General features: G+C 42.6%; 1 long non-coding RNA gene across 1 annotated transcript; it reads right to left on the bottom strand.

Annotated features, from left to right (window-relative positions):
- Positions 1-35,262: 35,262 nt before the first annotated feature.
- LOC140704121 (uncharacterized) lies at positions 35,263-60,502 on the bottom strand. Its single transcript, XR_012083245.2, has 2 exons — positions 60,377-60,502; positions 35,263-35,515 (listed from the first exon to the last, which is right to left on the bottom strand). It is a non-coding gene; the product is annotated as an uncharacterized LOC140704121 (long non-coding RNA).
- Positions 60,503-72,089: the final 11,587 nt, after the last annotated feature.

Genomic DNA, 72,089 nt, shown 5'->3' with positions numbered 1-72,089 from the left:
TAATTATTTTTAAAGTTTGTATAAATTACCTGGCTTGTATTATTTTAATATTTGTTTCCATTTACTAGAGTTAATGGTCATTTTTCAATAAAAAGGTGTTTGTATCACTGAAAGTTCTGTTATGTTTTGAAGACAAAAGGTAATGATTAATTCAGACAACTGTATGAGTTGTTTTTTTTTTCTAAACTAAAAGATCAGTATTCAGATTTAATTGCAGTGTTGGCACTTCAAAAGAAATAATTTGGTTTTGTGTCACCGTTTGGGCACTCGGGCTCAAAAAGGTTAGCCATCACTGGTTTAGGGCTTTATATGTAAGCATTAATACCTTGAAGTCAATGCGGAAACGAATGGGCAACCAGTGTAAGGCCACCAGAGTGGGGGAAATGTGATGATATTTTTTTCACCCCAGTTAATAGTCTGGTGGCCGTGTTCTGGACCATTTGGAGTTTCTGCATCAATTAGTGGCAAAGGACAATCTGCATAGGTTATTAAGCCCCCTCACACTGATACACAACATTAGTGCATACAACATTGTTATTATGTCAATGGAAAATAACTCATCTGGAAACTGAGAGCTGCACATAAACACACACACAAATGTGTTCTTTATTGTTTCAGGAAATCCATACAGTGATAGTAATCAAGGAGCAATCCCTAAGTTGATTACAGAAGCACCTGAAGGTAGTTTCTATATGTGCAGATCTGCTAGTGGATGTACCATGTTTAGTGTCTTCTCTCTAATAAAGGAAACAATAACCTTTCAAAAGACGGAAGCAAGGAAATCTGAATAGCATTTATATGTCAACCGGGAGTTACTTAAAAAATACAAGAGAGGGAAGACATTTATTTATTTATCATCATTATCCTGATGAAGATACCCAAGGCCGCACACAAAGTTAAAACAGGTAAAAGTAAAAACACAATCAGAGATGGGCTTGAACAGGTATTTGGCAGTTTATGCTGGTTTGATCTCTGGCCACACAGCTGCTTCTGAATGGGCACCGACCAGAGAAGGTGGGGCTGAGAAACTGGGGCATCTGCAGAACAGTTGTGTGGCCAGAGGCCCAAACCTGCACGAACTGATGAACTGTGGTTCAAGCCCATCTCGAAACACAATAAATTACTGATTAAAAAGCAATGAGACTTCACTACTAATTTTAAAAAAAACATTAAGTATTTTAAACATTTACTAGAGATAGGGGTATTCGAATACGAATATCCCCGCACAACTGGACTTAACGAGGTGCCAGCCCCTGCGGCTGGCCCGGCCACTCACGAGTCTGGGCAGTGGCAGCAGCCTCGCTGATCCTTCCAATCACTCCCAGAGCTCCGCTCTCTTCCTGCTCGGCTAGCGACTCATTAGCCATGCAAGGAGACTCGTCCTCCCTCCCACTGCCTGGAGTGGTCAGGCAAGCAGGAAGAGAGTGGCGCTCCGCAGTGATTGGAAGGATCAGCGAGGCTGCCGCCGGCGGACACTTGAGTGGACGGGCTGGCCGCAGGCGCTGGCCTCTCGTCAAGTCCCGCTGCACAGGGATATTCCTATTCATATTCCGATATGAACACCCCCATCTCTATTTAATACTATAAAAGCAAATTTGACAAAGCAAAGGACCAGCATGGAGGGACTCGGTCATAGTTATTAAAAGCCTGTATGAAGAGATGGGTCTTCAATGGAAGGGGGGGGGTTGGGCTAACTGAATCTCCCAAAGGAGAGCAGCCCACAAACTGTGAGCAGCCACAAGGAAGGCCCCCTCTCAACTCCTCATGAAACATGCCAGTGATGGCAATGGGTCTGAGAAAACAACAGCCTCTGCAGATTTTAAGGGCCTGGAAGGCTCATATGGAGAGATACGGTCCTTCAAATAGCCTGGATATCTGGGGCCTCCCAGTTCTCCGTATATTACAGTTTCAGGTTACTTGTTCTATATGTTTTTTTTTTTTTTTAATATTTATTTTTTTAACAACTAGGTATCAACTAGATAAGGGATGCAGAAGGTAGAAGGGGATATGGGGCAAAAATGGGGGTAGGAGAACTCAAAATGTACTATCATCCAAGCTGTTAATGTTTCGATATCAAGTTGACTTTCCGCCTTTATACAATTTGATTGCCCTCCAGGTTTCAACTTACATTTACATCTTAGTTTAAATCTATGTTACTCAAGCACTATCTGGGTACTCAAGCCATTTGTATAATAAATCCCATTGCTCAGTTGCCTTTTGTATTGAACAGTCTTTCAACACTTCTGATAGAATATCCATTTCTGCCACTTCCCATATCTTCTCAATGAGTTCCTCCTGTTTCAGTATCTCCGATTTCTTCCAATGCTTCGCATAAAGAACTCTGGCTGCAGTGACTATATATATAACTAGGTAACTCTTTGTCTTATCTATATTGTCTGGTATAATTCTCAGTAAAAACAATTCTGGGGTTAGTGGAACATTACAAAGCGGTATTTTTTGTAACAGAGCATGTACTGCTATCCAATACTGTTTCACTACTCTACAAGTCCATCACATATGGTAAAAGCTTCGCTCTTGTGCTTCACACTTCCAACAAACATTTGACACCTATGTATAAATCTTTGACCATTTTTTCGGAGTCATATGACACCTATAAAACATCTTGTACATGTTCTCCTTGAAATTTACTGATTTTGTGAGCTTTATGTTATTTTATCATATTTGCAACCATTGTTCAGTATCAATATCATGTCCTATATTGTGTGCCCACCTAATCATACATTATTTGACCATCTCGTCTTGCATTTTAATTTTTAGCAAATAATCATACATTTTCTTAATTACTTTATCATTTGAGCCCAGCAGAAATTGATCTAATACTATTTGTTATGGGTAAAAACCCTCTATTTTATCTTTTCTATACCTAGTTTCCACTTGTGCTCTAGACGGGGTTCTTAACCGTTGTTACTCGGATGTTTTTGAACTGCAACTCCCAGAAACCCCAGCCAGCACAGTTGGTGGTGAAGGCTTCTGGGAGTTGCAGTCCAAAACTCCTGAGTAACCCAAGGTTAAGAACCAGTGCTCTAGACCACTAGTCTAGATATATGTTTTGTGTCCCTAACTCTTCTTTAGACACAATCTTTTTTCAAAATCCTTTTTTAATGAATCTTGATATCTTAAAAGTTTCGCTTCTGTCATGAGGTTGGGTTCTGTAAAGGCCTCTAAAGGCGATACTCAGCCTGGTGTGTTTTTCTGTTTTTTTGTTTTTGGTAAATCTACTGAATGATCTTTTTCCAAGTCCCTAGTAGGGCTCTTCTTATCATATGCGAGTTGAAACTTTTCTGCTCTTTATCTTTTTTGTACCATAGAAAAGCATGCCAACCTAACTGTAAATCATGTCCTTCCAGCTTGAGTAGTCTATCATTATCTAAAATTATCCATTCCTTTATCCAGACTAGTACACAGTATACATTACCCAATCTGGGAGACCAAAACCTGCTCTTTGTTTGGCATCTTACATTGCTTTAATCTTAATTATTGTTTTTTTTTACCTTGCCACACAAATCTCATGATTATCTTGTTGAGTTCTTGAAAAAAAATGACTGTTTTAATATTATGGGAATTGGCTGAAGTAAAAACAGAATTTTAGGTAGAACATTCATTTTAATGGTTGCTATTCTTCCCATCAGTGATAGCTGTAATTTGTCCCATCTCTTCAAGCTAATCTGTATCTCTTTAATCGTCATATAATTATCTTTGAATAATGTACTCATTTTCTTTGTGATTTGGATCCCTGAATACATAACTCTCTTTTCTTCTTGAAAGTTAGTCCTTTCTATTAATTTCTGTCTTTCTTGTTCTCTCATATTTTTAACAAGTAGTTTTGTTTTCTTTTGATTTATTTTCATTCCTGCCATATCACCAAAATTCATCAGCATCTCCATCAGGTCTTCAATTCAGTCCATTGGATCCTCCAATATAATAACTAGATTGTCTGCAAAAGTTTGGAGCTTAAAAGTATGACATCTTAGTTTCAGTCCTTTTATTTCCTTTTTCTCTCTAATTTGCTCAGTTAGTATTTCTAAAGTAAGAATGAATAGTAATGGGGAGAGTGCGCACCCCTGTCTAGTATATTTCTGCATTTGTATTTCTTTTGTCAACTCTCCAGTAATTCTAACTTTTGCCTTTTGCTGGGTATAAACTGCTTCAATTAATTTCAAAAATCTTTCTCCAACTTGTAGCACTTCCAACTGATGTAGCATAAAATTCCAATTCAGATTATCAAAGGCTTTCTCTGCATCCAAGAATATCATAGCCATTTGTTTATCTGGGTGAGCTTCATAGTATTCCAAAGTATTTAAGATTAGCCTTATATTATTTTTCATCTGCCTTTTTGGAAGGAAGCCCGACTGGTCTTGATGTATTGCCTGTATTTGGATTCTTTTCAATCTGGTTGTCAACATGGTTGCATATATTTTGTAATCCATGGTTAGTAATGAGATCGGTCTGTAGTTTCTATATGGTGATACCCAACATGCCTTCTCAAAAAATCTAATACATTTCCATTACATCTATCTTTTCTCACAGGACTTAGAAATAGTTGCTGACAAGTGCCTGATGATTATATATACATACAATTATTTTTTATTTTATTTTTATTTATTTTTGGACTTATATACCGCCCCATAGCGCTACAAGCACTCTCCGGGCGGTTTACAATTTCATTATACAGGCTACACATTGCCCCCCCAGCAAGCTGGGTACTCATTTTACCGACCTCGGAAGGATGGAAGGCTGAGTCAACCTTGAGCCGGCTACCTGGGATTTGAACCCCAAGTCGTGAGCACAGTTTTAGCTGCAGTACAGCGTTTTAACCACTGCGCCATGAGGCTCATTATGCCTCTATCTTAGTATTTTGGCTGTATTTCTATAACTTAGCACAGCAAGTTGTTCTACAGTAGGCTCATTAAATTAGTGGGGAATTTAGTGAGTCAACTTTTTCACCTGTTCCATTGATTCAAATGGGCCTACTCTGGTTGTGAATTATTATACTAAAATAAATGACAATTAGAATCAGTCCATTTGAATCTTTAGAACTTACAGAGAGTTGTCTCACCAAATCCCCACTGATTCAATAAGCCTACACTAGTGTGACTTGCTACTGGATTTTAGCCAATATTTCACAGCTGTACATGCCTCTTGGTAGGCAATACCTAGTCAGGCATGAAGCACACTAATGTAAAGTTCACATTAGTGTGCTTCATGCCTGACTAGATCTTCTTAGTTTGTAGTTTTAGCAGAGGCAGCTGTGTTAGTGTGTGCTAGCATGTCAGACAAAAACAAAACAAAAATGAAAAAAATAAGGCAAAATGTTGTGGCATCTTAAAGATTAACTGCTATTTTTAATGTGAGTTTCTGTGGACAAGTCTATTTCTTCGGTTGTAAAACTTCCACGCAGCTTTAGTTATCTTCCAAGATCTGGATGGACTTTTGTTCAATTTTGCCAATATTCTCTAAGAACTAGTCAAAGTATCTGAAGTTTTAGCTAGTTGCCCATTTAAAAAACCTGCAGGGTCTCATGCCCAATCTGCATCTCACTGAGAGAAATGCCTCCCCTGAAGTTCTCACAGCTTGAGCAGTCTTATGTAAGAGACTAAGTCCATTCAGGCAGCCTTGACTGAGAACTATACCTTCTAGCCTTATTACAAGCAAATGGAGTGGTGCCTGAAAACAAACTAGTAGGCTGCTGTAACAAGAGAGTCATGTAAGCAGCTTAGTCTTTAAGCAGCTGAAGTTTCTGAGCACTTTTCAGAGGCAGCCTCCTGTGTATTACAACACTAATTCAGGATGTTACTGGGGAATGCATCGCCATGGCCACATCAGACATTTCAAGGAATGGGCACAGCTGGTGTACTAATTTCAATTGTGCATATGGATTCCCAGCCACAGCTGGAACCTGGTTATATTGAACGTGCTATACTGATGTTTATTATTTTGCTGCTTATTTATTTTACTGCATTAGGTACGAGAACTGGTCCCTCCTGAAACAGTGAGTAACTCCAATGGAAAGTATTATTTCAGGAACTCCTTTTTCTTTCTTTCCTATAGCAAAAGCAATACACTATAAATGAGTAATCTGTTGTCATCAACTTCTCTCTTTTTCTGCATACATAAAGAAGGGGAAAGAGACATGTATTGTCTGATTGCACAGTGTCCTCACACTCCTGGGATGAGCAGAGAGTGAATCCCAGCACTGTGTATTGTGGATGCTCAGATGCCATGGCAACCAAAGAGGTCAGGAGTCTGGAAATTAATTCCATTTTCAACCAGAATCTGAGGCCAGGGTGCATTCATTTATATACATATGGATGTATACTTGCCTATGTGGCTTCATGTACAATTATAAATATGTGTACACAACTTTGTACTTGCTCACAGAACATATGCCTCCCGAACAAGGGTGGACCTGCTGCTCCAGTACACACAGACATGCAACTGTCCGAATGTGGACATCAAGTGAGCAAAAAGTGCTATAAAAATCCGTAAACCAGATGTGAGAGTTAATTTCCTTTGACAAACCCTCAAATTCAAATTTACATCCCTTGAGTACCTCCATGAACTCTGACTTGGAATAATTTGCTTCATTTACATTTTAATGTAGGCAAAACATTGACTTTGATTAGTTCAATTATATTGTCGAAAATTGAACGAAAGGAAGTCAAAATGAGCTGCTTAACCTAGCAAAGGTTATGAAACCGATGGAGCCCTCCTCCCACTGGCTCTCATGGACTTTGGGTTTCACATCCACGCTATCCATTACACAGTGAGTCCAACGCAATCTCTTGCGTCAAGAAGCTCCTCAATTAACATACGTTATATGTGATCTTTTGGCACAGCTTGCCTTGTATATCATCCTAAAGATGATGATGTCATAAAACCTTTTGAAACAAGGATGGGGCATGCCTGCCTATCCAGATGTCAAAGGAATCAGCTTCTACCATGCCTTACAATTACTGGTTGTTAATTACAGTACAGGACGGCAGTCTAACAGTACCTGGAGGGCCAGGAATGCTGAACAGACCAATAGTGTCACTTTGAATGTCTGCAATTTTTGCATCCCTCCAGTGACTCCTGAATAGAGAGATCCTGCTTTTCATTTTCCAGTGCAAATTCTGATGTTCATCCTCCTGCTTTTAAAAAAATGAATCCAGAATCACTAGGGAAGTCATACCAACCTCTAAATACATTTTGTACTTGCTGTCTGGCCTCTGCTTTTGGTGATCTCAGATTCCAATCAAGAAAGGCATCACTTCAATATACAGTATTATGTCTTGTAACCATTTAGCTAAGGGAGCAAAGGTGTTTACTCTTAGATCTATTTTTCTGTTTGCATGCTGGTTCTAGCCAAAACTTGTTCTATTCTATGAGTATATGTTTTTTTCTTTTGTGTTGTTGAAATACAGGTCTTCTAATTTTGTTTCTTACAATTGAGAATTTGTTTAAAAAATCAGAGGTTTTCTCCCCATTGAGTTAAGATTATGAGTTTTTCTGTATTGTTCACAATGTTGCAGAACTTGTATTTAGTGGGGGGAATGGCTCTTGCAATGAAAAATCTTGCCTTTTGCATGTAAAAACATCGTGTTTTATGTAAAATACAGATTTCTAAATATAAACTAACCTACACCAGTTGTTAAAGGGAATGGGGCTAAAATTAGATGAGATGCCATTCAAGCAATCTGCAGCTGCACAAATGGCTTTTAATAAAGTAAGTTGCAGGCACAAGAACCCATTCAGGATCTCAGTGACCACCCAACTCAAGCATTCCAATCTAGGAAAGGTCCTATGCACCTGTACTTTTAAAAAAGCCACTCATGGAGTTACTAATTGTGCAACTAGCATCATTTCTACTTTGCCCATAATTCCACAGTGGATATACAGCATGTTATTGGCTTGTCAGGTTGTAACAAGTATTTGATGGGGGGCTTTTTTGTTCTTCATTTTTCCTGCTGGCTTAAGCCTCTTGTGCCCTTCTTCTGATTCTGAAGTCAGGAGCTGGTAGATGCATTCATCCCTACCTGTCTTGTCTCCCACCCCCATACTCTAGAGGCCTTTTATGCCTTTCTTTGCTTCATGTAGTAAAATTCCACAGTGTCATAGCATATGAAATAATTCTAATCTTTTCTCTCACTTTTCAGGAATACTGTAGTATAGTATCGCCTCCTAATGAGATTCCAAAAGGCCTCAGGTAAAAATGTTAGCTAATGAAACCATTTGGTAAACAAACTGAGATATCCCAACATGAAAAGCTTGGACTACCTCTGCATAATTGGCAGCACAACTTGAACCATTAGTACGAGACTGAGCTCCCACTGCAGAAACACACCCAGTGGAAAGCTTGGGAAGTTGGGTTTAGCTATTTATTTTATTTTATTTTATATGGTGACTCAAAGCAGGTCACACTCAGTTAAAACAACATGATAAGCACAACTAAAATGCAGTGAGATATAATATTAAGCTGTTTGAGTTCTAAACCAGTGTGTGGAATCAGTAGCCGACTGGATGAATGTGGACAAGTGGAAGTTTGATCCAGATAAGACAGGTATTCCTGAATAGCCACAAAGCAGAATACAGTGGACCCACTACTTACGGAATTAATCCATATTGGAACAGTGGCTGCAGGTCAAAAAGTCTGTAGGTCGAATATCCATTGACCTACAATGCATTGAAAACCGATTAATCTGTAATCAGCCATTTTTGTTCCATTTTTATTCCATTTTGGTTTTTTTTCTGGTCTGTAGGTCGATTCTCCGGCTGCAAGTTGAGCCTAAATTTTGAGGCCAGAGAAGTCTGTAACTTGAAAAGTCTGTAAGTCGAGGGTCTACAGTAGGTGATAGGGATTCATGTTAGATGGGCCCCAGATTCCCCCTGAAAACAGAGGTTCACAGCTTTGGAGCTTTTCTGGATTCAACTTTGTGCCTGGATGCTAAGGGCACAGCAGGTGTCAAAAGTGCATTTGCACAGTTAAGCTATGTGACAGTTGTGCCCATTCTTTGAGATACCTGAATAGGCTACAGTGAGTCATGCCTTAGTTACATCCTGAGTCCTGACTGGATTAGTCTAACGTGCTCCACATGGTGCTGCCTTTGAAGATTCTTAAGGAACCAGCTGGTCCAAAACAACGTAGATGGGCAGTTCTTGGGAACATATAACTACCTTTCTGTACTGGCAACTGGTCCATTTCCAGCCCACCATTCAAAGTGCTAGTTATGATCTTTAAAACCCTATATCATTTAAGTCCAGGCTATATGTAACAATGTATACTCCCACATAAACCTGCCTGAGCTTGAAAATCTGCTGGAGAGGACCTTCTCATGGTCTGTCTACTCCCAAAGGTCTGTTTGGTGGGGACTCATGAGACAGCCTTCTCAGTGGCAATGCCAGGTTTGTCCTTTCCCTACTGTAGAGATTCAACCTGTGCTGGATTAAGTTACACTCCTCTTGACAACTCAGGCTCTCAGCTTGTGTGTAACCCTGGATTTATCCCTGAGCCTGGATGCCTAGGTCTTATCAGTGGCCAGAAGTGCATTTGCAGAGTTAAGGCTTGTATAACACCTCACCCACTCCTTGAAATGTCTGAATTGCCTACAGGGGTTCATGCCTTAATCACATCCCACTTAGATTACTGTCACACATTCTCTGTGGTGCTGTCTTTGAAGATGGTTCAAAAGCTTCATCTGGTTCAAATGCTGCTGACCAGGGCTGGTTATACAGGGCACATACAACTTCCCTGTTACAACAGCTTCACTGGCTGCTGCTCCATTTCTGAGTCCAATTCAAAGTACTGGTTGACCTTATGTGAAGTGGAGACCAAGAATGCTGAGGAAAAGGAGAGTGAGCCGTCCCCTCATACATCTAAAGAGCAAGATAGCACTGATGATGTAATGGGGGTGACACGTGAATTGGAAGGTTTAGAAGTAAAAGAAAAGGAGGCGGGACCTAAAAAGGAGGCAAAGAGGGTGGATGTTTTCCTGACAACAGAGGAGAAAGGAGAGACAAAAAAGGTGGTAGTTTGTGAAGAAGAACGAGAGGGTGAGGGGCAACTGCGAGTGTTTAGAATACCTGAGAAAAAGTTCAGGATAGATGAACAACAAGAAATAGCTGGGAAGGGAAGAAATAGACAAGAGGTAAAAATACCTCTGGAAGGCTTGTACCCTGAAGAACGGACAGTTTTGGTTTATCCCCGAGGCCAAGGTCCCTGGAAGAGGGTCATCAGACCAGAACCTATAACACTGAAGCAAAAACAGCAGGAAAGGGGGTGTCCTACTGGCTGCACAGATATTTTCTGTAGAAATGTGACAAACGGGTTTCTGAGGCAGGCCCCATCTTGTGGAATGCCCTCCATATGAAGGCCAGGTGGGCTCCTTCCTTCTTGTTATTTCAGCATCAGATAAAAATATTTCTTTTAAAATATTAGTTCAAAGATCTCAATCGGTATCAAATGTTGAGTCTCCCCAAGATGGTAGTTAGGGTCCTTTAAGTGTGTTTTAAAAGATCCTTTTAGTGTTCATATCATCAGTTTTAAAACTTACTTTCCAATATTTAATTGTATTTTAATTATAAATATATTGTCCTTTTAGTTTTACTTGTATTTTAATTATTGTGAGCCACTTGAATCCCTTTATAGGAAAAAAGCAGCATAGAAAGAAGGTAAGAAAGAAAGAAATATCCTTCCTGCAGATCTTATATATATGTATATAAACACTTAAAATGCATCCCTCTCAGTTCAATATATACAGCATCCCATAATAGCACTTACTTGTCTGAGTCAACAGGGAGTCTACCTAAAATAAAGGTATCTGCCTGTCCATGGAAGGGGCCCACCTGGATGCCTAGAAGAGTGTATTGTACAACCTGGGAACAGCCACTGAAAAGACTCTCTCTGGTGTTCTTGCAAAACTAGCCTGGCAGGGCAGGGGCAAGGCGAGAACTTTGCCAGAAGCTCTTAAGAGCCAAAGGGTCTCAGGGGTAATGCTGTTGTTTAGTTGTTATGTTGTGTCTGACTCTTCGTGACCCCATGGACCAGAGCACACCAGGCCCTCCTGTCTTCCATTGTCTCCTGGAGTCTGGTCAAATTCATATTGGTAGCTTCAGTGACACTGTCCAACCATCTCATCCTCTGTCATCCCCTTCTCCTCCTGCTTTCACTCTTTCCCCACACCAGGGTCTTTTCCAGGGAATCTTCTCTTCTCATGAGATAGCCAAAGTATTGGAGCCTAAGCTTCAGGATCTGTCCTTCCAATGAGCACTCAGGGTTGATTTCCTTTAGAATTGATAGGTTGTTCTCCTTGCAGTCCAGGGGACTCTCAAGAGTCTCCTCCAGCACCACAATTCAAAAGCATCAATTCTTCGGCGGTCAGGCTTCTTTATGGTCCAGCTCTCACTTACGTACATCACTACATGGAAAACCATAGTTTTGACCATGCGGACCTTTGTCAGCAAGGTGATGTCTCTGCTTCTAAAGATGCTGTCAAGGTTTGTCATCCTCCCAAGGTGTCTTTTAATTTTGTAGCTGCTGTCAGCATCTGCAGTGATCATGGAGCACAAGAAGCTAAAATCTGTCACTGCCTCCATATCTTCCCCTTCTATTTGAGAGGAGGTGATGGGACCAGTGGCCATGATCTTAGTTTTTTGATGTTGAGTTTCAGACCGTTTTTTGCACTCTCCTCTTTCACCCTCATTACAAGGTTCTTTAATTCCTCCTCACTTTCTGCCATCAGAGTGGTATCATTTGCATATCGGAGGTTGTTGATATTTCTTCCGGCAATCTTAATTCCAGTTTGGGATTCCTCCAGTCCAGCCTTTCGCTTGATGTATCCTGCATATGTTAAATAAGCAGGGAGACAATATACAGCCTTGTCTTACTCCTTTCCCAATTTTGAACCAATCCGTTGTTCCATATCCAGTTCTAACTGTTGCTTCCTGTCCCACATATAGATTTCTCAGGAGATAGACAAGGTGATCAGGCACTCCCATTTCTTTAGGAACTTGCCATAGTTTGCTGTGGTCCACACAGTCAAAGGCTGTGTGGGAGTGATACAGACTTTCAAATAACCTGGACCCACACCATATTGTGTTTTAGAGGTCATGGGCAGGACTTTGAATTGAAAATGCACCAGCAGACATTTAAGGTGCCCTAACATGTAGTTTTATGCTCCCCATAGCTTATCAACTTTCATAAGCTTTCAGCTATTATCTTTGCCAATCCAAGAATGCAAAACAGTGAACAAGTGTTCACCTGAGGAATACATGAAAATATATCCACTTAAAGCCTTCTTGGAAAGCAGAGGGTCTCTGGTCAAGCCTCTGCTTGCATGGAGTTGCTGCTTCCTCTTCTCATTAATTTAAACTCAACAGTGTATGAGGAGCGCTGTAGAGAAATGTGGAGACAAGGTCTGTGACCCTAACAACTAGCACACTGATACAAACAGAAGCAGAGAAACAAGAGAAAGCTAAGATTGGAAATCATATGGCTTGCTAGGTTTACAAGTCCTTGGTCTAGTACGTATTGGTCTAGTACATATCCATGTCAATATGACATTCAGCTGGCACTTTGTTAAAAAGACAGCTTACTTCTCTTCAGATGTACTTGCCTATGTGGAAGGGATGTATTAATTTATGCAATCCAGTCTCTGCCCTGTTCCTTTTTTCTTGGTGTCATGGTTATTCTGGGTAGATGGGGCTTGTTAGCCTGGGAAGGCAGCCCATCTAGGAGAAGGAAAACTCTGATTTCAAACCTCCACTGCCTTGTGGCTATATCCACCGATGGAAAAGGCTTCAGGAGTCAACCTTGAGGCAAAATCCGGAGCCCTGGAGGCAGTTTGTGATGCTCTGGCAACTCCTGCTACATCACTGGAACCAGTTGTATTGGCTCTTGCTTTTCCAATGGAGTATTTCAATGACATGGAAAGGCGAGGTTTGCTGCTTAGGTAACAGTCTGTCCTCCATATTATTTTACCCAGGCCTTGTGTTCTGGAGAGGACACTCCAGCTTCACATACAGCATCGAAATAACATGGGAAATAGCAGTTACCGGTTATAAGTCTTTGCTTGATTGCCATAGAGTGTGACACCAGGGGCTACTTACAATGGTGGGAGAGGTCATTGCACCTCACTGGGTAGCTACCACCTGCCTTAAGCTGGGAGCCCCCAACCAGAAAGGTGCTGCCTCACCATAGTCTGTTAACATTACGGGATATGTGGGGTTTAGGGTGAAAGCCGACAAGCAGATCAATAACCCTGCACCATGCAACAATCGCAAGAAAACTTCTGCCCTAAAGTTGGGTACCTGGAATGTTCGGACAATGACCCCTGGCTTTTCTGATGACCTGCAGGAAATAGACAACGCATGCAAGGCAGCTGTCATCGACATGGAATTGAGTAGGCTACAGATGAACATTGTTGCCCTGCAGGAGACGAGATTGCAAAACTCGGGATCTGTCAAAGAAAAAAAATTCTCATTCTTCTGGCAGGGAAAACCATTGAATGAGACCAAGGAATATGGTGTTGGCTTTGCAGTTAGAAATACTCTGCTGAGATCCATTGTTCCACCTACTGCAGGGAGTGAAAGAATCCTGTCTCTGCAGCACCACTCATCAGCAGGACCGGTCACCTTTATTAGTGCATATGCACCAACAGTGTCATCTACAGCAGAAGTCAAAGACAAATTCTATGACGATCTGGCAGCTACTATCAAGAAAACCCCTGAGAAAGGGCCACTGTTCATTCTCAGAGATTTTAACTCTAGAGTTGGTGCTGATCACAATTCTTGGCCCACTTGTCTAGGCCATTTTGGCATTGGAAAGATAACGAAAATGGCCAACGCTTGCTGGGGTTTTGCTGTTATTATGGTCTTTGTGTCAGCAACACATTCTTTAATACGAAGCTTCAACACAGTGTTTCCTGGAGACATCCAAGATCCAAGCATTGGCATCAGCTCGATCTGATCCTCACTAGACGCTCTAGCCTTCCTAGTATTATGATCACACACAGTTATCAGGGTGCTGATTGTGATAGTGATCACTTCCTGGTGTGCAGCAGAGTAAAACTGTGAATAAAGAGATTGTATCATACAAAAAAGGAAGGAAGACTACATATTGACATCAGCAAGACTCACAATCAGAGAAAAGTGGAGGAATTTGCCCAAGCGCTTGAGGAAACTCTTCCAGGTCCAGCTAATGTAAATGCACCTGAATGATGGGAACATTTCAAGAACGCTGTGTATAACACTGCCTTGTGCACCTTTGGCAAGAAGACCAGAAAGATGGCTGACTGTTTCGAAGCCCATTCGGAGGAATTAATACCAGCCATTGAGGATAAGAGGAGAGCTCTAGTAGCATACAAAACCTGTCCTAGTGAGTACAACTTGCAAGCTCTTCGAGTTGCTCATAGCCAAGTCCAACAAGCTGCCAGGAGATGTTCCAACAATTATCGGCTTCAACTCTGCTCTCAGATACAGACAGCAGCAGACACAGGTAACATGAAGGGAATGTATGATGGGATCAAGCAGACTTTAGGTGCAATACAGAAATCTGCTCCTATGAAGTCTGCTACAGGAGTGATCATCCAGAACCGAGCAGAACAGATGGACTACTGAGTGCAGCACTACTCTGAGCTATATTCAAGAGGGAACGTAGAAACTGAAGAGGCATTAAATAACATTGAGTGCCTGCCTGTCTTGGAAGAGTTGGACAGCAAACCAGCTTTAGCAGTTATAAAAGCAGCCTTGGATTCCCTCGCCTCCGGCAAGGCGCCTGGGAAGGATAACATCCCTGTTGAAGTGCTGAAGTGCTTTAAAGAGACCATCACCACTGGGCTGTATGAAATCTTTTGTCTTTGCTGAAGGAAAGGTGGAGTACCACAAGACATGAAGGATGCAAACATTGTCACATTGTATAAGAACAAAGGCGGCAGGGGCGACTGCAATAACTACCATGGCATCTCTCTTTTCAGTGTTGTAGGGAAACTGCTTGCCTGTATTGTGCTGAAGAGCCTCCAGGTGCTTGCAGACAGAGTCTATCCAGAATCACAGTGTGGATTTCGATCTAAAGATACACCACTGACATGGTATTTTCCCTCAGACAGTTGCAGGAGAAATGTAGGGAACAACAACAGCCACTCTTTGTGGCCTTCATAGATCTCACAAAGGCCTTTGATTTGGTTAGTAGGGACAGCCTTTTTAAAATACTTCCCAAGGTTGGATGTTCACCTCAACTCCTCAACATCATCAGGTCTTTTCATAAGGATATGAGGGGCACTGTACTTTTTGATGGCTCAACATCAGATCCCTTTGACAAAGTGGAGTGAAACAGGGCTGTGTCCTTGTGCCAACTCTGTTTGGGATCTTTTTTGCTGTCATGCTGAAGCACAGCTTTGGAACTGCAACAGAAGGTATCTATCTCCAGACTAGATCAGATGGAAAGCTCTTAAATCTCTCTAGATTGAGAGCAAAGACCAAAGTCCAGCAGAAATGCATGCAGGACTTCCACTTCACCGATGAAGCAACTGTTGTTGCCAATTCTGCCGAAGACCTCCAACAGCCTATGAATCGTTTTAGTAAGGCCTGCCAAGTTTTTAGATTAACAATCAGCTTGAAGAAAACACAAGTCATGGACCAGGGCATGGACTCAACTCCCTCTATTACCATCTCTACACAAGAATTGTTCATGATTTCGTATACCTTGGCTCAACGATATTTGACACTCTCTCTAGATGTTGAGCTGGATAAATGCATTGGAAAGGAGCTACCACGTTCTTTAGACTCACAAAGAGAGTTAAGCTTAACAAGAAGCTGACAGCATATACCAAGATCCAGGTCTATAGAGCTTGCGTCCTGAGTACACTTCTATATTGCAGTGAGTCCTGGACCCTTTGTGCATGGCAGGAGAGGAAGTTGAACATGTTCCATATGTGTTGTGTCCGATGCATTTTTGGTATCACCTGGCAGGACAAAGTTCCATATAGTGTAGTCCTGTAATGAGCTGGAATTGTTAGCATATATACATTATCTATCTATCTATCTATCTATCTATCTATCTATCTATCTATCTATCTATCTATCTATCTATCTATCTATCTATCTATCTATCTATCTATCTATCTATCTATCTATCTATCTATCTATCTATCTATCTATCTATCTATCTATCTATCTATCTATCTATCTATCTATCTATCTATCTATCTATCTATCTATCTATCTATCTATCTATCTATCTATCTGTCTGTCTGTCTGTCTGTCTGTCTGTCTGTCTGTCTATCTATCTATCTATCTATCTATCTATCTATCTATCTATCTATTTATTTATTTATTTATTTATTTATTTATTCATAAATAATGTAGAATTATGACCCAGTATGACCCAAGTATGTATTACTGAGCAACATGGCCTCTCCAATTTGAAGAGACTCTTGTTCAGCAAGCCGAGGCAAAGAGGCAGTCCTGAAACCAGCAAAGTCAGGGAGCTGGACAGAGGACAGATTTTATTTGTCTTCAGTGCGGAAGGGATTGTCACTCTCGAATTGGCCTTCTCAGCCACACTAGATGCTGTTCCAAGTCCTCTATTCAGAGCATGTTACCATAGTCTCTTGAGGATGCCTAATGTGGTTATTCCACCCAGTTTCCACAACAATTTGAGATTTTTTAAAATGTCACAAATGGAGATGGAGGTATTCGTATACAAATAACCCACACAGGTGGAGATGCTGCCACTTATTGCTCTGGAGATCAGAATCGCCGAGCAATTCCTGGCAGGAGGTGGGATGACAAGTCTCTCTGCCAGGGCAAAGAGTGGTTCAGCAATCACGATTTCCTGAGCGATAGGACAGCAACATGGACCCCGCAGCATTAGCTCATCAGTGAGCGGACTGTCCAGCCCCATGGGACTGTACCATCAGAATCTCCACCTGTGCGGGGGTATTCATATCCGTATACAAATACCCCATCTCTAGTCACAAAACACCCACACCTACATCACATCTCTTTCCATAAGTATTTATCTTGATGTACATACATCAATGCACTTTTGCCTAACAGATGCATTTTTGCAAATGCTTTAATCTGATACATTTTTGTACATTGTTTTCACAAATATGTACATATTTACCTGCCCTCTTTTCTAAAACTTTTTGGCATATTTTGTAAACATTTCGGTCACCACAAAACTTGGAGAAGTGCAAACAGTAATTGGTAAGTACAATTCAGTTATCTATTGGTTTGAAAAGAGCAAATTAAGTGCATTTCCCATCTCTATCTTGTGTATTTTAATCCTCCCTTTCAAATGTGGTCTATCAGCAATTCCTCTGTTCTCAGAGTCCCTCATCCCCAAAATAGGGTATCTTTAGATTCAAAGTTTTTTCCTCTTTAAAGGTATGTTAGTGAGATTTTAAACATAATCTGTAGTTTTGTTTTTCTTAGTTTTTTAAAGTGGCAAAATCCAGAATGTTAATAGAAACAGATAAGCATGTACAAGAAAATGTTTCAGAATGGCAGGAACAATGGGGAATTATATGTGTTCAGTGAAAGGTGGCTGAGAGGACCAACCCACTTACCTCCATTAATTTCCTGTTTCCCACAGTCTTCCCATTTTGCTGTTCCTGGTCCATTATCTCAGAATTTTAGCGTAAATCGTGGCCAAAATCCTCTTATGTAAATTATGCCTGCATAAGGGTGATGATGTCATTGGCAAGTGCAGACGGATGGTAATTAAAGAGTTCCTCCCTTGATCTGGGGCACTCTTGGACTTGTCTGCACATCGCCCACAATCGGTTTCACTGTGGGCACATCAGGTGACTCTTGGGATGAAAGCAGGGATTTTTGAATTACAAGCAGTTTCCTCATTCCAGATGCTATTACTGACAGTGGCAAACTGCCAGTAATCAAAAGAGTTCCTCTGCTTTCATCTCAGGGGTCTGGTTGTGGGCGAGCTGTAGATACTTCTGGACAGCACTGAGATTGAAGCAGGAACTCTTTACTTGCTGGCAATCTGAACTCTGCCAGTGACATCACCACCCTTATGCAGATGTAATTTACTCAACAGAATTTTGACCCATGGGTTCTAAACTATCTTTTTTAAAATAAAGATCAAAGTTTTATTATTGTTTTTTGTTATATGCATGTTGTTGTTTTTTAACCTAGTAGAAATGACTATTTTTCCCCCCAAAATCAGAACTGAAAATGGCAAGTCTACAGGTTCACTGTGAAAGACAAACCTTCTGTCATTTAAAAATGTGAATTTTGGCATGCTGAAAAGGACATTGTCTTCATCTCAACAAGTTATTCTTCCTCTCTTACAGTTGAGAATGCCAAGTTGTTATTTAAGACAGAAAACTAGAGGAAGCCACCAGTTTCTTTTCAATGCCTGGTACTTTTATAGTTTGAAGGTCCTGGCCCTGAGTAATGCATATTTTACAGAAACACAGAACCACTCTAGACTTTGTATTTCCCACAAGAATCACCATCTACATTCCAAATTTTCCTCTCAGAGGTAGCAGTATATTCACAGCCACCTCAAAGGCTGTGGCAAAAGGAGCATTTCCCCACTGCCTTATTGCTCTGGCACTACCCTCTTGACAACGCTGCCTTCCACTGTCACCTCTCCCACCTGCCTTCTGTCTAAATCTGGCTGTAGCCCTATTCGGATATTATTCACCCCATTTTTATCCTTCACATGAGCCTTGAACCTAAATGTAAGCAAGAATCTCTCCTCTGCAGAAGCATCACTTTTTGCTTGAAGAACACATTCTCTGGAGAGTAGCATGTGTTGTTGGCTGCTGGCTGCAAAAAGCACTGCTCACTCAGCACAGTGCCTGCTCGGCCCGGGTGCCTTATTCTGAATCAGTGTTCCCAAACTTTTTTAAGTTGTGTCCCCCTTTTATAATAGCCAAATAACCTGTGACCCACCTGCCATATTTGCATAAAAAGGCATTTTAATGGGGTAAAGAAAACATACCCCAATATATTATTAAAGGACAACAGAAGAAACTATAAGTAAGTCCTGTACTGACTTACCCTAAAACTTTCCAGTTCCTCTGTGATCCCTTCACCTCCTAATTTTACCCTGTTTTCCCAAAAATAAGACCTAACCTGAAAATAAGCTTTAGTATGATTTTTCAGGATGTTTGTTATTAAAGATGAGGGTATTCGTATACGAATATCTCCGTGCAGGTGGTGTTAACGAGGGTCCATCCCCATGGGGCCGGATGGTCCATTCACTGATCCACTGCACGATTCTATGAATGGCACTGCAGCATGCGACCCGCTCGCTACTCCTGGCAGGAGGTGAGAGGACAGGCCTCGCTGCAAGGTTGAAGAGTGGTGAGCGGATGGCATTTGCAAAATTGAGCCGTCCACTTCCGCGGCGGATCAATGAGTCAACCGTTCAGCCCCATGGGGCTGGACCCTCGTTAATGCCACCTGTGCGGGGATATTCGTATACGAATACCCCCATCTTTACTCGTAATAAAAGCCCTATCTCAAAAATAAGCCCCAGTTAAGTGAAACCCTGCCCTCTACCATTGTGCAGCAACCAGAAGAAGATGACACGACTCTATTTGAATAAATATAGATTGTTGTACATGAAAATAAAATAAAATAAAACATCCCATGAAAATAAGCCTAATGCATTTTTTGGAGCACAAATTAATATAAGACTCTATCTTATTTCTGGGGGAAAACGGTATTAAATGAGTCCAAATAAGGAAGGCTTTACCATCACACAGTTTTCCTTTCCTCAGCTACATACCACTTCCAAGTTCTCAAGCCACAATCCACTGCTCCACTTCTGGCTTCTCTGGCACAGTATTCCACCTACAGTGGTGCCTCACTTAACGACTGCCCCGCATTATGACGAATCCGCTTTACAATGATCTTTTTGCGATCACAATTGCGATCGCAAAACGATGGTCTAAATGGGGGAATTTTGCTTAGCGATGATTGGTTCCCTGCTTCGGGAACCGATTTTCGCTTTATGACGATCAAAAACAGCTGATAGTCGGGTTTTCAAAATGGCCGCTGGGTGCTTAAAATGGCTCCCCACTATACAGGCAGCAAAAATGGCCACCATATGGAGGATCTTCGCTGGACGGTGAGTTTTTACCCCATTGGAACTCATTGAACGGGCTTCAATGTATTTCAGTGGGGTTTTTAATTTCGCTTTATGATGTTTTTGCTTAACGGCGATTTTCCTGGAAGGGTTTATTGTTGTTAAGCGAGGCACCACTGTACTCCCATCTACAGAATGGCCTTGCCTTGGACTCCATTTTCTGGCCCATAGACCAGCAATAAGACTCAGATCTAAGTAACGGCTTCTGACTTAGAGATAAGACATGACAGAGTGTCAAATAGCTTAATCATAGGCCTACAGAAGAACCGAAGAAGCATTAAATAACATTGAGTGCCTGCCTGTCTTGGAAGAGCTGGACAGCGAACCAACCCTAGCAGAAATAAATGCGGCCTTGGATTCCCTCACCTCCGGCAAGGCACCTGGAAGGGACAACATCCCTGTTGAAGTGCTGAAATGCGGTAAGGAGATCATCATCACCGAACTGTATGAAATCTTCTGTCTCTGCTGGAGGGAAGGTGGAGTACCACAGGACATGAAGGATGCAAACATTGTCACATTGTACAAGAACAAAGGTGACAGGGGTGACTGCAATAACTACCGTGGTATCTCTCTTCTTAGCGTTGTAGGGAAGCTGCTTGCCCGTGTTGTGCTGAAGAGGCTCCAGGTGCTTGCAGACAGAGTCTATCCAGAATCACAGTGTGGATTTCGAGCTAATAGATCCACCACTGACATGGTATTCTCCCTCCGACAGCTGCAGGAGAAATGCAGGGAACAACAACAGCCACTCTTAGTGGCCTTCATAGACCTTACAAAAGCATTTGACTTGGTTAGCAGGGATGGCCTTTTCAAAATACTTCCCAAGATTGGATGTCCACCTCGTCTCCTTAACATCATCAGGTCCTTCCACGATGGAATGAAAGGCACTGTAGTTTTTGACGGCTCAACATCAGATCCCTTTGACATCCGAAGCGGAGTGAAACAGGGCTGTGTCCTCGCACCAACACTTTTTGGGATCTTTTTTGCTGTCATGCTGAAGCATGCCTTTGGAACTGCAACAGAAGGTGTCTATCTCTGGACTAGATCAGATGGAAAGCTCTTTAATCTCTCTAGATTGTGAGCGAAGACCAAAGTCCAACTGAAATGCATGCGGGACTTCCTCTTTGCAGACGATGCAGCCATTGTTGCCCACTCTGCTGAAGACCTCCAACAACTCATGAATCGTTTCAGCAAGGCCTGCCAAGACTTTGGACTAACTATCAGCCTGAAGAAAACACAAGTCATGGGCCAGGGTGTGGACTCACCTCCCTCTATTACCATCTCCACACAAGAATTGGAGGTTGTTCATGACTTTGTGTACCTTGGCTCAACCATCTCTGACACCCTCTCTCTAGATGTCGAGCTGGATAAACGCATTGGGAAAGCAGCCACCATGTTCTCTAGACTCACAAAGAGAGTATGGCTCAATAAGAAACTGACAACACATACCAAGATCCAGGTCTATAGAGCCTGTGTCCTGAGCACACTCCTGTACTGCAGCGAGTCCTGGACACTTTGTGCCCGGCAGGAGAGGAAGCTGAACACCTTCCATATGTGTTGCCTACGACGGATTTTTGGTATCACCTGGCAGGACAGAGTTCCAAATAGAGTAGTCCTAGAACGAGCTGGAATTTTCAGCATGCATACATTACTGAAACAGCGACGTCTACGCTGGCTTGGGCACGTTGTGAGAATGGCTGATGGTCGGATTCCAAAGGACCTCCTATATGGAGAATTAGTGCAGGGAAATCGCCCCAGAGGGAGACCGCAGCTGCGATACAAGAATATCTGCAAGCGGGATCTGAAGGCCTTAGGAATAGACCTCAACAGATGGGAAACTCTGACATCTGATCGTTCAGCCTGGAGGCAGGCAGTACATCACGGCCTCTCCCAATTTGAAGAGACCCTTGTCCAGCACGCCGAGGCAAAGAGGAAGTCACAAAGGAAGCAAAACCAGGGAGCTGGACAGGGGACAGCTTGGATTTGTCTTCAGTGTGGAAGAGATTGTAACTCTCGAATTGGCCTCCTCAGCCACACTAGACGCTGTTCCAAGTCCTCCATACAGAGCACGCTACCATAGTCTTTCGAGACTGAAGGATGCCTACAACTAGGCCTACAGATAGAAACCCCTGGTTTGTTTCAGCCTGGTGACCCCACAGAAATGTTTTTAACATGATGGCTTTTTGGTCGGTTCACTAAGAGACATTTATTGGCAGCTATTCAACATCACAGTAATCCAAGTTTATGCACCAACCACCGATGCTGAAAAGGCTGAAATTGACCAATTCTGTGAAGACTTAGAACACCTTATAGAAGTGACACCAAAGAAAGATGTTCTTCTCATTATAGGGGATTGAAATGCTAAAGTAGGGAGTCAATAGATAAAAGGAACAACAGGTAAGTTTGGCCTTGGAGTTCAAAACAAAGCAGGGCAAAGGTTAATAGAGTTTTGTCAAGAGAATAAGCTGGTCATCGCAAACACTCTTTTCCAACAACACAAGAGGCGACTCTACGCATGGACATCACCAGATGGGCAATACCGAAACCAGACTGATTCTGTTCTCTGCAGCCAAAGATGGAGAAGCTCTATACAGTCAACAAAAACAAGACCTGGAGCTGATTGTGGCTCTGATCATCAGTTTCTTATAGCAAAATTCAAGCTTAAAGTGAAGAAAGTAGGAAAAACCACTGGGCTAGTCAGGTATAATCTAAACCAAATCCCTTATGAATATACAGTGGAAATGAAGAACAGATTTAAGGAACTTGATTTGGTGGACAGAGTGCCTGAAGAACTATGGATGGAGGCTCGTAACATTGTACAGGAGGCAGCAACAAAAACCATCCCAAAGAAAAAGAAAAGCAAGAAAGCAAAGTGGCTGTCCAATAGCAGAGAAGAGAAGGGAAGCAAAATGCAAGGGAGATAGGGAAAGTTATAGAAAATTGAATGCAGATTTCCAAAGAATAGCATGGAGAGACATGAGGGCCTTCTTAAATGAACAGTGCAAAGAAATAGAGGAAAATAATAGAAAGGGAAAAACCAGAGATCTGTTCAGGAAAATTGGAGATATTAAAGGAACATTTTGTGCAGAGATGGACATGATAAAGGACAAAAATTGTAGGGAGCTACCAGAAGTAGAAGACATCTAGAGGAGGTGGCAAGAATCTGTTTTTGATTAGGCATCGAGAGATTATGGTAATGTCCTCTGTATGGAGGACTTGGAACAGCATCTAGTGTGGCTGAGAAGGCTAATTCAAGACAATCCTTCTGCACTGAAGACAAATACAATCTGTCCCCTGTCCAGCCCCTTATTTTGCTGCTTTCGTGGCTGCCTCTTTGCCTCGGCCTGCTGGACAAGGTTCTCTTCAAATTGGGAGAAGCCGTCATGCACCGCCTGCCTCCAGGCTGAATGCTCAGATGTCAGGTTTTCCCATCTGTTGAGGTCCATTCCTACAGCCTTCAGATCCCGCTGGCAGATATGCTTGTATTGCAGTTGTGGTCTCCTTCTGAGGTGATTTCCCTGCACTAATTCTCCATACAGGAGATCTTTTGGAATCTGACCATCAGCCATTCTCACGACATGCCCAAGCCAATGTAGATGTCGCTGTTTCAGTAATCTATACATGCTAAAAATTCCAGCTCGATCTAGGACTATTCTATTTGGAACTTTGTCCTGCTAGGTGACAACTTTATTCCTGGCAAGAATACACAGAGGAATTATACCAGAAAGAACTGGATGTCCTGAACAACGCAGATAGTGTGGTTGCTGACCTTGAGCCAGACATCCTGGAGAGTGAAGTCAAGAGGGCCTTAGAAAGCATGGCTAACAACAAGGCTAGTGGAGGTGATGGCATTCCAGCTGACTATTTAAAATCTTAAAAGATGACACTGTTAAGGTCCTACATTCAATATGACAGCAAGTTTGGAAAACTCAACAGTGGCCAGAAGATTGGAAAAGATCAGTCTATATCCCAATCTGAAAGAAGAGCAGTGCCAAAGAATGCTCCAATTACTGTAAAATTACACTTATTTCACACGTTAGCAAGGTTATGCTCAAAATCCTCCAAGGTAGGCTACGGCAGTATGTGGACCGAGAACTCCCAGAAGTACAAGCTGGATTCCGAAGGGGCAGAGGAACTAGAGACGAAATTGCTAATATGCGCTGAATTATGGATAAAGCCAGAGAGTTCCAGAAAAACATCTACTTCTGCTTCATTGACTATCCAAAAGCCTTTGACTGTGTCGACCACAACAAACTATGGCAAGTCCTTAAAGAAATGGGAGTGCCTGACCATGTTATCTATCTCTTGTGAAACCTATATGTGGGACAGGAAGCAACAGAACTGGATATGGAACAACTGATTGGTTCAAAATTGGGAAAGGAGTACGACAAGGCTGTATATTGTCTCCCTGCTTATTTTACTTCTATGCAGAATACATCATGCGAAAGGCTAGACTGGATGAATCTCACGCCGGAATTAAGACTGCCGGAAGAAATATCAACAACCTCATATATGCAGATGATACCACTCTGGTGGCAGAAAGTGAGGAGGACTTAAAAGACCTCTTAATGAGGGTGAAAGAGGAGAGTGCAAAAAACAGTCTGAAGCTCAACATCAAAAACAGTAAGATCCCATCACCTCCTGGCAAATAGAAGGGGAAGATATGGAGGCAGTGACAGATTTTACTTTCTTGGGCTCCATGATCCCCGCAGATGGTGACAGCAGCCATGAAATTAAGACACCTGCTTCTTGGGAGGAAAGTGATCACAAACCTAGACAGCATCTTAAAAAACAGAGACATCGCCTTTCTGACAAAGGTCCACATAGTCAAAGCTATGGTTTTTCCAGTAGTGATGTATGGAAGTGAGAGCTGGACCATAAAGAAGTCTGACCGCCGAAGAATTGATGCTTTTGAACTGCGGTGCTGGAGGAGAGTCTTGAGAGTCCCCTGGAGTGCCAGGAGAACAAACCTATCCATTTTGAAGGAAATCAACCCTGAGTGCTCCCTGGAAGGACAGATCCTTAAGCTGAGGCTCCAATACTTTGATCATCTCATGAGAAGAGAAATCTTCCTGGAAAATACCCTGATGTTGGGAAAGTGTGAAGTCAAGAAGAGAAGGGGATGACAGAGGACGAGATGGTTGGACAGTGTCAACGAAGCTACCAACATGAATTGGTCCATGGCATCCCTGGTCCATGGGGTCATGAAGAGTCGCACATGACTAAATGACTAAACAACAACAATTGTAATAAAATTGTATTGATTGTGGGTTTAATCTGGAAGGATTCAAATGGAACATTCAATACGTCCTCCTCTGTCTCTTTTTAAAAAATCTTTCTATGTCCTCCTTTTGGTACCGATGTATTTCGCAACCCTACTCTTAGGGGTGACATGCCACAGGCTGGGAACCCATGTTCTGAGGGGTATTTCCTCACAGTCAGGTTGCTGGGACCTGGCCAGCTCAGGAAAGCAAAGATCTCCAGAATAGCGGAGTAGTGCTTTCCTGGGGCAAGATAAATTTGCCACCTCCGGCTTCCCCCTAATGGAAGGGTCAGCCCTGGCCAAGACATTTCATTGAATCCATCAAGTGACTCTTTTCTGTCATGTAGTTGGTATGTGTACCATGTCAGTGGTAACAGAGACACCACAGAGGAACCGCAAGGCCGCATTACATAATCAGAAGGAGAAGTATAATTTTTGAAGTTGGGGAAATGTTCCCTCATGAATATGGCCTAGGAGACTTTCTATGCTTCGCTCCCATGCCTCATGACAGTGGGCTGTCAAGCTGTCCTCAACCCACAATGCTTTCTGCTTTGAGATATGCCAAGAGCAAACATTTGATATCTATCTGAGGCATTTTCTTCCATCCGGCAGCAGGAGCCACGGGCTAGATGTATTAGCCTTCCTCAATGCAAATGCCGACAAACACTCATCCACCCCTCTGTCTGCTCTTTTCCAGTCCCTCTGTCTTGCAGAGCAAATAAATTGCTTCAGATTCCTGTAACTCAGGCAGAAAGCCAGGCCCCTTGCTGATAAAACCAGCCGGCCTGGATAGCGTTGCTATGGTAACTTGCACTTTCTTTCCTTATCCTTTTGTTTGGCTCTGGACCCAGACTTTGTGCACAGTCATAATGGAGCCAGACACTTGGGATATTTCAGGGGTGAGGAGGGACTAATCCCATACCATACAGTATCATGTCATTCACCCTATGTCCTTCAGTCTTTAGGGCAGAGAACAGGGTTGGCCAAGATGGCCCCATGCAGTGATGGAAGCCACCAGGAAAAAGCACATCAAATGTTAGGGAGTCGAAATTAATCGCCACCACTATCATCCTCATAATCATCATCTTTCCCTCTTTACCCTTTGCCTTCCTCAGGAAATGCATGAGAAGAAACCTTTATGTCTCCTTATCTAACATTCCTTATCTCACTTCTGTCTGGATTGAGGAACAAGTCTTTTAAGCATATTCAGAGAAAATGAGATATGGGAAACATAATCCTTTCTGCATCCTCTTTCCTTCTTTGGCAACCTACCCATCACAGGATCATTCAGTCACAGAACGAAAGCCAAATGAGCCCTATGGCACATTGATTAAACAGCAGTCAAACCTCTGCTCACAACCTGAGTTTGGTCCCAATGGATTCAGGAAGTCAGCTCAGGGTTGACTCTCCTTCCATCCTTCCGAGGTTGGTAAAACAAGTATCAAGCTTGCAGGGTATGGGGGCAAGTTGTTGTTAGTATAATTATGCTATAAACTGCTCAGAGAGCGCTCTAGCACCATGAGACAGTATATAAGTCAAAACAACATCATCAGCAACAGCAAATGACTGAGGGTGCTACTAGATAGTCTACTGATCCCAGCCTGGATCAGTCTAATTGTGCTAAATAGAGTCACTTCGAGGTGCAGTATGTCATTTGGGACAATCTTTCCATCTATGTACAAGGATCAATCACCCTTTACGTACGTACGTACGTACGTACGTACGTACGTATGTATGTATGTATGTATGTATGTATGTATGTATGTATGTGCGTGCGTGCGTGCGTGCGTGCATGCATGCGTGCATGCGTGCATGTATTTCTATCCTGTCTTTCTATCAAAAGGGCCTCAAGCAAGCCTATTGACGTGATCTAGACAAACAAAGCAAAAGAAAATCTTTCCACTGTCTCTTCCTCCGTCCTTTGCCTAAGCCACTTAACAATCTTGAAAAATCAGAAGCTGCATTTCTGCTCTCCTGGATGGAAGACAAAGTTTTCTATTTGTTTTCAATTGTTGCAAACCAACCCACTGCATCAGTGACGCTTTGAAAGGGCTTTAGAAGGGCTCTTTCAAAGCATTGCAAGTGTGTTGGGAACAACGAAAAGGGAAAGGATAACTTCCTCTTCTTTCCGCTCTGCAGATGAACAGCTAGGAAGCCTCCCAGTTCTCAAGACTGTTAAGCAGCTTCAGCAAAGGGACAGAGAAGCAGCCACTTTGGTTTATACACTTAAACTGAACCAAAACAGAGAAATTCTACCTGCACCAATAAAACCAGTAGCCCCTGAAAGGGACCGAAAAGGTGTGGGTAGGCATTGATAAAAAAAATGAGTTGATTCACAATGGCATGTACATCCTATGGCCACCAGAAATAGGAGTGGCTGAGACCATCCCCAACTTGGACCAAACTTTGGGACAAATGCCTGTTTAGTCACACTCTGAACAGCACCTGCATAGTCCCATCCATAGCAACAGAAACTATGGTACTTGTTAGTACACTGGAGATGTGTCTAAATCTGAAAAATGAAGGATTCCAGCATGGACTGTACAAGTTCTGTAACACTGAGTCTTATTTTATAGTTACAGACATGTTTTTCTGAACCTGAAAAAACATCAGGACACATTTCTAGATTTTTTTCAGAAAATCCACAGCAGATTAGGAACATAGGAATCTCTCTTAGACTGAGCCAGACCATTGGTCCATTGTTAACTCTAACAGGCAACACTTTCCCAGACAAGATTAATTCATAGGCCTACCTGCAGATTCATGGCATTCCTTGGTGGTCACTCATTTAAATACTAAACAGACCCAACTTACTTAGTGTCCAAAATAGATATGCTCACATGTGTTGCAGTTGGTATTCTCTGTTTCCTGTACTTTTGTACTTTTCAAAGACACTGGAGCACTCAACAGCATTCTACATCCATGTCAAGAGAAAACACAAAGGCATTCTGCATTCAGATGACACTATACTTTCCTGAACTTTTGTTTTCAAATTTAATCATGTCTCTGGGGAACAGTTTAGTGACATAAATAAATGCTCCAGTCTTTCCACTATACCTTCCACACCCTGACCTATTGAAACATGTTCAGTGTTTAGTCTATACTCCAATCCAAACTCTAACCTTTTTCAAAAAATGTTCAGTGTTTAGTCTATAATTGATTTCTTTTCTGAATTTGGGAGTCAAAAATCTTGATAATGCTGTACTTCTCTTCGTTCTAGATTTATTGGCCTTATATACCGAAGCAATAAGTCCTTATGCAAATAGCACCAGCAGGTCATATCTGCTGATCATATCTCATAATGTGTTCTTTATGAGACACATAATATGATTTTATTTGGGTAATGCCATCTGCCTGAGAAATTTGGTGCACGATATAAAGTTAAGTGGTCTGCTTCCTGCAAAACTTTGAAACGTTTCTGCTTTCTTCTTGAAATGTAGAGCATCTGTCTCTTTTTATTCCCTGTAAACATTGTACAAGTTTGTCTTTACAATGGATTTTTTTGGAATGCACACAAGCATCCGGGTTCAGAGCTTATCTTTCAAATTCCTCATGGCTGGAAGTGGGAACTCTCCCTTCCCACCCCTACAGATGGAAGTGTACTCTTTTCTCATATCCCAAGCAATGTGGCGAAGGCAGTAAAAATGAGAAAGGAGGTGGCCCATTTTCGTTTTGTGACTGCTGGAAGTCAGGAAGGTGCAACAATTTGGACAGAGTTAATATGCCTGCCCCCTTTTGGATGGACACTGTAACATGATGGGGGGGGTGTTGAGTGTGTCAGAAAAGCCAAAAAGAATGGAAGCAGGAGGCTAGACTACATTAGAAGCCTGAACTCCTGGTTGGGTCACTCAAGGCAGAATGTTCACAGCTGAGATACCAAAGAGGTATCCATTCTCTTCAAGAGTAGTGGCCACATCCGCAGAAGAGAATCGATAGTTCCAGTGGTGACTGGGATGGAGAAACGTTTGGAGGGTAGCTATTGGGCAGCAATGGTAGCTGAAGATGATACTTGATGATGATGATGATGATGCCGCCTCATTTCTCCCAACAAGGAACCCAAAGCAGCTCAGAATGTTAAAATTCACACAATTTAAAAAGACATTTTAAATATTAAAAGATAAATTAAACGATATATGATTTAAAATACAATTAAAAGATTAAAACATGAAAACATAAAAAGATTAAAAATCTGCTAAAATGAGGTTCAGGGATTCAGTTATAATTGTTAAAAGCCTGCCTGAAGAGATGGGCCTTTAGCTTTTTTCGGAAGGATAACAGGGAAGGGGCCATCCTGATCCATAGCCTGGGAGCTGCCCCAGAGAAGGCTCTCTCCCATGTCCATGACAGAGGATCTCTCATAGACAACAGTGGTGACACTCAAGCTAACTTTTGTGAGGTTTTTTTTGCAGAAGGCAGCAATGGTGTTGGAGTACTGGAGGAAAGCTTTGCAGATATCCTGAACTATCAGAATGATGAACAAGTGGGTCTTGAAGCAAATCAAGCCTGAACTTCCACTGGAATAAAAAAATGACAAAACTAAAACCATCACACTTCAGGTACATCATGAGAAGGCAAGATTCATTGAAAAAGACAATAATGCAGGGAAAAGTTGAAGGCAGCAGGAAAAGATGAAGACCACATATGATATAGATTGACTCCATAAAGGAAGGCACAGGCTTCAGCCAGTTACTGAGAAAAAGCTTGTCTGAAGAGGAAGATCTTTGCCTCCTTGTGGATGGAGAGCAAAGATGGGGCCATGCTGGCCTCCTATAAGAGGGAGATCTAGAGCTTGGGAGAAGCAACAAAGAAGGCCCTGTCTTCTGTCCTTACCAAATGTACTCATGAGGGTGGTGGGACAGAGAAAAAGTCTTCCTCTAATTGTTTTAAAATCCAGGTAGGCTCATAGAGGAAGACATGTTTTTTCAATACTTTGGATCCAAGTCATTTAGACTTTTTGGGGTCAAACCTGTATCCTCCGCCCCACTACCCTAAGCAATATAACTAGCCAAAAAGTATTCTGGAAAATCCAGACTCATATGGATTCATTTCCATGGAGGAAATTTCAAGTTTAAACCCAGCAGGAATTCAGAGTAGCTAGGAAGCTTGAAGAATCTCTGCCTGCCGTGGCAGGCTGTTTTTCAGAGTTGGTCTATACCTGCATCATCCACCAATTGAGGATAATGGAAGCTGTAGTCTATCACAATCTGGAGGGCAAGGTTTAAGGAAGGCTGGTGTAGAAAGTAATGAGGTAGATGGAGAATAAGTCTGACTCGTTATGAGGCCACTTCTTGGGTCCCTTCTTATGAAGATTTGTTTCTTCTCATTAGGAGCCCAAGCAAAAACTATCTAATGTTAATCAATACACTCTGATTGACCATTTGTAATGACTCCCACCAGCACTGTACAGAGTAGATTTGTAGCAGCGCTGACAAGGACTTAGCCTCAGAATTTGTTTCACTTCAGTGCCAGAGTATGGGTCTGTCTGTAGTTAAATGATGAAAATAAGGGACAAATGACTAATTGGCAGAGCACTGAAGGCACTTTATGAACCTTGAGACTTGCTGATGAATGATTGTCTCATCAAGCATGGTTTGGACATTTACTGTAGGGAATAACTGAATGAGATTTCATTCAGTTTATTCTTGAGCAAGGGTGTTCTAATATTCGAGGCTTAAGTGACTCTTGCTTCAGCTGGGTTTGTCATGTGATCACAGAAGTGATACTGGCCAGAATGTTCATTTGCATTGCAAATTTCTATCTCTACTCCCTGCCCCCTATGGGCAATTAGCATGAGAGAGGGTCAACAACACATTATGCTGAAAAAGTAAACATACCCTAAAAGCAGGATGTTTCTTTATTTATTGCACTTCCCCCCAGGTTTTTTCCCCCAAGGAGCTTACAGGGTCTTTCCTTCAACAGAGCTTGATGGTGCTGCTTCAGCCTGAAGAAATTCATGTTTTGAAGCAGACAATTGTTCTAGAAAATATTATATATCTCAATCCTATCCTTAATATTGTTTTATCTTTTTATTGTATTTTAATTGTTGTAAGCTGCCCAGAGACTTTTGGGTAGAGTGGGTGGCATATAGTAAGTAAGTTAGTTAAATGAATGAATGAATGAATGAATGAATGAATGAATGAATGAATGAATAAGAGAGGGACAGGTCATGCCCAAATCCTGTGCACCCACTCTGTAGAACTGGGAGTTGCACTTTGCAGTTCTCTTTTATGCAGGAATGCCAGCATCCTGAAGTGGTGGGCATTATTTCTCAAGCTTGGGACCGAGATATTGTTGGCATACAACTCCCAGAATCCCCAGCCAGCATAATTAACAACCAGGAATAGTTCTTTTCATAAACCTTCTTTTGTAGGTCAGTGATGTCTGAGGTACCCAAGGCAGGAAAATCTGATTTGCAGCTTCAAGCTGTGTACTTTTGTTGTTGTGTGTTGACAAAGGACTCTAGCTGGTATCTCCAGTTACAGGCATCTTCATTTAAAGGAGGCTCTGGTGGCAGGGTTGGAAAAAAACCCTCTTTGTGAGATTTATAGGGTTAGAAGAAATTGAGCTCTCCAGCTTGGTAAAAAGTAGCTTTATATGTAATGCTCAGGCATAAGGAGGTGGGGGGGGGAAGTTACAGTTTAACAGGGACTGTGAGTCCAGGAGGTTTCTTGTGTTAACTCTATTAACACAAGATGCGGAGGGGGATGAGGTAGTAAATTGTAGTAATACTTGAGTACATTTACGGAAACTTATTTTGTTATCTATGAGGAGCAAAATCCTACCCCTAAACAGCCCTGTCCTGCCAACCTCCTTAACAAGAGTCAGTGCCCTGGCTGTGTTTCCCTCCACTTCATCACTCTCTCTCTCCGTGTGTGTGTTGTTGATTTACAGTCCATACTTGTCCCATTTTCATGTATGCCGACACTTACAAACACACACAAACCTTCATACTGTATTGGCATATCTTGCTGTAAATGCAGATCAAGGAGCCAGAAACTTGATGACATTAAACAAAGAGTACTTTAAAATGTGAAAGGGTATCAAATTAATAACCCAACCTTTCTTTTCTAGAGTCTGGCTTGAGACACATTTATTGCCCAGAGAAGCAGGTAAAGATAAACAAGAAGCGCTTCAGTATAAAGACAGTGTTTGTGACACATGATGATGAAGAAAAGCTTTCAAATGGATAGTTGCATGACTCCAGCCGATGGCTTCAAGCTAGCTGTATCTCCATCATCAACACCCTACACTCCAAAGGAAGTTTATAAAAAGCAGGCAAGAATAGAACAGCATGGTTGGATCTAGCTACTGCCTGCACAAGATACAATTGGGCATAGGACTGGCTAGAAAAAATTGGTGTGAATGTGGTATTGCTAAGATCAAAGTTGTGGGTTCAGTCCCTGTACAGGCAGTGGTTATTTTTTGAACCATCACATTCCCATGAACACAGAAATTTCATCTGATTTCAGAAGCTAAACAGAATTACACCTGTTAATACTTAGATGGGAGTAATAAAGTAGGGCAGGGGTGGGGTGAAGAAAGAATACTGGCTGATTGCCAGTGAGAGGTGACAATACAGAGTAGACAGATCACAAGTCTGATTGAGTTTAAGGGATTTTCTATCTCCCTGTCTAATTAGCACAAGTCAGAATTCATTAAAAAAAACTGCAGGCATTTTATTTTGCAGTAAGAGTGGTTAAGCCAACTAGCTAACACCTCTCTTGCATATGAACTTTTATGAGAAATGGGGAGATAATTCATGAGTTTGCAATGAAGGTTGTAGGGGAAAATGTAGCTTTAAAAGGAAACAGTTGATTTTATAAAAAGTTTGCAACTGGATTGAACCACAAGGGTAGGATGAAAAGATGAATAGGGACAGTCAGAAACAGTTGCAAAATAGCCAGCAGGCTTTGCTAGATTCGTCCTCGGACTGTATGTTAAACAACAGTAGAGAAGGGGGTTTAGGCAGAAAAGCCCAAGTTGGGATACAGTGTAGTTTTAGAAATGTAAAAAAATGTAATCTTAGAATCATAATAACAAGGTTTCTTTCAGGCCTCATGAAACTAGGGCTAGGACCATGTTATATGTGTAGGAAAGGATTGTTTTATGAGTTTGTACCAGGACCCAAAGTGATACCTGGGGCCTGACAACATGAGTCTAAGAGTCCATACACGCAACTCTTTGAGATTCAGAAACATCAGACATGCAAAGCCCCGGTATCTCCCAATTCACCAATTACAAAAGAAATCTGGGCTGAATTGCCAGACCTATTTCGAGGCAATCTCCTGTTAAAATAAATAGTATTTTCTTCGTCATGAAGCCCTGCTTCTAATGATGTGTTACCCGTACGCTACTGCTTGGCTCTGAATTTGCAGTCACAAAGGTCTTGTAGCAAAGCAGACAGTTGATGGCTCTGGCGATTTCTTCAAAGTAACTAGTTTCAGTTTAAAGTTAGATAGATGTATAATCCAAATAGCAATATCCTTCTCCAAACTCTACATCTTTCAGTGTGCTATTTTTAAACATTTTCAATATTTGTTTTTCACTCACAACTCTAGCACGTTAAAATAATTTGTATCTCGCTAGACCTGTCAGCTTTCATGGGATTTATGTGCATGCAGGTGCATTTACAACTTAGGCTACAATGCTCTCCTCACATCAGCACATCCCTAAATTAAGTCTTTAAAATATCCAGACCTCTGTTACTTTAAAACTTGATTATAAAAACAGGGGCTGTTAAAGTGGCAGCAAACATTACAAGACTTGCAGATTCTGTGTAAAGCGTAAGCTTTGCATAAAATATTTGAAAAGCTGGAGCTGAGCAGGAAGAAAAACTGCAAAAACCATATGTTTCATACTAAGCTGCATACGATTTGTGGGATAATGATTTCATTCTTATTTATTCATAAGCATTTGGAGTTGCCCTCTGTGCTCAAAAGGTACGTGGTTCATAGCACTGTCACTAAGATGTTGAAATTTAATGGGAATGTATTGGGTATATCTAAGAAAGGGTGCTGATGCAATATTGTATATTTTTATTTTTGGCAGCACTCAAAGGCCAGCACTGCAGAGATTTTAACTCATGGCTTACTTGCATGCGGTTTGTCTCATTTTTCTTTCCAATTAGTAGAAAATTTGTGTTGAAAACATACAAATTACCACAGACAACCAGATTATGCTTTCAGCTGGATATTATAAGCCTCTTTATATTTTGCTCAGAGCACTTGTTTAAGATTGCAGATAGCTGGGAAATAGCTGCTGTGTTACTCACCCTCCCCATCCTTTCCACCCCCCACAAAGGTGCCTGCACTTCAGTGATGGTGAGAATGATTTATAAATCTTTCTGCTCTATAAATGTAAGATCATTATAGTTATTAATGAAGTTAATTGCCCTGCTGCAGCAAAACAGCCTCATCAGTTTCTTGATTTGCTCTTCAGCCTGACGACAAGCAGATAAAAATGTAACAAGCACATCAAACAAATGAAAAAATCCAGACACATAAACAACATCACATTTCCAACAAATGGCATACTTTGCATTTAGGTAGCTATAATTTCTTGTCTTCTGCCCTACTGGGACTTTAAATATAAGTGCACAAATAAAAAGAGAATTATCCTCCTTCGCAAAAATGCAGAGGAGGATGACTCTCTTTCTGTTTGGTAGATTTTACTGATCCTAGTCTCTTTTGGCCTTCTGTTCTTTAATGTCACCCCAGAGTCCATGTCGGTCTAAGTTAAGATGGCTTTGTATTTTTGGCTGACTATGAGCTGGTGTTTGCATCCACATTTATCAAAGAAGCGTCATAGCTGCATCTGATAAATCCCATAATTGTGACTGTGTATTTCCTTTGCATCAAAATCAATGCCTGATGATAACGCAGAGTGTGGCCATAAACATTTATTGAAACCCTCTGAGCCTCCCTCAGCCTTTAATTCCTATCGTTTTCTTTTGATCAGCGGGTTGAGTGGCAGCCCAATTTTGTCATTACTGTTGGTATAAACAACATGTGCAGGGGAGCAGCTGAGCCTCGAGCGAGGGCATCGGTTCTTGCTTGTTAGAGGTGGTTTATGGTGCGGTGTTGTAACTCATGAAGATAAATGGACTCTTCTCTCCAAGCCCGAGCCAGCATTGCACCCTATAGGAAAAAAAAAAGGGGGAGTGTAAAGATATATGAATTTGATTCTGCTGTGATCTTTGTCCAAGTCTGCATTTAATACATTCCTGGTAGACCAATGGGTGGCTGTAAGCAAATTTAAAACAGAAAGAACAGAAAGAGAGAGAGAGAGAGAGAGGATAAGCAGAGGTGATATGTGCCAGCAGCAGCACCCAGCAATTAGGCACTGTCCTGGAGTGAGCACAGGCTAGATATTTCCTTTTTGCCATTCATTTCCTGCTATGGAAATATCTAAATGCCTAGATGAGCCTCAGCCTCCCTTTAGAGCTGGAAGATGCTGCATTGGGAGGGCATAATTATTATTACTATAGCTAGACTAAATTGGAGCCTGCCAATTTCCAGGCCCGTGATACACAGTGCAAGGTCACGTGCTCCTCAAGACAAGTGTTTAATTGTTGACAGTCATGCTTTCCTGTCATCGTTTCCATCTTGCAGACTGGCATATGGAAGTGCTTGGGAAGCATCCTTTGAGCACCTCCTTGTCCCAAGCCTCTCTTGTATACTTTATGAAGCAGGCGTCTAGAAGCTGCTAGAAGCTCCCTGTCCTTTGCACTGTGGCCAAGCTGGAGGTAGATCAAATGCAAAGCGGAGGTATGAATTAGACCACAGAATAAGTTTTGAAAATCCAGTGCTCGGAAATAATAGTGACAGTAGTAGTACAGTAATAGGGAGTTGCTGAGGAGATCGAAATGGTTGTTCTTAAACATGTTAAGAACTTTAGTTTATTAGTTAATTTGATAGTTGATTTGTCCAACCAACGAATTGTTAAACTTCACAATATCAGCAAGAAGCACTGAAAGCAAAAGCAATGAGCTGAAGGGACATGAAAGAGGAAAATAGTGATATTTGGCATTTTAAACAATGAAAATACTGAATTTTAAATCTGCTGCTGAACATATAAATTTTCATGAATTATCTCTTCCCCATCCCTGAAGGATCTTCTCCCACTGCTGATACACACACAGAGAGAAGGATCTTCTTCCAGATCAGACTATTTGTCTGCTTTGGTGGAAAGAGGTGTTTTTTTTTTTAAGCAACACTTGCTACCTGAGCTTCATAACTGGAATGCTTTCTGTGCACCATAGGTATTTTGCCACTGAGCTGTGGCCCGGCTTTTGTGGCTGATCATTTATTCAGCAAGAACCAAGAGCACAAATTTAGGAAGAGGTGTACGAAGAAGTATGACAGAAATAGAAATACTTTGGAAGACAGATGGCAAATGCCGATGCAAACATGGCCCAATGATAGTCAGCTTGTGTGAATATAAGTGGTATTATGCATCAGACAATTTGCAAAGGACATATCATCAGATTCTGATAAGTAGAACTGGGGGTACAAAGGAAGAGGATAGAAGCTTCCTTAGTATCTGGGAGGAAATATCTGCAATCAGACTCTGCTGGAAAACAGCTTATATTTAGACCCTTTAGCAGTACTATTAGAACTTCGTAATGATCATTCTGAACTCTCAGGATTGAGTGTGTAACAGGAGATGCAATGATTATTGCCTGAATCATTCTGGGAAAAGACATGTAAAATGGGAATTCTCTCAGCCTTCAGCAATGGTTATGAAGTGCGTTTTAGATAATGTAGAGATGTCTGAACTGACTTAAAACAAGATCATTTAAAGTGGAATGGAGTCCTCTGGGGTCAGGCAGCAATGTTTTTCAGAGTGAAATAACCATGCAAGATTAGATCCTGTCAATTATATACTTTTTGAAAGAAAGAAAGAAAGAAAGAAAGAAAGAAAGAAAGAAAGAAAGAAAGAAAGAAAGAAAGAAAGAAAGAAAGAAAGAAAGAAAGAAAGAAAGAAAGAAAGAAAGAAAGACTAAAAGTCATGAGATGTGCGTAGAAGGATTGAGATTCTGGGAATGTGGTGCATGATTTTAGAAAAACTACTGTACCCAAGAGTTATACAATTAAAATAGGGAACTTATTTTTACTTTCTGGACTGATTCTCCATTTACTGTAGCTTCAGTATTTCATGTTAAAATGGCCAAGCAAAAATACAAGCAGTGAAGGGTCATAATTACAGGATAAATATATTGTTAAATTGTAAGTCTTGCAGCACCTTGAAGACTAACTAGTTTTTATTTTTCATAAGCTTTTGCTAAGAGCCTTAGGGTGCAGTGGTTAAACTGAAGACTCTGCTCATGGCCTGAGTTCGATTCCAACAGGCTCAGGTAGCTGGCTCAAGGTTGACTCAGCCTTCCATCCTTTCAAGGTTGGTAAAATGAGTATCCAACTTGCTGTGGCAGGGTGAGGAATGTGTGACATGCATAATTAGATTGTAAACTGCAGAGAGAGCTTTAAGCATCACAGGGCAGTATGCTTTGCTTTTGTGTGTCCAAGCACACTTTGTCAGATGGACACACAAGAGCTTATGAAAATTTAAAACTAATTAAAACTAAGGCGCTACCAAACTTATAGATTTTCTTGTGCTAAAATAGACCAACAGGCCTACCATCTGGAAACCTCAAGGGTCTTACAGCTACATGTGACCCAGAGGTATTATGCAGTTTTCCACTACCCTTGATTATACAGTTCTTTATGTGTTCAGGGAGACGCTAGTGAACTGGAAGTTATGTTTTGGAGTCCATTCGCCAGGTCTCTTGCTTTGGATCCAAAATCTCAGGATATGCAGTGCTTTCAACTCAGCAACTCTAGATTTAAGACTTTTTGGAGATCACTAATTCATAGTGCCACCTAAAGTGGAATTGACTTGGTGACAAATAACAACAGAGCTGCTGCTTGGAACTGTAAATTTAAATTTTTTAAAAAAATTAAATTTAAAAGGACACTGGCTTTTAAATTTGTCACTAATTCTCCACACTGCCTACCTGTCGCACACACAATATGTTGCAACTGTTGCTGAAAGGAGACAAAGGCTGTCTCCTAGTTCTCAGATTTTGGCCCTGAAATCTTAGGGGATGAGATGCAGTCCATCTAGCAACCTTAGGAGCAGCAGAAGGAGGTTGGAGGACAGGAGTGTGCGCGCCACACAGCTCACCCTGCTTCCTTCAGCTAGTCTTTACTTCCAGGAGAAAAGCAGGTGGAAACGCTCTTCCCTCACCAGCTGTCAGTCCTGTTGATACTATACAGCGCATGGAGTGGGCGATGCCATTTTATTCACCTCAAGCGGCAAAATGTACCAGGCTGGTAGCCCTCATTTTTAATCACAAGACTTAGGGCCAAATGACACCTGATGTTAAATAGGTTTTTGCATCTGACTTTATCTAGGTTTCTTAAATTGCAAATTGCATCAGCTAGTACGGGGTGGAGAGATAATTAATGGGATCAGAGCAGGTATGGAGGGAAATTTAATCCTTTCCCCTCCTGCTATGGGCCTTAGGATAATCTCTCTTCAGAAGCTAGCATTTGCTTTCAGGGGGAACTCTCCCATTGGTACTAATAGGCATAGACTGCTTAGTTAAAACAGAATAGAACTTCTTAAGCCATCTTAAAACCCTTTCTAGTCTCTCTGCATTTTTCCGAAGAGAATTCAAAAAAGTTTGTTTGAACTGATGAGGGACCACGGTAATTTCTTACTCGCGTATGACAGGTTCACTCGCGGAAGGATGCTTCTTCTGAATTGAAAACGTTGGCTTCCGCTGGATGAGCAGGACAGGTTATCTGTGCAATACAACTCAAGGCTGACAAATGGGGACCAATAAAGAACAGAGTCAAGTACCTTACATATAGGGCTAACAATAGGATTAACAATCACACTGTTGCCTGTTGCTGCTGTTGCAGTTGTTTTAATTAATTCTTCCACCTCTATGCTGTCGGTAACCATCACCATTGCTCTACCTCCTATGAAAGGTTTTCCCCTAATACTAATTGATGGGGGGGTAGGATTATTACTGTGCTTGCAGGAGCAGAGGAAAAGCTTTCACCTCCCCTTTCTGCACATTGGGATGCCAACATCTATTGCCTTCTTCCCACATCTGATATTTAACTAATCCCCACCTGCTGCAATTGCTAATGATGTTGTTAGCATCATAAGCTGTTAACCCCTAAAGTTTCACTCCGAAATGACCGGACAGAATAGATTTCACTGTCCTCTATGAATTCATCTGGTAGATACGAATGACCTCTGACCCAAGACATCCATCCATATTTATGACAAGAGATTTCCAATAGAGTGTGTGGTGGGAAGTGGAGGCTGTCTGCTCATGTAAACCCTGGCCCAAGCAAGGCCTTTTGGGAGCAAGACCAGAAAACTGATGTCGAACTAAAGACTTCAAAGATTTAAACTAGGTCTCCTCATAGGGATTTCTCTTGTGTTACAGTTGCAGCTGCACTTTCTGAAAAAGAATTTTGGTGTTTGTTTTTTTAATTTAAAAATTTAACCTTCCCCCAGAATTACAGCTGTTTGAATTAGGTTTGTGCATGAGGAAGGAAGGGCTTTTTTGCTTCCTTCCTTTTGGGAGTAAGGGAGGGAGTATTTTCTAAACAGTGCCAGCCCAAGATATTTTGCTACCTGAAAGCAGAATGCTGACTGCTGCTCTGATATTTTTAGCACCAACCCTCTTAAAAAGTTGCAGTATCTCTGAGACCTGAATTTTCACCATAATCTGTTGATCCGAATTCCAGTGTCTGAAGCAACCTGCTTCATCTTTCTGCATAATCTGGCTAGCCATGCCTCTTAGAAGAGGAATGTCTTCCCTGTGTGAGGGAGCAAAGTGGGGATATTTCTTTCTCTGAGCATGTTTACAGTATTGAAATAAATTGAGATGTGGGTTTTGAAATCCATTTAAACTCGCATGGTAGTCACATGGTTTTTTAGTGGGATGACTTTTAATCCCCCTTCATGGATTGCTGCCTTGGCGTGGCGAAGGGGCTTGAGTAACTCAGAGAAGCTATGGGACACCCAAGACGGACAGGACATAGTGGAGAGTTCCGACTAAACGCAATCCACCTGGAGTAGGAAATGGCAATGCCACTCCAGTATCTTTGCCAAGAACGCCCCATGATCAGAAACAAAAGGCTAAAAGATATGACGCTGGAAGATGGACCCCTTAGGTCGAAAGGCGTCCAACATGCTACTGAGGAAGAGCGGAGGACAAGTACAAGTAGCTCCAGAGCTAATGAAGTGGTTGTGCCAAAACCGAAAGGATGCTCAGCTGTGGATGTGCCTGGAAGTGAAAGGAAAGTCCAATGCTGCAAAGAAAAATACTGCATAGGAACCTGGAATGTAAGATCTATGAACCTTGGGAAGCTGGAGGTGGTCAAACAGGAGATGGCAAGAATAAACATCGACATCCTGGGCATCAGTGAACTAAAATGGACAGGAATGGGCGAATTCAGCTCAGATGATTATCATATCTACTATTGTGGGCAAGAATGCCGTAGAAGGAATGGAGTAGCCTTCATAGTCAACAAAAGAGTGGGAAAAGTTGTAATGGGATACAATGTCAAAAATGATAGAATGATGTCAATACGAATTCAACATCACAATAATCTAAGTTTATGCACCAACCGCCAGTGCTGAGGAGACTGAAATTGAACAATTTTATGAAGATTTACAACACCTTCTAGAATTGACACCAAAGAAAGATGTTCTTCTCATTCTAGGGGACTGGAATGCTAAAGTAGGGAGCCAAGAGATAAAAGGAACAACAGGGAAGTTTGGCCTTGGAGTTCAGAACGAAGCAGGGCAAAGGCTAATAGAGTTTTGTCAAGAGAAAAAGCTGGTCATCACAAACACACTTTTCCAACAACACAAGAGGCGACTCTATACATGGAAATCACCAGATGGGCAATATCGAAATCAGATTGATTATATTCTCTGCAGCCAAAGATGGAGAAGCTCTATACAGTCAGCAAAAACAAGACCTGGAGCTGACTGCGGCTCTGATCATCAGCTTCTCATAGCAAAATTCAAGCTTAAACTGAAGAGAGTAGGAAAAACCACTGGGCTACTCAGGTATAATCTAAACCAAATCCCTTATGAGTACACAGTGGAAGTAAAGAACAGATTTAAGGAACTCAATTTGGTGGACAGAGTGCCTGAAGAACTTTGGATAGAGGCTCGTAACATTGTACAGGAGGCAGCAACAAAAACCATCCCAAAGAAAAGGAAATGCAAGAAAGCAAAGTGGCTGTCCAACGAGGCCTTAGAAATAGTAGAGAGGAGAAGGGAAACAAAATGCAAGGGAGATAGGGAAAGCTACAGAAAATGGAATGCAGACTTCCAAAGAATAGCAAGGAAAGACAAGAGAGCCTTCTTAAATGAACAATGCAAAGAAATAGAGGAAAATAACAGAAAAGGAAAAACCAGAGATCTGTTCAGGAAAATTGGAGATATTAGAGGAACATTTTGTGCAAAGATAAACATGATAAAGGACAAAAATGGGAGGGACCTAACAGAAGCAGAAGACATCAAGAAGAGGTGGCAAGAATACACAGAGGAATTATATCAGAAAGATTTGGATATCCCGGGCAACCCAGACAATATAGTTCCTGACCTTGAGCCAGACATCCTGGAGAGTGAAGTCAAGTGGGCCTTAGAAAGCCTGGCTAACAACAAGGCCAGTGGAGGTGATGACATTCCAGTTGAATTATTTAAAATCTTAAGAGATGATGCTGTTAAGGTGCTACATTCAATATGCCAGCAAGTTTGGAAAACTCAACAGTGGCCAGAGGATTGGAAAAGATCAGTCTACCTCCCAATCCCAAAGAAAGGCAGTGCCAAAGAATGCTCCAACTACCGTACAATTGCACTCATTTCACACGTTAGCAAGGTTATGCTCAAAATCCTCCAAGGTAGGCTTCAGCAGTATGTGGACCGAGAACTCCCAGAAGTACAAGCTGGATTCCGAAGGGGCAGAGGAACTCGAGACCAAATTGCTAACACGCGCTGGATTATGGAGAAAGCCAGAGAGTTCCAGAAAAATATTTGCTTCTGCTTCATTGACTATGCAAAAGCCTTTGACTGTGTGGACCACAGCAAACTATGGCAAGTCCTTAAAGAAATGGGAGTGCCTGACCACCTTATTTATCTCCTGAGAAACCTATATGTGGGACAGGAAGCAACAGTTAGAACTGGACATGGAACAATTGATTGGTTCAAAATTGGGAAAGGAGCATGACAAGGCTGTATATTGTCCCCCGGCTTATTTAACCTAAATGCAGAATACTGTACATCGTGCGGAAGGCTGGACTGGAGGAATCCCAAGCTGGAATTAAGATTGCCGGAAGAAATATTAACAACCTCCGATATGCAGATGATACCACTCTGATGGCAGAAAGTGAGGAGGAATTAAAGAACCTTGTAATGAGGGTGAAAGAGGAGAGTGCAAAAAATGGTCTGAAGCTCAACATCAAAAAGACTAAGATCATGGCCACTTGTCCCATCACCTCCTGGGAAATTGAAGGGGAAGATATAGAGGCAGTGACAGACTTTACTTTCTTGGGCTCCATGATCACTGCAGATGGAGACAGCAGCCACGAAATTAAAAGACGCCTGCTTCTTGGGAGGAAAGCGATGACAAACCTTGACAGCATCTTAAAAAGCAGAGGCATCACGTTCCCAACAAAAGTCCGAATAGTCAAAGCTATGGTTTTTCCTGTAGTGATGTACGGAAGTGAGAGCTGGACCATAAAGAAAGCAGACCGCCGAAGAATTGATGCCTTTGAATTGTGGTGCTGGATGAGACTCTTGAGAGTTCCCTGGACTGCAAAGAGAACAAACCTATCAATTCTAAAGGAAATCAACCCCGAGTGCTCATTGGAAGGACAGATCCTGAAGCTGAGGCTCCAGTACTTTGGCCATCTCATGAGAAGAGAAGACTCTTTGGAAAAGACTTTGATGTTGGGAAAGTGTGAAGGCAAGAGGAGAAGGGGACGACCGAGGATGAGATGGTTGGACAGTGTCTGCGAAGCAACCAACATGAAATTGACACAACTACGGGAGGCAGTGGAAGATAGGCGGGCCTGGCGTGCTCTGGTCCATGGGGTCATGAGGAGTCGGGCACGACTAAATGACTAGACGATGCTGACTTTTAATCTGGGTGTAAAATGTGTGTTGAGGGAGCTACACAGCCTTTTAGAATCATTTTTAAATTGGCACTATGGGGCTCCAGCTTTCTGTGTTTCGTCCTCATGAATATGTTCCAATGCTAAATAAAATGGACAGTCCTGAAGGTGTTACAAGACTCTTCACAATTTTTATAATTAATCTGCAATTCCTGTTGCTTCAACAGCCTTTCTACTCAAAGCTAGAAAGTGATTTAAAAAAAAAACTTGTAATAGCATTTCACTATATAGCTGCGCCCATGTCCCACTGCTCCTGTTTGGTTAATGAACCCCATACCCACACCCAGCTCCCCTCTGGTCCCATCAGCAACCTGTCCACCTGCTCTGGTTCCAGAACATACAGGAAACTGCAACTGTTATTGAGGAAATCTGGACAGGAGTCCCCAAAAGACTTGGAGCTGCACCTCCCTGCCCTCCTCTCAGCCCTGCTGGCATGCCTGCTTCTCCTCAGAAAAATGTAGGGAAGAGGGAGCAGGCCTCTTGGGGATTGACTGAGTTTCCTATGCCTATATCCTTTGATTCTCTGGTGGTGTAAAGGCAGCAAATTCCTTTAGAGTGGCTGGATAGGAAAAGCAGGGCTAGGGGAACAGGCAAACAGGAGCCAGGAGGGGAGGCTGAACCGCCAAGAGGGGCACATCCCCTCTGACAGGATATCCCTTGGTGTTGTTCCTGTTGTTGTTGTAATGGCTGAATGTTTTCTTCCTTCCACACAGCATGCCCTCCCACCTTTCATTATCGGTAGATAGGCGGCCCTGAATGTATTCCTGCTATTCTTCCCAATTTGCTTTACATATTGCAATTTTAAAAAAAGGGCAGCAGGGCTAAGGGGAAAGGAGACAGAACCACACTCATTTCTAGATGGAAATGGAGCAGCCTGTTCTACTGAGGAGAATAGAGTTGGGTGTTTTTTTTTTAATCAGAACATCTGGAGGCTAGGGAGTAAATTTTGCTCCCCCCCCCCCAAATTGCCATAGTGCTAGATCAGTGTAAAAGAGAGGAAAAAATATAACAGATCCGATGGCAAGGCTATCCTGCAACCCCCAACCATGATCCTGGCAACCCCACGGATACAACGTGCACATATGCAAAAATGAATCAAATCATGTTCATAATAGAGTTAAAATAAACAAGTTCCTAGTGGGGGGTTTTTAAAAAGAAAAATTCACTTTCTAAAAAAAACAAAAAACACACTTCCTGGTCCAAAAAAATGTGCGCTAAGCTGTACATAGTGTGAATGGTTATTTTAAAATGTATTTCAAGTGTGCTAAACCCAACCCGAACCAGGAGTATTTCAACATGTAACTGCATACTCAGATGGTGTTTGCCATCTGTAGTTTTTATTAAGTCTTTTACAAAGAAGAATATGTTTTAAAAGCCTCACTGCTTCTTGATTTGTCAAGCTGAGTTTTTAGCTGATTCTTTTTCTTAAAACAAATTATTAATAAATGTGAATAATCAGTTAAAATTTACTGTGCCCCACCACCCCAATTGGTCAAATACACTTATCTTTTCTGGTGTATTTCTGTGTCCGCACCTTGTTGACTGTGATATGTGTCCATCATTAAAAGAAGGGATTGTGAAAGTAATTTGCATTCCCAGCAATTTTAGCTGGATTCTAATGGTGGCAACTGTATTAGCTATGGGGTATAGGTGGGCCAGTTAATAGTAGCTATGATTTATCTAATCTGTGTTCTGTTTCCTGTTTCATCCCAGAGCATGTTTAAATCAGGCACAGGTCCCTCATAAGTATCGGACTGGCAGTGAACTGACAAGTTTATCTGTTCTCTGTACCCCAACATTACCTGATTAACTGCCCCCCTCCCCTTTTCTGGCCATGAACCGAACCAAGATTTCCTCAACCAGCCATTAAGGTATTTTAGGCTGGTTAGTAGTGATAGGAGCTGCAGTTCAACTCATCTGGAAGTCACCAGGTTGTTGAAGTCTGCTGTAACCAGTCCTAACCCAGCCCTGGGCAAACAATGATGAATGTCAAGGTGAAGGGATATTGGACTGACTAGAAAAAATAAGGTCCACAGACACCCTGCCTGATCTTGCCTCTTCAACAACCAAGCTCTAAGCTACAGCTTGTTCTTTTTATCCCCATTCTAATTTTGTAAAATAAGAAATATTAGAGCCTTTAAAAATACTTGCAATTTTAAAAAATAGGCAATATTTAGCAATCATGTGATCTCCCAAGACCCCTAGATATAATCCCACTTCACCAACCACTGGTAAGACTCTATTTATTTACTTACCTGGCCCTGTGACTTTTATTTATTTTTTCTGTAGCTGAAATCCTGTTGCTTTGTCTAATAAATTCAAGTCTTCCAAAAAATCCAAAACAAAAAAACCAAAAGACGCTCCAGTTTATGAATATGAGATACGGTGCTTCTGTATCCACAATTCAAAATGCCAGAAAATGGCCTGATATTGCTGCACAATGTTGTGGCCGCATTGCTGGCAAGAAAACGGATGCCAAGCTTTATGTTATAAAAGGGTAGCCTGAATGTTGACAACACAATTGGCAGCAGTCAAGATGGTCTACATTCACAAAGTGACACCAAGTAAGGGAAAATCCCAGAAACCTTTTTTTCATCACTTCTCACCCAGACACAAAGCAATTGTCAAGGCTGTATTTTGACAAGTATGAATGGTAGTATTAACGATAGTGTTTAATGCTCTGTCAACTCAAGCCTGAACTCTCACTAAAGCAAAAATAAGTAAACCGAGGCTACCCTATTATGCACAGATAACAAAAATACAAAACTGACCAGAAAAAAATATTGCTGGGAAAAATGGGGGTGGGCAGTAAGAAGAGAGGAAGACCAAACATGAGACAGATTGTTTCAGTAAAGAAAGCAAGAAAGGCAATAGGAAGAGAGATCAACCTAATATGAGATTTGTTGATTTGCAAAAATCTGAGCAGAATTGTTAATAATATGACATACCGGAAGTCATTAACTCATATAGTCACCACACATCAGAAGCAACTTCATTGCGCATAACATCTGTGGAATTGGCTTCTGATACTAGCTCCATGGCTGATCAATTGCAGATCCAACCTGTGTTTTTATGTTGTATTATACTTTTATGGCTCATTTTTATGGCTATTGGATTTGAAATGGTTTTATTTTTCAGTCATAATGAGGCTTATAAATATTGTAAAAATAAGAACATATGTAAATAAGTAAATGAGAGCACTTGCCAGTGATTGGAGTATTCCAATATATTGCACATGTTAAAGGGTGGGGTGTGTTGTCTGCTTCATTCATACTCACCTTTTAATGTAAAAAAGCCTGATTTCCCACCTCTTATGCTTCTCCTAATGATAAGCTTGTTGTTTTGTTATTTTGATGCCTCTTGCTATGTGCTATCAGGCCACTTCTGATGAATAAATAATCTCTCAAAAGTCCTGTTAGTTACAGCCCTCCTACGGCCTTGCAGACTAAAGAACATGCCTTCTCAGATTAGGTTTTCTTTTTTTTTTTCTATTAAATGCTGATTATTCCTGTTTCCAGAACTGCCTTCAACTTGGGATGAAACAGCCCATTTTGGGGATGAGTGCCCGGCTCAGGATTGACTCAGCCTTCTAGCCTTCTGAGGTCAGCAAAATGAGTACCCAGCTTGCTGGGGGGGGGGGGCAATGTGTAGCCTGCATAACTAACTTGTAAACCGCCCAGAGAGTGCTTGAAGCACTATGGGGCAATATATAAGCAGCACGCTTTGCTTTTGCTTTTAAATGTGAAGTGGAAAAGGCTACAGCCATGTCTGAGCTTCCCTTCTGGTACATGTGTCCAGACATTATGTCAAAAAAAAAAAAAAAAAAAAAAAAAAAGGAATGGAGGGAAGCTGTCTTCAGCTGCCAGATGAAGAGCTTCCTCTTCCACCAAATGGCAAGCAGAAGAAGCAACCTGTCCTAATTGCCAACGAATCACTGAGAGGAAGTTCAAGAAACGGGGGCAAAGTCTGCGCTTGCTCCAGAAATGAAGTTCGCAGCTCGACTGTCAACACGAAAGCAGAATCACCCTGGGAGAGGCGGATGCACATGTCTTTAGCCTTCTGCTCACATCGGCGGTGGGGGTGGAGGGGGGGAGCAGTTTCATTTGCTGGCCTGATTGGACTGATGAGATTTCCATATTCTTCATTAAGAGCCTGCCAGCCAGCTCTGCCGCCCTGCCATTTCCCATTACTCACAGCTGGTCCATTATGCAAAAGGAGTTGGGGGAGAGCAGGAGAAGGACCCCAGCTAGGGACTTTAATGATCCTGTCAGCATCCATGCTCCAGGGAGAGAGGAATGTAAGGATATCTGATATTTAGGGAAGCATATATAGTGGAGTGGGGGTGGGGTGGGGTGGGGTGAGATATTTACTTGCGCCACCTGCTCTGTATCCGTACTGCAGCATCTTTCTTCCCTTTCCTCAACATCACAGAGGAGAAGCGCTCTCCTTTCATGGATAGTGATACACATAACCCTCTTTGATGTGGAAGTGCCACCCACCAGACTTCAGAGTCTGATAAAGACAGTAGTGACTTCCAAGGAAATGTGTGTTGGTTTCCTATGTGAAACAAGTCTGTATGTTTTCCCCCCTAATCCTTCTGCAGAGAAGACAGCATTCCAACAGTTATTATATTTTATGATTTTTTGATATTTGTAAGCCGCCCCGAGTAGATGCTATCTAGGGGGGCAGGGTAAAAATCTAATAAATGAATGAATGAATGAATGAATGAATGAATGAATGAATGAATAAATAAATAAATAAATAAATAAATAAATAAATAAATAAAAATTGAAATCTTTTCGTCTGATCTGTATTTTTAAATGAAGTTTGTGGCAAACTGAACTATACCTCTATTCATACATTTAAACACATCCATGGCTCAAAGGTATTTCTGGTGAAAATACAAAATATTCTGCTTATGTTGTGGTTCAACATCGAGACCAGGGGTGTCCAACCTTTCACCTTCCCTGGGTCACATTAGAAGATGAAAATTTGGTTTGGGCCGCATGGGGGGGGCAGCCCTAGCCGTCCTCCACAGCCCCGCTCCAAGCGCGCTTACTGGCAGCTGCGATCTCAGACAGCAGGCTGCCAGCTTTGACTCCGGCGGCTTTATGGGGCCGGGAGGGGGTCCACCTATTGATGGGAACGGCACAATGCAGTCACGCAGCCCCCCTCTCCCCTCCCCTCCCACTCCTTCCTTCCCTCTCTCCCCCTCTATTGTTGTGACATGCCCCGGCCACATTCCAGCCGCAAGCGCCAGCAGTGTAACTTGAAACTTTGGAATTTCTTTAAAAATAAAAAATTGCACTGGGCCACATTACGAGCTGACCTGCGGTCCTTGGGCCGCGGGTTGGACAAGCCTGATCTAGACCGTGAGGTCTGAGAACTAGACGTAACTACCAAGGTCTCTAATGTTCTTCCCTGCTTTCCACACATCTTCCAAACACCTCCAAAGTGATTTTGATTTCAAAAAGCCTCTCACAACTGTGTTTTACCACATTTTCAGCACCTCTGAAATGTTTGAGCCCAAGAGGATATTTTCCAAAGATGGACGTTGGGGAGTACAGGGGTGGCCCTCTGAGGTTGAGGGGCGGTGTAGCCCCTAGACGTCTGGAAGTTTCCACCTCTGTTCTAGACTCTTATAATAACCCTTCCCCCAGTAATGATCCCAACCCAAGCTGTCTCCTCAGAAGATCTGAGAACTCCTGAAACTGTCATTTGAAGGAAAACTCCTCCCAGGCCTCAACAGAGGAAGAAGAGCTACTGTATTTGACATCTGGAAAGAACAGCCCCACCCTTTCAGAGGGAGGAATCCAGCGCAACATACAAATTAGCCAATGCTGCTAATGCTCCTAAAGAAGGAGGAAAGCCTTTTGAGGCCCCTTTGGGACCTCATAGAGCAGACTTCTGTTCATTTCAAGTCTTTGCACTTCACTTGGCAGACCCAATTCTGGCACTTATCAAGCAGTGCTGGAATTGGGGGTGTAAGCCCCCAGTTGGCCTTTGTCTTGGGGGAAATAAATGTAGCTGAGTTAGGGCACAAGGGCATCCATTTCTTCTATCAATCCTGGGTTCACAGAGTAGTGGGATACTATGGAAGGGAAATGTCGACATACACACATATCCATGTACATACCAATAGAATGTGATTATTCCAGCCCACTACTTCCTAAAATGGAGTAGAGGTGAAATCATTAAGCAACTGAACTGTGTTATAAAAATTTAGAACTATGCTTAATTGAACAAGGAGATGGAAAAGGTAAGGAAACAAAACAAACATTCAAATGGATAAACCATTTGAAGCAACCCTCCAAGCTATAGAATGGAGGGAGCTGAGTCTCTTGAGGTACAAACAGATGGCTGTCTCTTAAGACCTGCCTCTAGCTGTTCTGCCCAGGATTCAGCAGGAACTGCAGACCTCCAGTATGGGTAGCTGTGGAAGGACAGGCTGTATTTTCCTCCTGTTGTTCTCCTTCAGGAGAGGGCTGCACTGCAAAAAAAGTTCCATATCTGTGACGTGCCGTTCCATTAGGAACCAAAGGGTTGCTTTTGGGAGTAGGATTAGGATACTTCTTAAAATGGAAGTTTGAAAATGTGGATTCACAATACACTTGTGAACCACAAATATCCCTTTGTCACCTGTGCGCCATATAATTCCCAGGCCTTCATGAAACAAGACCTGTAACTATCTGAGTTTCAGGAAAAACTAATAAGCAATCATTCTCCTGGTAGTACCAAGCAAGGTTTCTTTCATCATTGGGTCCTTTCAGACTGCAATTCCTGTGATCAACAAAAGTATCCCCTGAATGCTCCCGAGGTCAGGGATGAACAGAAGGCTTCTTGGGTATTCTCCCCATCTATGGTAGAGAGTTATTGTTCTCCTTTATTTCAATTGGTTCCGAGTGGCATCCCCTTACTTAACATTCATCTATCATTTCCCAAAGCCTTCTGCTGTTCTCACCTGCCAGTTGTGTTGAAAAAAAAAAAGCACTAACTCAGCATATTTGTGCAGGATTTCAGAAATGTGTACACATCTTTAGTGACTGCGATGAAAGAAAAAGCACATCGCCCCAGCCTGAGCCCATGCAATTATAATTGCTATTTGCTCTTCCCATTGCTAGCAACAGGATCTCCAGTGCCCCCTGGTTTACTCTACGTGTTGTGCTGATGCTACAGAGAAGTAAATCCAAAGGCAACATGAAGCTGGGAATTGCCACTGACAGGTGTTTCCTTGGTACCAGCTGGTCCTCAGGTCAGGATGGCATCGCTCCTCCTTCGCAGTCTATCACAGCAAAATGCCAAAGAATGCAGCCTGGGCCCTTTCCCTGCAGCTAAATCTCATTACTTGAGTCTGGCAGAAGAAAAGGAAAGGCCCGCCTTTGATCAGTGAAGAATGATGGTGGATAATAGCAGTATGATCAGTTGCTGAGCTCTCCTGCTGGTCTGAAGTAATTAATCAGCTGAGTGCTATTTAATGGTGGGCCCTCTGTAAATCCACCCCACTGCGCCTTCCTTATGGCTCTTCCCTGGCTACTTCTGCTAGGGAAAGAGATAATCATAACACCAAGGCAATGGAGGAAAGGCAGGTGTGGGGATTTATGTAGGCCATATCTCAACAGGTCGTTTTTCAGGGCTTCTTGTTTTGTTGGGGTAATGTTGGAACAAGATAATTAGAAAGGCCACCTCCGCCCTGCCCCCCCCCCAGAGGGCAATGTCATATGAAAGGATTAGAAGCAGGCAGCACTTCTGTATGTATTCCAATATTTACCCTGTTTCCCTGAAGACCTAACCTGAAAATAAGCCCTGGTATGATTTTTCAGGATGCTCCTAATATAAGCCCTACCCCAAAATAAGCCCCAGTGAAGTGAAATCCCTCCCTCCACCATCGTGCAGCAACCGGAAGAAGATCACATGACTGCATTTGAATAAATGTAGATTGGTGTACATGAAAAAAAAATCACCTGAAAATAAGCCCTGATGGGTTTTTTTGAGCAAAAATTAATATAAGACCCTGTCTTCTTTTCAGGGAAACAGGGTATTTTTCTCATGTCTTGCACTTCTCTGCAGCCAGATTTCAGGTGTGCTCTTTCCTCATTACAGGTGAGTGATGGAGACACTATAATGCGTTTCCAAAACAAAGCATCCAGTTATTTTGCCATCACTCTACCTGGTGGGATGGACCAAACACTCAGATTTTGAAAAGCTGTTGTTCAAAAATAATGAAAATCCTATTTATCTACAAATATTTCTCCCAATTAGTTACAGTTTGTAAAGCAGGTTGTCTTGGCTGCATTTGTGTATGAAGCCTCTCCTCGTGGAACCTCGTGGTGCGGTGGTTAAACCAAACTGCAGCCAAAACTGTGCTCACGACTTGGGGTTCAATCCCAGGTAGCCGGCTCAAGGTTGACTCAGCCTTCTATTCTTATGAGGTGGGTAAAATGAGTACCCAGCTTGCTGTGGGGGGGGGGCAATGTGTAGCGTGCATAATTAACTTATGAATCGTCCAGAGAGTGCTTGAAGCACTATGGGGCGGTATATAAGCAGCATGCTTTGCTTATAGCCATGCTATTCTTCAGGGAAGCTGGCTGGATAGCTCAGTGAGTTGAAGCATCAGGCTGTGGAGCCAGTGGCCAGGAGCCCAATTCTCTGCTGTGCTTCCCAGGAAAAAAGCCAGCCTGTATAGCCATGTGTAAGCCATACAGTCCTAGAGCAGCCCCAGAAGCAAGGATTGGGAAACCAATTCTGAACACTTGATACTTAGAAAACCTGGCAAGGATCAACATAAGATGGAATCAACGTGACAGCACGTATTTGTATTCTTCTTCTACTTCTTCGTCAGTTAAAACTTAAATTGAAGCTCCAGGCAGTCCTTGACGGGACAAGGATCATGGAATCTGTGGCTCTTCCAGATGTTTGTTTATATCCCCCTCCCATTAGTGTCGTAGCACCATTCTGGGCAGGTTACAATCTCATAAAATAGAAAACACAAATGAAAATAGAAATATCAAAACTGATAACAAAAACCTCTCTTTAAAAAGAACAAAAACCAGATGAAACAAAAACCAGATGGAACAAAAAACAGTATAAGAGCAGATGGAGGAAAGGAGGGGAGGGAAGAGGAGGAGGAAAGAGGAGGGGAAGGGGAGGAAGGTGGTCAGCTGCGGTTGGTGTGGAAAACCTCCCTGAAAAGCAGTATTTAATGGCTTTTTAAAAGTCTACAGGGAGGGGGCTAGGTGGAACTCCTCTGGAAGCTGGTTCCATAAGGTTGAAGCCGCCACAAAGAATGCCCTACTCCTTACAGAGGATTTATGAGCCTCCCTTGGGGTGGCCACCCAGAGGAGCCTCGGTTGGGGTGACCTTGTGGGTCAGGCAGATGACATTAAGGAGAGATGCTACAACAAGTAACATGGACCCTGTAACAGGCAGCCTTTACCTCACCTGTCCGTCACAGCTGGACAGTGAACCATCAGCCAATGGTGTGACGGAGGGTGGAACTGAAAGGGAGGAGCTGGTATAAAAAGGGGGGTGAAGAGTGTGTGAGGGGGAGATTGAGAGATTGAGTTAGAGTGAGATCTGGAGAGATCTTGTGTGAGAGTGAAAGAGGCCTGAGTGCCTGAGGTGTCAGTGAGGGAAAGTCTATGAGTTTAATTAAATAAGAAAGTGATTACAACATGATTATCTTCCAGTGATTTACTTATTTTATTTTGTAATCAATAAACCAGTTTTATTTTTGAAAGAAACCCTTGTCCTTTTCATTTAAAGGAAAGGTTGGTGGCAGCAAGAGTGTGTGGTAGCGTGGTGACCATTCTGTGAGGCCTGAGTAGGCAGAGACAAAGGAGTGGCGAGCCACGTTATAGACCCAAACCATGGAGGGCTTTGTATGTGAGTGACATAACCTTGAACCTGATCCAGGATGCCACGGGCAGCCAGTGGAGGTGAGCCAGAACTGGAGTGATGTGGTTGAATTTATTTGCACTGACCACCAGTCTGGCTGTCACATTCTGGACCTGCTGAATTCTCTGGATCAGGTTCAAGGGAGGCCCTATGTAGAGGACATTTCAGTAGTCTATCCAGGAGATGACCAGGGCCTGCAACAAAGTCCTGAGGGAGTCCTCGTCTAGGTAGGGGTGAAGTTGGGCAATTAGCCTAAGCCAGTTGAAGGCTGATCTGGACACGGCTGCAATCTGGGACTCCCAAGAGAGAGCCGGTCCAGAAGAACACCCAAATTAGGCACTTGGTCTCTAAACTGGAGGGGAGTACCATCCAGCCTCGGGATTATCCCCACTAACGTATTTGAGCCCTCCCCAGAAGCAAAATCTCTGTTTAGTCCAGGTCCAGTTTGAGCCTTTTTGCCCTGGTCCAGGCAATGGGCCAGCATCTGGACGGCATGTTGTTGGACTTACGAGGCCCAGCCAGCATGGTTCAGTGGTGGGCCACAGATTCCCCAGTCCCAGAGCAGAATGGATTATGTTTGCTTTAACGATGTAACAGCCCATATACTTTCAGACCACTCTCTGAACCTATTGCCCTGTCTCCATGATCACCATGCCCATTTACAATGCTGGCAGCTGGGGCACCAGCTTGACCAGGACTTGTATGCAGTGCATGCTTTCAGACTTGCCCTTTTGTCTGGAAAAGCCATCATTTGTTAACCTGGTGGGGTTTTTTGGGGTTTTTTTTTGTGTGTGTTTTTTTTACAAAGCATCCAGAAGTATGGGGAAACACGTTCAAACACTGGAGAAAGCAATGGTACATTCTCCATCTACCTTAGGTGACAGGAATGCTTTATGCCACCATTGTGATTAGGACCAACAATGAAATGGAGTTAGTGATGAATAAACTGGGGTTTCCTCCTGGAGTACTCTTTCTCCATTACCTGGGATCCACAGGAAGCATAAGAAAGGGTGAATCTATAACTAAGAGATGTGCAAAGCAGTGTGAGAAAGACATCTTTCCTGAGTGGAATATACTTGTGAGCAACATGATACATGTATAGGGGCCACACAAATGAGACATGCTGGACAGATTTAGATTTAGGCATCCTTCAGTCTCGAGAGACTATGGTAACGTGCTCTGAATAGAGGGAACAGCATCTAGTGTGGCGGAGAAGGCCAATTCGAGGGTGACAATCCCTTCCACACTGAAGACAAATACAATCTGTCCCCTGTCCAGCTCCCTGCTTTTGCTGTTTTTGTGACTGTCTCTTTGCCTTGGCCTGCTGGACAAGGGTCTCTTCAAATTGGGCAAGGCCGTGATGCACTGCCTGCCTCCGGGCTGAACACTCAGATGTCAGGGTTTCCCATCTGTTGAGATCCATTCCCAAGGCCTTCAGATCCCACTTGCAGATATCCTTGTATCGCAGCTGACCTAAGTTGGGCACCTGGAATGTTCGGACAATGACCCCTAGCTTTTCTGACAACGGCTTTTCTGACAACCTGTAGGAAATAGACGATGTGCGCAAGACAGCTGTCATTGACATGGAACTGAGTAGACTGCAGATGGACATTGTTGCCCTGCAAGACACGACATTGCCAGAACCGGGATCTGTCAAAGAAAAAAAAATCTCATTCTTCTGGCAGGGAAAATCATTGAATGAGACCAGGAAATATGGTGTTGGCTTTGCAGTCAGAAATACTCTGCTGAGATCCATTGTTCCACCTACTGTGGGGAGTGCTGTCTCTGCAGCTCCACTCATTAGTGCATATGCACCAACATTGTCATCCACAACAGAAGTGAAAGACAAATTCTATGACAATCTGGCAGCTACTATAAAAAAAGTCCCTGCGAGAGAACCACTGTTCATTCTCGAAGACTTTAACGCTAGAGTTGGTGCTGATCACGATTCTTGGCCCACCTGTCTAGGCCGTTTTGGCATTGGGAAGATGAACGAAAATGGCCAACACTTGCTGGACTTTTGCTGTTATTATGTTCTTTGTGTCAGCAACACGTTCTTTAATACGAAGCTTCAACACAGAGTTTCCTGGAGACATCCAAGATCCAAGCATTGGAATCAGCTCGATTTGATCCTCACTAGACATTCTAGCCTTCCTACTATTACGATCACACACAGTTACCAGAGTGCTGATTGCTATACTGATCACTGCCTGGTGTGTAGTAGAGTAAAACTGTGAACAAAGAGACTGTATCACACGAAAAAGGAAGGGAGACCACATATTGACACCAGCAAGGCTTGCTGGACAATATAATAGTATATTAAGTGTTTGTGTGGACTGGAACTTCAGTTTCTATTTAATTTCCATATTCTTCTGGAAATGTGATGCCAGAGCTGCATAGAATTGCTTTAGTATAGAAACAACCAGTGTTAACCTTGGGAAGTAAATAAATAGGATTAAGCAATTGTCATGGGCATCCAACCCTACATCTCTGAAATGGACAGGTCCAATTCACCTAAGAATTGTTCACAGTCTTTCCCTAAGCTGGCTTTTATGGTGGTGTTTATTAAGGCAAGTGGCCTTGTCAGTACTCTGACATGTGTCAGAAAAGCACTCCAGTGCAACCTGAACAGCCTTTGAAATGGGCTTGGGGCCAGGAAGCGAGTGAGCTACAATTCCTGTATGTCAAAGAACTGATGGAATCAATCCCCACGCCCAAATCCTCACCAACATTTTTCAGGAATGTGCTCTGTAGCCACTGCTGCACAAAGAATTCCCTTGTTAATCCATTCACATTTACCTTTAACAGCCTCAAAAACAGCTTCATTTTAATAGCATGGAAGGAAGGAAGCATGAGGCAAGACCATCTGTTCAGATGGACGAGCTTCTGAATGCAGCCCTTACAGGGACAGAAGCAGGGCAGTCAGCGGCTGGATCAGCCAGCCTGCAGAGCGGTACTTTCTCCCAGTGGAATCCTTCGGGAAAGCAAAGGTTATGGGACAAGAACTGGCTTGTCATTCAAGGTGAGTGAAGGATGAACAGAAATTGAGCTATCTGGGGTGAACACTCAGAGAAATCAGACAACTCTGATTCATTCTCTACTATTGAATAAGACCAGATAGGCGGGATAGAAATAAAATAAATAAATAAATAAATAAATATTTTGGAATTCATTTTCTCCAAGTATATGCCCTCTGCAAAGGCTGTGAAGCAGAAATGAAGGTCAATGTGTCCTTCTTCTAAGTCATATGGAGAATCAGGATCTGCACACTTAGATCTGTACATGAGAAGCAATGGGCCACTCTTGATGAAGTTTAGCTTTGAAAGCCTTTGGATTAATGCACTTCAGTCGGTGGTTCCTAACCTGAACTCCCCAGATGTTCAGTTAACTTCTTGAGTATATCGGCCAAGATTTCTGGGAGTTGCAGTCCAAGAACATCTGGGGATCTAAGGTTGGGAACCCCTGACTTAAGGTATCTCTCCCTTTCCTCTCAACACTGCAGTTGTGCTCTGTTGAAGAACTGCAGTTCTCGAGTAGCTTCTTTTTAAGCCTACCTTGCATCTGAAGAAACTGCAGCTCAGGCTGGTATTGCCAGACATCTGTCAAGGCCCAAACACCTGCAGAGAGACCACGGCTGGCCCTCAGAACCCCCTGGCCTTTCTGGCAGCCAGTGCTTGTACACCTCTCCTTTCTGATCATGGAGACAGGGAAAGAGTGAGAAGATGAATGGACACCTCTCACTTGCCTTGGTGTTTCCCTTCGGGCAGGAATGTAGACTAAAGGAAAACACACCAAATAGGTGTTTCAGAAAGTGGTGAAGAGGAGGTGGGTCCCCTCAATGAGAGAAGTGGTGAGAGCATCTTGGCCAAGCCCCTCCTTCAAACTAAGAGACAGACTTGGAGATACCAGCAACATGGGTTTTCCAGTTATTTCTATGTGCTGTCAAGTTACTTCTGACTGGAGGTATCTGAGATGTTCAAAGAGTGGTTTAATATTGCTGCCTCTCACTGGAGTTATGTGACCAAGTGGGGATTTGAACCCAGGGTTTCTGACTCCTAGTCTGACGTTCTGTTTGCTACATCACAGCAGCTCTCAACTGGCTTTCATATACATGGATAACTAGGACTGTTACTTTTTGAATGTTCGTTTGTAGTTGTGCCTTTTAGGGGCAGCTTAATCAGCTGCAATTAGTAGAAAGGACTGTGTGGTTCTTTGAGGTGGAAAGCTTGGCTACTGAGCTCTGCATATCAAACACCTTTTGAAGACACAGACACAATCCAGGGGTGGCTTGTCTCTGAATGGTTGAGAATGGAGGACATATTCATCCTTACAGCCTCTCTCACACACATAGTTCAGTGGAGTTTACTCCTAAAGATTGGTGTGTTAGTATAAAAATGGTGGGGATAATAATGATGATGATAATGATAGCACCAATGTAATCCTAGCTTGAAAACAGTGAGTGGTGTCTGTTCTGGTGACTTGTTATTTAAAATAAAAAACTGAAAAAAGCTGGGGTCCAAGAAGAATAGGAAAAAGAAGCCACTGCTGATCTTTAGCAAGTCATCTAACTCCTTTAGGCAGAGAGAGAGAGAGAGAGAGAGACCCTTGGGAGGCTTTACAATGATCACAAACAAAATAATATGGATTCAAATTGAGCCATTCAGTAGTTCTGTGCAGAGGAGGGAAGAAGGGGGTCTTCTGAGGTTAGCAGCACTGATAGGGCAGCTACTGGCAAATCCTGCTGGGATGCAGCACTCTCCTTTTCTTTTCCATCTGCTATGTAGGGATGTGGAGTAACACCACATCGGAAATTGGTTGTGCATGCATGTGTTGTGACATGCATGAACCAAACATTTATCCATCTCCTTATTCAGAAATGTAATTGGAGATCCAGAAGAGACTGAAACCTGAAGAATGTGCATCCTGACACTTTTAAAATATCAGACACCTCCAACATTTCCCCAAAGATAGAAACAGTACAGAAATGAACCCATGCTTTACAAGGTGCCAGAACACAGGGATTATTCTATCATAAACAGGGAGAGGTTGGAGGTTGTTCGAAGTCTGGAGGAACAGTTCAAAGATAAAGAAGGATGACCAGGTCGAATAAGGATTCCCCCTCCCTCTTTTTAAAAAGCATCCACTGGGGCTTAAGTAGTCTCAGGCGTAGCAGCCTTCACTGTGAAACCAGAGGCTCAGGATCTGAGCTGAACACAAAACAAACTTTATATGCGATATACAGAATAAAAAGGAAGAGAACCGGCAAAACAGCACAGAGAAAGATAGGCAGAGAAAGAAGGTGAACCTGGAGTCTTCCTTAACCTCCTCCATGACCCCTGAAAGGGGGAATGTCTGCCTCATACCAAAGGTAACCTCAGTGGAGCATCTCAAGTAGCTTAATACCTGTATGAGGCCCTAATGAAAGATCACTCAGGATGCTGAATGACTGTGGGTTGGTTTCTTCTTCTTCTTCTTCTTCTTCTTCTTCTTCTTCTTCTTCTTCTTCTTCTTCTTCTTCTTCTTCTTCTTCCTTCAAATGTTGAGGAATAGCTTTGTGGGATTTTTCTTCTCCCTCAGTCCCCACCCCTCCCCCTTGTAGCTGTAAAATGCAGCAATGACAGGCAGGACTGTCAGAATCCCATAGCAGGGAGATGCTGACTGAGATGCCAGTCACGGCTGACCTCGGTTGTCACTAGAAGGCAATTATCTTGCTGCTGAGAAATAGCGGCCTGCAAGTGTAATAATCCAATGAGCCTTACTCCTCAATCTCTCTCTCTCTCTCTCTTTCTTCCCCTCCCCCATCCCTCCGTTGCTCCCACACCCTCCCTCCCGTATAGGACTGTCACTGCAGTGCTGGTGAAAGGAGCAGTAGCTTTGTCCTGGCCCCAGGTGTGGAGACTTTAGTTGTCCCTTTGGGACGCCATTGTGTTGTGCCAGCATTCGAGTGCAGATTATAGATGAAGCTTTCCTCTCCCGTTGCCTCATCTTGTTCTGATTCATTGCCGGAGTAATGGGGAGACAGCCACAGAATACCGATGAATAAGTGGCATCCTGGCCTGCCTCGTCTGCAGCTTGTGCCATTATTTCCGGGAATAATTTTTGATATCACCCCCACCTCCCTCCGCCACCGTGCAAGGGAAGTGTTGTTGGTGAGCAACACCGAGCGCTGCCTTTTACCGAGCTATGGATTGTGTTTGCATAGAATGAGGAATGATCTCTAAAGGGCTGTTTAAAGCTGAAAGAGGCAGGTTATATAAATTACAAGGACAAAGCCCAAATCCGGTTCGGATTTTCCAGACAGGACAGCCATGCCCTTTTTAGAAAAGAGAAGGAGAGTCAGCACTGAATACGCAACATGGGATGTGCATGTTTTTCTTTAAAAGAGGCCTCAATCCACTGGGTAAAAAGAAGGATATTCTTAATGTACCTATATTTGGAGTCACAAGAGGCTCAGCTCGCAGGCAGGCAGACACATGGGTGCGTGAGCAAACACACATCTATGCATGGTGGGGACAGGCAGGTTTGGAGAACCAGCGGAATTTTTGCAGTTGCAGAAACATGTTTCTGAAGGGCCCTAAAAACAAGCAGCTAGCAGAACTCTTCCTTTTAGTCAGCTGCAAAATTCAGGCCTAGTTCTTCTGTATTGGGCACCCCTGCCTCTTTTCTATAACGTTATCTCCCTGGAGAGGGAGGCTTTAATTCACTGTGGTTCTCTATTTCTCTTGAAATGCTTTTTTAAAAAAAGGAGAATGGAGGTAACGTAGGTGCTGAGGCTGTGATTGGACATGGGAACTTCATATCCCAGGGGATATAAATACAAAGTCTGGCACCCCAGGTGCCATGGAGGTTTGTTCCCTCCCCCCCCCCCCAAAATCAGCCCAGTCCACTCACTGGTATTTGCGTGACACGTGCCGCCATCATCAGTAACATTGTGCCAATCACAGAAGTAGCCTGGCTGGTCCTTTCTTGCCTCCCTGTGCTGCAGAGCACTCTGGCAGGGAGGTGGGATGATGAGTCTCCCCACTCAGCTGCTGAGTGGTCACAGCAACACAGGGAGGTGGGGAAGCACCAGCCAGGCTAACTTACACATTTGGCACAATGTTACCAATGATGGCCACGCAGATCGTTGGAAGCCTGATGGTTCTGGGGATTAAGGAGCAGACCTCCATGGCACCCCACCAGGATACAGTATGAATACAAAGCTCCCGTGTCTAATCGCAGAATCAGCACCTTCATTACCCCCCCCCCAAAAAAGGATTTAAAGAGAAATAGAGAACCACAGTGAATTAAAGCCTCCCTCTCCAGGGAGATAACATTATAGAAAAGAGGCAGGGGTGCCCAATACGGAAGACCTAGGCTTGAATTTTGCAGCTGAGAGTTCTCCTGGCTGCTTGCAGTTCTGAGGGGGCGGGTCAAAAGGGTCCACCCACCTGCGGTGGTGATATTCTGTCTCTAGCTGTGATCTGAATCAGAAGATTTGTATGGGGGCAGAAGGGCATCTTGAGCGTTCCACTCCACTTGCCCTACCAGTGGTTCTCACATCACTGGGCAATATATAAGTATGTACATCCTTTGCCCCATGTGTATGGGAGGACCCCGAAAAATAGCTGGAGGGCATTTTCACCAGAAAAGGCTAGCAAAGGGAAAAGGCTGCTGCAAATAGCAGCCTTGGTGGCTGCACTGTCAGTGTTGATTTGTGGAGACATTCCCCATAATGTAGGGCAGAGCTACATGGTAGATGTATAGGTCTGTTCTAAAGCACCCATAATAGTTGACGGCTAGTGGTAACCAGTGGTAGTCCTTGTGAACTGCTGAGGAAATATCTTCCAGCCACTTGCATCTATGGAAGAAATACCAGTGGAGCATCACTGCACATTAGTAAGCATACCGTATTTTCAACACACATCTTATTTGATTTCCGAAGCTAAGCAGAGTTGGCCCTGATTAGTACCTGGATAGGTGACCTCTGTATAATACCAAACTTCTCCAGGTAAGGTGAGGGGAAAAAAAATCCTGCCTGAAACCCTGGAGAGTTGCTGCCAGTCAGAATGGATATTATTGGGTTAGATGGACCAAAGGTCTTCCAGTTGAAGGCACTTCCCTATGTTCCTGAGCAAACAGAAAGCTTGACTTGGCAATCTCTGTAATATAGATCAAGGATGACTTGGCTGACTTCGCTGTGCATTTTCAGAGAATTCTTTCTAGGAGGGAGAATCAAATCTATAAACCCTACTTGTGTCTGTATGAGGGAACGCTTGCTGCTTGTGGATATTGGTTGTTCAGGGGCCAAGTCGATCTGTCTTTTTTCCACTGCATGCATCACGTTCTAACCCATTGTGCTTTCCCCTCTGAGTTCAGCCTTTTTTGTCAGCTCCAGCTAACTCAATGCCCCCAGAAAGAGAAGTTGCCCTTCCCCAGTGTTCCCAGTGGATTCAGATTTCAGGGTCATAAGACAGCCCCAGCTTGAGGCCTGACTCACGTGCTTGCCTTGTCCTCAATCCGCAGGAGGGTAACTAGTTGCAGGGAACATCTAAAATGAACAGAAGAAAGGGTTGTGCCAGGCGGCAAGAGGAAAGAGTAGCAGACATTATGTTTTGACCCAACTGATCTATGGGTCTGCTGCCATGGCAAGAGATGGAGGAGACAGTCCTGGAAAAGGGAGACTGATGAAGATGAAAGGAGATAGAAATCTTGGCAGCTATTATATAAAATGTTCCGATGTTTTAATTTGTTGTTGCATGTAGACCCGCTTATGGTTGCATGGATGCTGCATGTTCCTATGTGGCCATAATGTTTGCCTTCTTTCCCTAAGGCAGAGTAGGGGGCAGTTCTGTTGTACATGCATGTCTGCTACTTGATAAGCCATGATTGAATGTGTGAATGGTTCCAAGGGACTGTTCTGGTTCTAAGATGATGTGAAACCTCCATCTGTCCTGCTTTCCCTGTGAGTAGGTCATCAGCTGATTGTGGTTCTTTTATTCACCAAATAACATTTATACCTATGAATCCATGACAGGCAAAGCACAGACCTCTAGCTGCTGTTGGACTGCAACCTCTATTATTCTTCACCATTGTTTATGCTAGTAGGGCCCATGGGAGATGGAATCTAAGCCCATCCATCTGATAAATGAAATATTTGAGTCTCCCCTGCTTTATTTCAAGGGCCTCCTTACCTCCTTATTGTCACCATAGCCCTATTCCAGCCTACATTTACTATTTCTAGCTCTTAACTTTCAAGTCTTTATCTCCTTCGTTATCTTGCCCCCCCCTTTCTTTCTTTCTTTCTCTGAATCTTTACAGTTATGCACTAATGCAGAGGCTCCTACTTATCATTTCACTGGTGACATTTGGATGTTTCCTGGCAGATAAAGGAGGGCATCTGATGTGACATTTTGAGCAGTGCCATGAGGGTGATCCCTTATGGAAGCCTGTATCTCTCTCTGGTGGAGTGGGCTAAGCAGATTCCAACAGTCCAGACTGGCAGATGCATCTTCATGTGCTTTGGTGTCAAAGTCAAAAGTTAGATTGGAGTTGCTGGGAACTTGCCAGGCTGGACACAGCTTCTGCTTCTGCTCCTCTCTGACCTAAGTGTTCATACAGCTGGGCACAGAGATCCAGTTCAGTCCCCACTGAATGCGCACAGTGAGCCAACATGATGTATTAGCACAGACCACCAGCTGGCCATTTGTGAGGGGCATCTAAATTGACAGACTTGCTGTAGCTGACATCTGCTCTTCTCCCAAGCAAGTGCTTCAAAAATTGCAGCATCATGGGGGTGATGAAGAAGAAATATAACTATATGGGGCTGTGTTGATTCCATGTTATGTCAGTATTTGTTGGCTTTTCTTCATCAAGGGGGCCAGCAGGCATAATTATCCATTGTTATAAGGAACATAGCAGAGAAAGCACCACCACTGCCAATAAGACAGGTCAATGATCCAGCTGTGTGGATGGCAGCTTTCTGTGTTCCAATTTTCCTGTGGGAGTAGGACAAAATCTCTTCCCTAGATGCTCATATAAATAATGTCCCCTGCCATTCCTATAAATGCAGCAATAACACTGCAGAAGAAAACATGAGAGGATAGCTTAAATCTCAGTAGCCCACCACTTTTCACAGCATTTCATGTATCAAAAATCACTCTAGAAGCTCTTAAAATAGAAAATAAGGTATCTTTACTTACAGTTAATGTCTATAGTTATAATCAGGAGGACAAAAAGGAAAAAAAGATGAGGGGATGTGAGTCTCAGCTATGTGGGAGACAGACCTTGCATCCTGGCTGCATGGTCAGAGATCAAAAGCAGGAAGAAACTAATAAAATGAAAAGAAAGCAAAGCAAACAGGAAAACAGGAAGGACAAGCCAGAGGAAAAAGAACTTTAGCAATAGGATAGTAGGAAAGGACAGAATCTCTTTAGGTCCTAAAAGCCTCCCTCCCACTGATACCCAGTGTAACAAAATATGCAAGGTTGTTATTCTTCTTGAAATATTATTTACATTACTGTACACATTTTTTAAAAAGCATCACTAAGGCCGCTTATAAATTGAGCTTTTGTCCCTTCTCTGCTTTTTGCCTTGTGGTGTCAGAAAACACAGTTTACTGGGATCTGCTGTCAAGCAAACTCACCTCTCTTCTCTTTAAGAGAGATGCTACTCTTTTAAGGTATTTTCTAAGAAATCTTTTAAGAAAAAATAAAATTGAAGAATTTACCTTCCTCACTATGGCTTTTTAAAAGTTCTGATTGAAAGCTTGCAAGGCATGGTGTTTAATTTAAAAAACAAAACCCTATAATTATGAACTCAATGCACACCTTCCTCCACCCTCCAGAACAACAAACAAACAACACAAATAAATCCTGCTTTTTGGAGGGACAAGAAAGCATGGAATGTCATGGGAATAGTCACTGTTCTAAGCTAGACAGGAAGAACAGTTACGTAAGTCACAAAAATACCAGTAGAATCATTATAGAATGCAGTACACGAAGGAGAACGAACACTCCATCTGTAAGAATCCTAAGAAATAAGACACAATAAGGTAACAAGCATCAAGAACACAATAAGTTAATAAAGCACCAGTAACTAAACAGGATATAAATGACAAGAACTGAAGAAATAAGTTCATTACCAGCTTAAAAAAAAACCAAAGCAAAACTTTGAGACATCCTGCAACCTTGCCAGTTAGCAGTATCAGGACGCATTTGGTGATGGTGGATAAGGCTGCAACAAGACGAAGCTATCTGAAGTACAACAGAAAGAGGCCAGACTAGTCTCTGTGCCACTAGGAAGAGGTTAGATCATCTTCTGATCTAAATGGTAAACAGCAGAGCTCTCTCCTCTGGTGATATCAGATGACATGTGAGAGCCAGAACTTGGATCAGACTCAAGACTTTGGCTGAGGCCCCAGATCTGTCTCTGTGTCTGGCAAATCATGTGAGGGAAAGGGTTAAGTGTCCCATTTCTCCCATGTGGCCATCATTAGGCAGCCATTAGCTAGTCATTGTTGCATCAACAGTGTGAGGCCCTTGAATACCTTTCCCTTTGGCAGCATTCCAGCCAAAGGGAGGAAGCTTAGGAGAAAATGCAATTACAGCAAACAACAGCCAAGTGAAAACGAGAGCTGCAATCCACACCTGGCACTAATTAACTTAATTAGCCCTTAATGAGCTACACTGGTCGGAAGGCCTATTTTTACTTAATTATCCCCTAATGCGCTTGGCAGAAAGCAGGCCGATAGATAGATGGAGCGGCTGTGCCCGGCCCCTTCCAGCCAGCCAGGCAGTTTGAACTTCCCTGCATGTTTAATCAGTCAGCTTGGTGGGCTGACAAGAGGGAGCGTCTGGACTGGGGATGGCAGGAAGCAGGAAGCCCCACCCTGTTATCACCTGAACCGCACAGCCGGGGTATGCCATGTTGGACTCACTTTCAGAGTGGGTTTTGCCTAATAGGCTCTGTCTCCAATGATTTCACCTGGCAAAATCAGGATCCTGGATTTCACACATCTCCCCAGTGACAAAGGACTTTTATTAACATCCGTATGACAGCATGTTCATACACTTCCATCAATGTTTTAAACAAAATCAAAAGAAGATGTGATTGTACTAGTGATGCTGACCTATTCATGACCAAGACCCTTTGGAATTGGTAGGAACTAGCCATTGAAGCATTAGAGTAAAATATGTAGATTTTTTTTCCTGTAACATTGGCTGAAATCCAGTCATAAGTCACAGCTAGAGTAGGCCCATGAAATTGGTGGGGATTGGATGAGTCAACTCCTCTATAAGTTCCATTGATTTAACTGGCCTTCTGTAGTTATGATTTACTATTGGATGTCAGCCACTAAAATATAAAGAGTCTAGGTTGGAAACCACACAGCATAAAACAGGACTCACATTTATTTATTATAACTGAATTTATATTGTACTTTCCACCTCCAAAAATAGTTCAGTCAGAATGGTCTGTTCAGATTAGGCTTAAGCTGTGCAGGAGAACCAGGCTGTGGACAAGGCACCATCCCAATAGACAGGTTAGGCCAAGGAATGTGTAACAGGCTCTGACTTACACAGTACAAAGCAGCATGCAATCAGGACCTTGGACAGAGGCCTGTGAAAAGGTAGCTGCAGGGTTTCCCTATGAAAAAGGGAGATGTCAGTTTTGAAAGCTGTTCTGGCTTTGGAAAGATGACCATTAGAGATGGGTGCTTTGTACAGCTTTGTGCAAAGCACAAAGGATGGCACCACCGTGGGTGCTGAGCTCCATCTCCCTCCTCCCAGGCCAGCTGGTTCACTTACCGGGCTCCACACGCTGCTGGGGTCCTTCTTTGGCAGCAGTGCTCCAATCTGGGCAGAAGCATAGTCTTGCCTTCCCAGGCAGCCAACCAGTTGATAGCTGTGCAGGGAGACTCCCCATCCTGCCTCCTTGCCAGAGTGGTTGGCTGCCTGAGGAGGTGGAGAAAGGCTGGGTAGGCTCCTGCCTGGATTGGAGCTGCACAAAGCGCAAAACACCCATCTCTAATGTCCATACTAATTTTGCAGTTGGCCCCACCCACTCTGAGGAGCTGTCTGAGCCATCAAATAACCCCTGACTTGTTATACAGCCACTGGCTGTCATGGGATGCTAGGAACAAATCTTTGGAATCTGTGGAGTTTAGTAAAACAATGTGTTTTTTTTTTTGACATAGAAATGCATATGGCAGGAGACTGTGATTCCCAAGAGATGAAGTGATGCCACATCAAAAGATGTTTCCTCTGTGACTGAGTGTGGAGTGAGACAGGGAAACAGGTCACAATGCTGCTTGGAAAACATTAAGGGCATATTAAAATAGCAGTAGCCCCTCAATGAAACAATTACCAAACTAAAAGTGGCATCAGACAGAAAAACACAGACACACTTTCCTTCCTTCCTTCCTTCCTTCCTTCCTTCCTTCCTTCCTTCCTTCCTTCCTTCCTTCCTTCCTTCCTTCCTTCCTTCCTTCCTTCCTTCCTTCCTTCCTTCCTTCCTTCCTTCCTTCCTTCCTTCCTTCCTTCCTTCCTTCCTTCCTTCCTTCCTTCCTTCCTTCCTTCACCTTGTAAATTGCCCTACTTAATGACATCCACTATTCTCCAAACACCCACCCACATACACTCAAATAATATTTGGGTTTGGCTGAATAGTGTTGAACTCCTGCTTAGGGATCAAGTTCAGAACCTGGGCATACTCCTGGATCTATCTCTGTCTTCCCAAATTGCAGCCATGTCCAGGCCAGCTTTTCATAGTTTTAGGCTCATTGCCCAGCTTTACCTCTACCAGATGAGGGAGTTCTCAGGATGTTGGTACTGTACATGCACTGGTAATCTCCAGGATCAAATACTGCAATGTTTTCTATGTAGGCCTTCCCTTGATTTGGAGACTACAGAGGGTCCAGAATATGGCTGCCAGGCTGGTTGTGGATGTCATGGGTTGATTTATGTGGTTTAAATCATGTATTGAAGATGGGATATGTAGTTGTGAACAATGTAAAATGGATTCCATATTGGTTCTGGGTATGAATGATTTTGCATGCTGGGAGTGTATTTCCAGAGGGCTGTGGGAATGTTTTTCCTTTAGGCCAGGACAAGCCATTACAAGATAAGGGGACCATACACTTGTTGTGGCGTAGAAGGCGATGGACTGAGAAAAACAACACCTGTTTCTCATGAGAAGAGAAGGAGGGATCGTTTCCATAACCTTATGCCATGATTGGATGACAGCTTGAGAGACGGAGGAGAAGGGTGGTTCCAAGAAGCATGAAAAAGGAACTTTTACTATGTGCAGTAATTCGTTCTTTTGTTCTACAATTTTTGTCCAATTTTCCATCATAGTTTTTCTAGGTCTGTTTGCCTGCTGCCCAGTGCAGGTAAAGGACTGAGGGAGATGTAGGGAGAGAAGGAAGAAAGAAATGGGGGCTTTTTGCCTACCCTAAGGAAGCTTTTAGAGATTTTTAGGGATTTTTAAAGCTATTGTAATTAAAGGGAATTATTGCTTTGTTTGTATTTTGTAACAAGCCTTGAAAACGGCAATTTGCTATGCTTTTGCATCAAACTGACTTTATTCCGTAAATCTATATTTTTTCAATAAAAATAATAATTATAATATCTTTTGGTCTCTTAAACAGTGAAGCTGTCTTAGCAATACCTTGAGGGGGAAGCAAGGCCACAGTAAGCTACTGAGTCCTACTTTGTTGAGCCAAGTAGGTCTAAGGACTACAAAGCTCATGTGTAATTTCTTATTGATTTTTCCTAAGGTTGAACAAGTATCTTTTTAGGGCAGACTTGTAAGAAGAAGTTTGGTGCACGCCTTGGCTGAGGTCTCCCAGGACTCAACCCAGCTGCATGAAGGTGCTCACATTTCCAATTACTCTCTGTCCGACCGGTCAAATTTTCCTTTAGAGGAAGCTGATTGTGACAGTGGATATGAGTAAATTTGATCACATCTCCCCAATCCTGGGCCACCTTCACTGGCTACCTGTGATGTTCTTAGTCAAGTTCAAATTTTTGATGCTCACCTACAAAGCCCCTCATGGTTTAGGACCTTGTTACTTGTCACAACATCTTTTCCTAAGATCATCCACTGTGTCACCAGCTCCTAGACTATTCTCTTCTTGCGAAATAGGCTCCCAGTAGAACTGTGCCTGGCCCCCTCCCTTCTCATTTTTAACAGGTTCTTGAAGACACTTGCCTTTTGAGAGGCATTTGAAAGCAACCTCATTCGAATTTTTCTTTGCCTCACGACCTGTGGCTTTTAGTACATATGTGTTTGCTGTTTGTGGTTTGACTTTATTTGTTTATCTACTTATTCATTGATTTTGTTGTTATTGTTATTTTTTATCTTATTAGGTTGTGAACTGCCAAAAATAGTGCTTTGCACTAATGGGACAGTATAAAAATGAATGAATGAATGAATGAATGAATGAATGAATGAATGAATGAATGAATGAATGAATGAATGAAGTGATGGCAACTTCATTTTTTAAGGCAAATGGCAGAATTTCTGTCCTGTATACCTTTAACTTCAGTTTATTTCCTCTCATCCAGCACAGCTCTCCCCTCCACAGAATAGAAAGCTGGTATAGGGCTGAGCCTTCTCAACACACTAATCAAAATCAATTCCCAGCAGTTTCATGTAGATGTTGAAAAGCAGAGGTGATAAAAGTAATTTTTGAGGTGTCCTATAGGCTAAGAGGGCAATGGTCAAGCATGAACCCTTCAACAGCATCTTCTGAAACCTTCCAGCGAAGGAAGGCTGGAGTCACCAGAAAATAGTCCACCTCAGTCTCATCCCAGATAGCAAGTCCAAAAATATCACATAGCAAAGGCTGCTGAGAAGACCAGCAGAACAAACAAGGAAATGCACATGCTGGAAGTTTCTGGCCAATCATTATGAAGATTCCATCTCAAAACTGGCTCTGAAGGGACATGGGAAATGATCACACATCCTTACAGATGAGTCATCATTCTGTATTTAGCCCCTTACTCAAAAACAGAATGTTCTGAATGCTCTACTGATAATTATTTAAAACAGTGGAATCCAAAGAGATACATTTTTAGCAGTGAGTGAACTACTAAGCCACTATGCAGGAGTAAGGCATTTGCTTAGGGCATAAGATGAAAGTGTCACACTGGTGTGCGGCAGCAGTAAAGAAAGCCAATTCCATGCTAGGTATCATTAAAAGGGGGATTGAAAATAAAACAGCCAACATTATAATGCCAGTGCACAAAACACTGGTAAGGCTGCATGTGGAGTATCGTGTATAGTTCTGGTTGCTGCACCTCAAAAAATACATTGTGGAACTGGAAAAAGTGTAAAAGAGAGTGACTAAAATGATGACTGGGTTGGGGCACATCCCTTCTGAGGAAAGTCTACAGTGTTTGGGGCTTTTTTGTCTAGAGAAAAGGCGCCTGAGGGCGAGCATGATTGAGATGTATAAAATTATGCAGGGGATGGATAAAGTGGATAGAGGGAAGCTCTTTTCCCTCTCACACAATATGAGAACCAGGGGACATCCACGCAAATTGAGTGTTGGGAGAGTGAAAACAGATAAAATAAAGTATTTCTTTACCCAGAGTGATGTTAGTCTGTGGAACTCCTTGCCACAGGATGCGGCATCTGGCCTATATTCCTTTAAAAGGGGATTGGACAAATTCCTGGAAGGAAAGTCCATTGCATGTTACAAGCCATGATGGGGATGTATAATTTCTGGGCTTAAAAGGAAGGTACCTCCAAATGCCAGATACAGGGGAGGGGGGTCAGGACAGGTGTCTAGTTGCCTCGGGTGCTCCCAGAGGCATCTGGTGGGGCCACTGTGAGATACAGGGAGCTGGACTAGATGGGTCCATCCATGCTCTGATCCCGCAGGGCTCTTCTTAGGTTCTTACGTTAAGAGACTAAGCTTCGTGTCTCTCCTTGGCTGTGAAACTCACTGATGACCTTGGGCCACTCACACTCTCTCAACCTGGCCTGTTGTTTTGAGGACACAGTGGGAAGACGGAGAGTCAAATGTGCTGCCCTGAGCTCACTGGAAAAAAGGTGGAATATAAATGTAAAGTGTCCTATGAAAACTATCCTTTTAGGCAGAACAGACTAGAACAGGAGTATGGACCTTCTGGCCTGCCAGGATGGCACATCCGTTGGATCAGGCTTCTCTTCCTCCCTTCTTGCCAAGAGAAGGAAGAACTTCCTCCAGGGCTACTTACTATGATTGTGGAATGAAGCCAGAGCATTCTTTGAAGTCATTGCAGAATCTGCTTCACTCCTTCACAAAGAGAAGATAAATGAAGAAATCTGATAGATTTAATGATCAGTTTAAAACTTCCTTTTATCATCTCACTTTTGTCTTCATTATGAATATACCTTATCCTTCCTGCCTCCTTGTTTAAGAGCATCTATCATCCATCTCTTTGGGATTCCAGCTATGCTCTCATTTGGAGAAGGGTGTCTTCTTAACTCCATATTGCTTCTACTCTCACACCTTATAAAGGCACAGTGGTTAAACCGCTGTACTGCAGCCAAAACTGTGCTCATGACCCGGGGTTCAGTCCAAGGTAGCTGGCTCAAGGTTGACTCAGCTTTCTATCCTTCCGAGGTCGGGAAAATGAGCATCCAGATTGGGGGGGGGGAATGTGTAGCCTGCATAATTAACTTGTAAACCACCCAGAGAGTGCTTCAAGCACTATGGGGTGGTACGTAAGCAGCACGCTTTGCTTTTCATAGCTACAGCCTTCCATCTGCTTGTTCTAAGGTCTCTAGGGTAGCTAGTAAACCATCAATCTACCATCATAAATATCACCACCGTTACAATATTACATGATTTACCGATTCATGTGTTGATTGCATTTATATAATGCCTTCCCAATACTGTGTTCAAGGTAGTATACATGGTTCTCCCTCCTCCTGCTCACTTTATCCACTTATGATTTGTACAGGGTACTGTTAGATATATTGCAACCTATGCACATATGGTGCTTTTTGAGAAGTTTTGACTGGGAGGGAATTTTCTGGACTGTGGCTGAATGTCAGTCAACTCAGTAACAGCCAATTATTCCCTCTCTACCTCAGATTCTTTTCCCTGCCTTTTTTCTAGTCAGGGTTCTGTCAGCATTAGCAATGGGGTCAGAAGCAGACAGTTAGAATGACATGTTCTGTCAACTATGTAACCAATCAGTTAGTCAGTAATGAAGCTAGTTAATCAGTTAAGCTCACCTTTATAACACGTTAATGTTTTTACCCAATATAATGTTTGTTTTTTATTTATGAAGGATTGTAAGTAAACAGAAATATTTTATTCTTTCTCATTACCAGAGTCTGAGTGAATAATTGAGACAGTAAGTGCCAGTTGAGATAAACAAATAAGAAGGGGGACTTGTAGCTCAATCTGCTCTGTAGCTTCCTGCTAGAAGCATTTTATTTACTATGTAAATAGATGAAAACTAATTCTTTATTTTTTATATAACCCACTCAGATCTTTACAAGAGGTACTCAATATGGACTAGTTGGCTGAAAGAGCCCTACATGGTTAGACAATATTGTTATCTTCCATATTGCTGGGAGGAGGGAAACTGAGGTTGAAACAGCATGTCTTGCCTTAGGCCACCTG

The sequence above is a fragment of the Pogona vitticeps genome, chromosome 2 (assembly GCF_051106095.1).
Source record: "Pogona vitticeps strain Pit_001003342236 chromosome 2, PviZW2.1, whole genome shotgun sequence".
Lineage (NCBI taxonomy): Eukaryota > Metazoa > Chordata > Lepidosauria > Squamata > Agamidae > Pogona > Pogona vitticeps.
Note: the sequence above shows the minus strand (reverse complement) of the source record. Positions and strands in the feature narration are given on the sequence as shown.